Source organism: Nicotiana sylvestris, chromosome 1 (assembly GCF_000393655.2).
Source record: "Nicotiana sylvestris chromosome 1, ASM39365v2, whole genome shotgun sequence".
NCBI classification, from domain to species: Eukaryota; Viridiplantae; Streptophyta; class Magnoliopsida; order Solanales; family Solanaceae; genus Nicotiana; species Nicotiana sylvestris.
In genome coordinates this window covers 176,377,194-176,449,282 of record NC_091057.1, presented here as the reverse complement: position 1 = coordinate 176,449,282, position 72,089 = coordinate 176,377,194, and the positions used below count along the sequence as shown (strand labels likewise).

Below are 72,089 nucleotides of genomic sequence, written 5' to 3'. Positions count from 1 at the left end.
TTTGGAAGGTTTTTGGATAGGATTGGAAAGAAAGGTCGGCATGAAGGCTCAAAATAAACTCAAAATGAGGAGTTGTAGACTTACAACTCTTGGAATCGACTCTTTCAAAAATGAAACAAAATTTTTGCCCCAGTTTCAGATGCTAGGGATTTTAGGATTTTTCTATTTTTTCTATTTTTTTCTTTTTCTTCTAAATTCTTATTTGGTTGAACCGAACCGTGAGGCTACCTACGTATCCTTTTTTAAGGAATCAGGTCTAACGTAGTTCAAACATCTGACCTATACTATTTTTCATCTTTCTTTCTGTTTCTCTTTTTTCTTTTTCCTCTTTTCTTTTTTTTTTCTCTTTTTTTTTTCCTTTTCTTTTTCCTTTTTTTTGTTTGCCCCAACTTCTATTTTTGAGGGCATGGACCTTTGACAATTATTTTTTTTTGAACTTTCTAAGAGTTGCCTCAGTTTGTACTCTTGGAACATGGATTTTTTTTACTCTAAACTTGATTCCAAAAGAGGGTAGTCAAAGAAAAATAACACAGGCTCAAAAGGGGTAGCAAAGGATATAAAGTGTTTGGGTAACAGAAAAAGGGCCTCCCAACCTCAAGAACGTCAAACATGGTATCTTTTCGTGATCACAACATTGACGAACATGTTTGTCTTCTTGGTATGCCGTGGTCACAAGACATTTTTTCATCCCTTAGTGACAAACTTTCCAACAAACTTTAATTGATTAAACATCATCAGGCCCAATCTTCACAATGATTTGATGGAGAATTTTACTCGACCTTAGTTCCAAAGTATTCCAACTCTTTATTCATCCTCAAAAGTATTTTTTTAGTTATCGAATTCCAGATTAAATCAGTTCCTAAGATCTGGCCAAAATTTCCGCATGCATGTCATGTCATTAGAACTAGCGAGAAAAGAACTAGGAACAGAATGACACAAAAGGACAAACTGTATTTTATTGAGTAAAGGATGAAAGGGTTTTACAACTAAACAAGCAACCTAAAATACGAGTTACAACCCTAAAATAACCCGAATAATGAAAATAGCAACAGAATAGACAGACAAGACTCACACAAATAGAATGGAGGGATAGAAGAGTTTGACTCAATAAAGCAAATAAAATCTGGATCACAACCCTGAAATAACCCAGATAATAGAAAAAACTTCAAAACAAACTACCAAGATTCCTTCCTAGTACGGAGGGAATGACTTTTCAATTGCTAGGCTTGGCATTTAGCCACAAATTTGCTCATCAGGATCAGCAGAGCCTTCTCCAATTTCAAAATCATTAACTTCAGTTAGCAAATTCTCGAGAGGATTCCCATACTCCCTGTCACCACGCATCATCCCCACAAAGTGTGCATCATCATGTGCAGGTAAAGGATTCTGCACGATATTCTGGGCGCCACTGTCTTGCATCACAATCAGTTTTTCCTAGATCATCCTTTCTATTTCTCTTTTCAAATCCCGATAGCTTTCAACATTGTGCCTCTGGGCATTGGAATGGTATTCACACCTTTTAGAAGGGTCAAAGCTTCTTGCACGTGGGTCCACATGATTTGGAGGAATAGATGCAATCATGTCATAATGCTTTAATTTCTCAAACAAGCTTGCATAGGACTCTCCTATTGGTGTAAAATTATCTTTCAACTTTTGTTCCCCTCTATACCTCTGGCCTGGATGTAGGTTATAGGGTACCTGAAAATTTTGGGGAAGGTGTTGGAGATTTTGTGATGCTCGTACTCGCCTTCTGGGGTGTTTTGGTGGCTAGACAACATACTGAGGTGGAGCGACAGAGTATTGAGAGTTCTGAGGTGGATAACACTGCTCAGGGGAGTCATGGGAAACCTGATGAGGCTGCGCATACCTTCGAGGTGTTTTCCTGGGACCTCTTCTCGAACCTATTGTCATCATGATTTCTTCATCCTTCTTATTCGTGCCATTGAAATTATCAGATTCAAACTGGACAGCCTGAGTTGCGGCTTTAAGAACTGCTTGACTTATAATTTTGCCTGTCTTAAGACCATTTCTCCCATTTTGATTGCTTCCGAGAAGGATTTGCCCACTGCGGACATCATGTTTTGAAAATAATCTGGCTCTTAAGCGTGAAGGAAGACAGTGATTACCTCGTGGCCGTCCATGGGTGGCTTAACTCTAGCTGCTTGCTCTCTCCATTTAAAGGCATATTCCCTGAAACTTTCAGTTGGTTTCTTCTTCAAGTTTGAAAGAGAATTGCGGTCTGGGGCAATGTCAATGTTGTATTGGAACTGTTTGACAAAGGCCTGTGTCATGTCATCCCAGACATACTAGCGAGATGTGTCTTGATCCATAAACCATTCGGAGGCTACTCCCGTAAGGCTTTCCCCAAAATAAGTCATCAACAATTCTTCATTTCTTCCCGCACCTCTTAGTTGATTGCAATACCTTTCAGGTGGGCTATGGGGTCTCCATGTCCATCATACTTTTCAAATTTGGGAGTCTTGAAACCATGTGGCAAGTGGACATCGGGGAACATACATAGATCTTTGAAGGCAACACTCTTTTAACCTGCCAACCCTTGCATGTTTTTAAACCGTTGTTCTAAGCTTTTCACTCTTTGGGTCATTTCTTCTTGTACCATCTTTCGGGCAGGCTTCTCAATGTTTGTAGGAAGATCAAACGAGTACGAGTGGTACTCAGGAGAGTGGTACTGCTCTTGATGTGTAGCAAATATTGACTCATGACAAGGCTGTCCTTGGCCATTGGCCCATGCTTGACACATTTCAGTCATTTGTTGTTTCAGCATTCTATTTTTCTCAAACACAATAGAGTCTTGTTGAACCCTCTGACCCTGAGTCTCTTGAGCACTTGTAACAGTTTCGATGTCAGTTATCATTTTTCCTTGGATCTTGTGTTTCCAGCTTACCACAAACCGACCACCTCAACTTTCTTCACAATTCAAAACAAAATATGTTAGAATGGACTCAGTCGGTCCTAATTATTAGCAATGTTTTCCGTTTTTGTTTTTTCATTTCTTTTTTTTTATTATTTTTTTCTCATCTTTCTTTTTAATGGTTGATCGAACCTGATGTGGGTTGTCTACGTATCATGTGGGAACATGAATCAGATCTTGCGTAGTTCGGAAGATCATGAATAAAGTAAATAAACTAACTCTTTTTTTTGAATTTTTATTTAATTTTTTCGAAAGAAAGACTTATAAAGAAGAAAGGGAATATTTTTGGATTTTGATTTTTTTGCAAAGAAAGACTTCAAAAGAAGAAAGATTTTTTTTTTGAGTTTCGACTTTTATTGTTTGTTTTTTTTGGAATTTCGATAGAAAAGCTTCTAAAGAAGAAAGACAAATATTTTTGGATTTACGGATTTTTATTCTGAAGTTAGGAAAGAAGTACTTCTAAAGAAAGAGAAAGTATTTTTGAATCTTGAATTTTCTTTTCAATTTTCGAAAGAAGAATGAAAATGTTTTTGTATTTTTGGTTTTGAGAAGAAACTAAAAGAAAATATTTTTAAAAATTGGGGTCTCAAGAAACTTTTCTAAAGAAGAAGTAAAGGAAAATATTTTTGGATTTTTTAAAAAATTATGGGCCGGAACCGATGAGGTTTGCCCACGTATCTCATATCCGGTGAGAATCAGACCCGCGTAGTTCGCCCGTTTTGACGGAACGGGGAAAACATGAATTTTGAAAACATTGTCTTATTTTCTTTCTCTTTTTTGAATTTCGGGAGAGTTTCAGAAATTTCAAATACCTACCTCTCACTCTTAATTTTTTCCCTTCTTTCTCCTTTTTTTTTTATTTTCTTTTTTTCTCTTTTTTTATTTTCTTTCCCTATTCTAGAAGCCAGTCAACATGCAAGCCGAAACAAACAGATATGCAAGTAGCACATAAGATTCATCACGATGATCTTTTAATTTGGGTACACTTGTCCTAGACGGACCCAACCCCTGTGTTGAGTCCCCAAAGTCAAATGCACATGATGCAAACAAACGTTCCTAGTAGGGATCTGGCATGAGGCTGAGTTATTCTAGGTTTAAAACCTGGGTGTATTGTTCTAGACCTGGCTTACCCGAGCGGACAACTCGAGCCGGGGGGGTCTGTGTACCGGTAACCAAAAGATCATCCGGCTTTGCAACTTGTCCGAACCTCGTTCTATTTAAGATATGACACTAACAGAAAGAAGTCACGACCAGCGTGCACTCCTCAGGAGAGAGAAGAGAGGGGTTTCGTAGCAGTTTATATATACAGTTAAAATATTATCAAAGCGCTAAAAAGAAACATTTAGCACATTAGGTCCAAACATGTAATAAAATCAGATAATGGATAAAGCCAAATATAACAATTCATCTAAGCTCGAATTCTGAACCCTGAACCAGAGATTCTGGGTTCGATCCCCAGCAGAGTCGCCAGAGCTGTCACACCTCCTTTTTCCTGCACCCCCGGAAGGGAGGTATAAGGGAGTTTCCACTTGAAGTGACAATCGAAACTGGATTATTTTATTAAAATTCAGAGTCGTCACTTGGGATAATTTATGGTGTCCCAAGTTACCGGTTTAGAATCCCGAATCGAGGAAAAGATTGACTCTGTATTACAGTCTGCGAACCAGAAATCCGGGTAAGGAATTCTGTTAACCCGGGAGAAGGTGTTAGGCACTCCCGAATTCCGTGGTTCTAGCACGGTCGCTTAAACTATCATAATTGGCCTATTGTCTGATTTTAATACATGTTTTAGCCTATGGTTCAATTTTAACTTATTAACCGCTTTTAATTAACTATTTTTTAGGAAAGATTCAACGTCATCTAGAATACATCGTGAACCACGTCACATAAATGCACCCGCGGTCCACGACACATTTTATCAAACGTTGTTGAGATTTGGATTTGGGTCACATAAATGCACACCCGAGTTTAAGGAAATTGATTTAAATTACGCGCCTAAAGCAACTACGCATTTTTAACTTTGCGAGGGCCATGAAAAATTTAACTAAATGGTACAACTCGATTTCTAAAGGGTTAAAATTAATTAAGTGAGGGCCATGAGTTTTGATGATTTTATTTGGCATGGCGCGCCTCAATTTATTCAAGGAAAAGCAATTAGTTAAACTACGGATATTTATTTTTACAACTAATTAATTTAGGTATCACAACCACGCCACGGGAACCGTACCCGTAGTTGCAATGATTTATTTATTAATCGTGCCTAAATGTTCAAAAGAAAAATCGTACACAGAGACACCTTCGAAGAGGAATCCAATTCCAGAAAGGTTCTTGCCATCAACATTAAAAAGCTTATATTTTGTTAATTTTGGAAAATATTGCATGCAGAGTAGACAGATTTGGTCACTTTCACTTGCCACCTTATTTTGTTTGTATGCAAGTCCAGATTTGCAAAACTAGACATATAACCCACAAGAACAGAGATACCCAATTAAAAATTTCAATCCATAGAGTGATTTGTCAAGTTCAGATCTACAAACTAAAATGATTACAAAAATCAACAAGAGCCCAGAATTAAGAAAAATATATTAATAACACATACTCTTATCGGAATGTCAGTACTTCAACAGTGCACAAAAATAACAATTAGAAGCTTCTTCTACTCAAACAAAAAGGAGTGAAATTCATAATTTTAATTCCAATATAAAGTACTCATAAAAACGTATTAAATAATTAGTATTAATAGAGGAACTGATATTTCAATAGGATTCAAGAACTTTAGAAATTCAAAATATAAGGAAGAATTAAATGAACAGAGAATCTCTGTGTAGTTGACAAAGAAACAAAAGACAAAACAAACCAAATATATTTGAACACCCGAAATTACTTCAGTGATCAACCCAAAATCCAATTAACACCATTAAAATGCTCGACATAAAAATAAAAATTCCTACTACACTATAACATAGATAAGTAAACCAACACTCACATGTAAACACAAAGAATACTGAAACAACATGAAATTAAAAGTGAGAAATGGAACCTTTTGTAGCCAAAATTCCTTCTGAACTTTTATTAAAAATAAGCCTTTGAATACACCCCGAAGTAAAATCTACAACGAACCCGAACAAGACCGGCGACAGGCGCACTCGAATGGTGACCTCGACGACCTCGACGGATTGAATGTTTTAGGTGATTTTTGGACGGTTTGGGGCCGGTTTTGAGCTGGGTTTTACATTTGACTCTGCTACTTTTGGAGCTGAATTTCAAGCTGGATTTGAGGTGTTCTTGGAGCTGTTTTGCAGCTGCTATTCCTAGCTTTTTGGAGTTGAAATTTGGGTTGTAATGGGTTTTTTTTGTTGATCGATTTGGAGGTAAAAGAGCGGGTTTTCATTTAGGGAAAAAGAGCTCATGAGTTGTCGCTATGGAGAAAGAGAAGCTCAGGAAGGGGGTGTTCTCATTTTTGTCCTCTTTTGGCTTGAGGTTGAAGATGAAGAAAAGAGTCTTTAGTTTTTTTTTTTCAAAATAAAAACGGTTGCCGTCTCTCTTAGGGTGTGTTCTTGTGCTAAGTGAAAAACGGGTGATTCAATGGATTTTTTATAGGGTTTAGGTTTTTGGAATTGAAAACTTGGGTTAGGGTTTCTACAATTGGGTATTTTATATGGAGGGAGAATGGATGATGACCATTGGATTAGAAAGAAATAGAAGGCTAGGATTAAATCTTGCACTTAAATGGGCTAATGGGTTGGGAAGAATGGGCCAAGGGTAATTGGGTTGGACCATGTCTTTTTTTGTGTTTCAATTTTGGGCTAAGAAGACTCCAAAAATTATTAATTAAAACCATAGCTAAATTCCCTTAATATAAGATAACTATACTACATGATGTAAAAATAAATTCTAATTAATTAAACTAAACTATATTAAAACATGAAACTATTACATATATTTTTTTTGTATTTTTCAAGATTATATAAAGATAAAAATTAAGGTACTATTTTTGTATACTTTTTTTTTACTTTATGAAAGGTACATAAAATAAAAATATATTTTTTTTTGTAATTTTCATTTTCTTATAGTAAAATAAAGTAAAAGAGTAAAAATGAGTTGAAATAGCTATATTGGGCATAAATTAAATATTTACGTGCTAAAATATGAAAAATCTTGGGGAGGGTCAAAAATCACATGTCTACATGGGGTATATCAAATAGTGTATCTATGGGATGACACATTTAGGAATCACCTATGTAAGTGTGAAGTGTTAGCTGGTTCAAGGAGAATTTTGTAAGGTCAGTTCTCTATGAACTTATGAAATCAGGCGGTGTTTATGGTTGAAACGAACACAACAATGAGAACCAAAGACGGTAAAGGGTTGGTTATGTGACTTATAGTTGTCTAGGTATACACTAAAGTTCGACGGTTCAAAGATATCAAATCTACCGATTGACCGAGTATACCCGACATAAGTTCACTATGGAAAGTTCAAAGGGAAACCTACTTATCCAGATGCAGTTAATCCTTGCTTGAAAGTCACACAGTTTTTCATGCATATTTCAGTGATATAGCCATTCCCCATTCATGTGGGGGATTATTGAGGTGTTTAAGCTAAAATAAGCTTAAAAGAGGCTGAATAGGAAATGGAGGGAAAATAAAAATTTTAAGTTTCCCTCCTTAACAATGTGATATTGTCCCATATTAGAAGAGGAAAAGGTTTTTGATGGGTATATATACAATTGCTCTTCTTGTAGCTCTTAAAGAGTTAAGCAGAAGGCAAGCCTCGCACCGCCGTTGCCGTAGTTGTCGCTCGGATCGGCTTCGGCTTCGATTTTGGCTTCGACTTTGGATTCATATTTGGATTTAGATTTGGTCAAATAATCGATTGATTGATTAATTTTTTGGACCAAATTTATTTGTTAATAGTAAATATTAACGTAATATTATTAAATATCCAATTTTTATAAACAAAAAATTAATATTAAATCCAAATTATTCGTTTTCTCAACGTCTGTTTTCAGTTTTTTGTGATAGAAAATTAAGTTCCCTTCCCGTCCGTTTCTTTTGTAATGGAAGAATAAGGTTTGAATTCCCGTTTTATTGCTGCATAAATAGCCATTTAAATTATGGCCGTTTTTCTTAAGCGGTCATGATAGCCCTTCTGAAGAGTCTCAACATATTGGCTATATATCAGTTCATTCTCTCAGATTTTTTATATGAATTTCTGACTTCTCCTCTTTTTTTCTGCATTATTTTAACTACTAAGCAATAGTAAGGGTGATTTGCTACCGATTTTTATGTTCGCTGAAACACTAGGGTTTGAAGTACCACTACACCAGTATATAATTTATTCTATCTTGGGAAGAAATAATCCACAACCTTGGGTACTAGGAGGGGATTAAATTCCTTAAGGAAATACTGTGAATTTAGTGGGCTCGAATTAAATTCTGTTTCTGTTATCATTTCTATTTATACATTATTTTATATTCTCCAAATTATTTTACAAATACAGTATACTAATAGGTAGTAGATGTTGATGCCAAAAAGCCTGATACCATGAAAGGGGAGGATTGGGATAACTTAGATGAAAATACTGCTAGTGCAATCAGGTTGCACTTATCAGATGATGTGGTAAATAACATCATTGATGAAGACACCGCATGTGGTATTTGGACATTGGAAAGCCTATACATGTCCAAAATGCTGATAAATTAATTGTACCTGAAGAAGCAGTTATACACCCTACATATGGGTGAAGGTATGAATTTTTTTTGTCACATTTAAATGTGTTTAACGGACTAATCACACAGCTTGCCAACCTCGAAGCAAAAATCGAGGAAGAAGATAAAGTCATCTTGTTGTTGAACTTGTTGCTTCGTATGATAATTTGGCAACAACCATCCTACACGGTAAGACTGCCATTGAGTTGAATGATGTCACATCGGCTCATCTACTCAATGAAAAGATGAGAAAGAAGCCTGAAAATCAAGGACAGGCTCTCATCACAGAAGGTAGAGGCAGGAGTTACCAATGGAGTTCAAGCACTTATGGTAGATCTAGAGCTCGTGGGAAGTCCAAGAACTGATCCAAGTCAAAAGCCAGAAATTGCTATAATTGTGATCAACTAGGTCACTTCAAAAAAGACTACCCAAATCTAAGGAAGGGCAAAGGTGAAAGCAGTGGCCAGAAGAATGACAACAACACAACCGCCACGGTGCAAAACAATGATAATGTTGTTCTCTTCATAAATGACGAAGAGAAATGCATGCACTTGACAGGTCCAGAATCGGAATGGGTGGTCGACAGACACAACAACATCTTACCATGCCACACCGGTAAGAGATCTTTTTTGCAGATATGTAGCAGGTGATTTCGGCACTGTGAGAATGGGTAACACAAGTTACTCAAAGATTGAGGGGATTGGTGACATTTGTATAAAGACAAATGTCGGATGCACATTGGTTCTAAAAGATGTGCGACATGTACTTGACGTGCGGGTATTCTACCAAGAATGGTATAATCCCTAACCTTGTTACAATTCCTTCTACTTCTAACAATCCCACAAGTGCAAAAAGTAGGGCCGACGAGGCTGTCGAGCAGGGGGAGCAACTTGATGATGATGCCGAGCAAGTGGAGCACCCCACTCAGGGAGAAGAATAACCTCAAGCTCTAAGGATATCATAAAGGCCAAGGGTAGAGTCATGCATGTACCCTTCCATAGAGTACATCCTCATCAGTGATGAAGGGGAGCCAGAAAGTCTTAAGGAAAGAACCAGTGGATGAAAACCATGCAAGAAGAGATGGAATCTCTACAGAAAAATAGTACGTACAAGCTGGTTGAACTTCCAAAGGGTAAAAGACAACTCAAATATAAGTGGGTATTTAAACTCAAGAAAGATGGAAATGGCAAGTTGGTTAGATACAAAGCTCGATTGGTGGTTAAAGGCTTCGAATAGAAGAAAGGTATTGATTTTGACGAAATTTTCTCACCTATTGTCAAAATGACTTCTATTCGAACAATCTTGAGCTTAGCAGCTAGCCTAGATCTTGAAGTGGAGCAGTTGGATGTGAAAACTACATTTCTTCATGGATATTTGGAAGAGGAGATTTATATGGAGCAGCCAGAAGGATTTGAACTAGCTGGAAAGAAATACATGGTGTGCAAATTGAATAAGAGTCTTTATGGGTTGAAGTAGGCACTAAGGCAGTGGTACATGAAGTTTGACTCATTCATGAAAAGTCAAACATATATAAAGACCTATTCTGATCCATATGTATACTTCAAAAGATTTTCTGATAACAATTTTATTATATTATTGTTATATGTGGATGACAAGTTGATTGTAGGATAAGACAAAGAGCTGCTTGCGAAGTTGAATAGAGATTTGTCCAAGTCATTTGATATGAAACTTGGGCCCAGCACAACAAATTTTGGGGATGAAGATAGTTCAAGAGCGAACAAGCAGAAAGTTGTGGCTATCTTAGGCGAAGTGCATTGAACATGTATTGGAATGCTTCAACATGAAAAGTGCCAAGTCAGTCAGCACACCTCTTGCTGGTCATCTGAAGTTGAGCAAGAAGATGTGTCCTACAACAGTGGAGGAGAAATGGAACATAGCTAGAGTTCCTTATTCTTTAGCAGTTGGAAGCTTAATGTATGCAATGGTATGCCCTAGAATAGATATTGCTCATGCAGTTGGTGTTGTTAGCAGGTTCCTTGAAAATTCAGGAAAAGAACATTAGGAAGCAGTGAAGTGGATACTCAGGTACCTAAAAGGTACTGCTGGAGATTGGTTGTGTTTTGAAGGATCTGATCCAATCTTGAAGGGCTACACGGATGTTGATATGGCAGGTGATCTTGATAATCGTAAATCTACTACTGGATACCTATTCACATTTTTAGGGGGGAGCTATATTATGGCAGTCAAAGTTGCAGAAGTGTGTCGCACTCTTCTACAATTGAAGCAGAGTATACTGCCTCTACTGAAGCTGGCAAGGACATGGTATGGCTGAAATGGTTTCTTCAAGAACTTGGATTGCACCAGAAGGAATATATAGTCTATTGCGACAGTCAAAGCACAATGGACTTGAGCAAAAACACCATGTATCATGCAAGGACGAAGCATATCGACGTGAGACATCACTGGGTTCGAGAAAAGATAGAGGATGCATCTAGGCAGGTCAAGCAGATCCATACAAGTGAGAATCCTTCGAATATGCTGACCAAAGTGGTACCAAGAGACAAGTTCGAGTTATGCAAAGAACTTGACGGCATGCACTCAAACTAGCAACCTCGGTGTTGCTTCCTTCAGGTGAATGGGACTGGAGGGGGAGATTGTGGGGTTCATCTTATTGATTGGAAAAAGTTGGCAATAGCCTTATGCCTATTTTGCCTATACAATGGCAGAGATCTTTGGTGAAAGATCTTACTTCGAGCCAAAGTTTGGAAATAATTGAAGGACATTAAAAATGCTCTTGTAGCACACTTGGAGCCTACGACTCTTTTCTCCTATAAAAGGAGGACCTCTTTCGCTTCTTCAAACACGCCAACAAAGAGAGAAAGAAAGAGTGAAGCATCACAGACAGGGTATAAGAAAATAGTCCGTGAGAAAAAATAAAGAGTGTGAGCGATATTGTAGTGAGGTAAAAATATCAAAAGAGGGTTATTTCTTTTGAGTGTTGTAGTGATCTTTGTAGTATTTTACTCGAACCACAAAGTGTAAAATTTCTTACTATAGTGATATCAGTTGCTCCTCTCGGGGTCGTGGTTTTTTCCCTTATTCAGAAGGGTTTTTCACGTAAAATTCTTGGTGTTGTTGTCGCTCTTTTATTATTGTTAATTATCATATCTCGGTGTTACATTATTATTCTTTTTTTATTACTGTGAATATTATTTCTGTGGGGGATTTATTCCAAACACTATGGTATGGTATTTGGTATGCACGATAGATGTACTGAATACGTACCGAAGTATCGAATTATAGTTATTAAATACCGTACTGAAGTATCGAATACCCACCCTAATAAAGATGGGACGTTGGTTTAGGGCTTACGATAAAATTAAAAATAGTATTAAATTGAGATCACAGAATAAATAAAAATAATTTAGCTATTTGGTGTCTGGCACTATTTCTTGAGGATATTAAAACTATGAGTGTCTAACGGGTGGGCCGGGCCGGGCTGGGTAGGGAAATTAGTAACCGAACGGGTTGTGGTCCGGGCCGGTTACGAATTGGGGCTTACCGGATTTAACGGGGTCGGGTTCATCCGTGTAAAAAATGAACAGTAAGGGTTACGAGTACAAGGGGTCGGGCTACGTTAGTGTTTATTTTTTTTTTATTTTTTTTTTTGTATTTTGTATAACTATTGTAATTTATATTAATATAAAGTAAAAATATAAAAAATACAATGAAGATGGAAAAAAATTGCACTTATAAATTACAAGTTCTACATTTATTTCAAAATTCAAACTTACAAATTGAAAGGTTTACATTTAACAACAAGTAAATTAACGAAAAAAGAGTAAATTCAAAGGTTTTGCATTGCCTTAGACTCTAAAACCTTAAAAAATAAATAAAATAAAAATGAAATATAGCTTTTAAACCGGGCCGGTTAACCGGTTAAACAGTAATTTATGTTGATCGGGTTTGACCAGTCCAATTAACCGGTTGACAAAACGTGAACGGACCAAACCCCTCTACTCCTTTAACCCAGCCCCACCCGGCCCCCTTGTACCGGTCCGGGCCGGTTCCGGTTTTAACCGATCTGGGCCGGTCCGAAAACGGACTGACCTGGCCCGTTAGACACCCATAATTAGAACACTAGTAAGGTTTAGCCCGTACTACAGCACGGGCACATGCCCAACATTGAAGGTAATATTAAAGAACGGCTACAATTCTTTTTATAGTGGTCTGGAGCAGCTATGTGGTACTATTAATATATCAGCAAGTCATAAATATGAGTGATTCAGTTTTGAGGACTTGAATACCATTTGACATGTTGAATAGCCAAGGAGCCTCTTAGAGGCTAGTAAGAGTAGCAACATTTCACAAGATTATATACCAGAAATATTTGGGGGAACTCCAAACCTGTATATCTGGCATAATAATATCTCTATATTGTTGTAATAGCATTCGAGCATTTTGTAAATCTACACCTCTCAAACATTTCTTCAAATAAGAGTTTTAACTTTTCCAATTGACCCTGTATTATGTATCCCTTCTATTACAATTGAATGCAATGTGATTAAGAGATAAATCCATTTAGCTTCTTCTTATCTGGATAGTTCTTGCACTATCTAGTATGCCATGTCTCCAATTTATAGGCTGGAACGATTCTCCGTTCAGTTTAAGTCAAACATCCATGTTAATCATTATCACCATTCAATAAAATTAATGAAAATGTGAAAAGATAGAGACAATGGGGATGTAGTACAAAGAGTGCTTCAAGAATATAGTTAACCTAAAGACATTGTGTTTCTCGAGTAAAAGGAGGGGGGTTTAGAACCAAGTCAGAATTGGAAGATTTTATTTGATGCACATAGTGGTTACCAAATTTAATATAAAAGCACATAATGTTTCAGCATAATGCAAATCCATATCAATAATATAAATTATACTTCACCACAACTACCGAGAAAATACCAAATCAACATGCCTTCTTTGCATCTTGGGACAAAAAAATCCAAAAGAAGACAAATTGGTTGTAAAGAAAGTAACAAATGAAAATAGCTTCAATTCTCACGCAGAACTGCGAGGAACAGGATAGGAAACACTAAAATAATACTTATATATATTCTTAAATAAACGTGTGTATATTTGGGCTACAACTCAATCAGATCGAGGTTCTACAGTCAAAATTGGACTGTGTATTTGCTAACTAAATCTAGTGGCTATTTTAGATTTTATCTTATAAATTATTGGTGAACTTCGTGCATAAAAAACTCTTGAAAATGAACTTACATTCACAGGAAATCTACAAAATCCTTCGCAGTTCGAATTATCCACAAGGTAAATTATGTTGATAATTAAACAAATAGAGGTAAATTACCCCATAATGAAATAGAGTAACTACTATTACTATACCAAGTTGGAGTCAACTTTCTATGAAATATGAATAAGGAAGCGCGGGCCATCAGTAGAATCTGGGCCATCCAAGGGATCCATCTACGCAAAGGCTTTTTGAATTATTTTATCATAAGCGATATTGTACATCAAATGATCATCATCGCTCTGTTGTAGGTGATCGAATTAATAGGTTCACACTGAAACTTTTCGCTCTTGATAGGGCTACATAGAGCTGATCATGTAAAGAACAGGTTCACGTCTGGTAGAAATAACCTAATGTTTTCAGGTTCATAGAAATAACCCAAGATGATCTCAAGATTATATGCTTATTTCTTTGAAATAACTGTTGCATCTATGTGTGAAAGATGTTCTCAAGGATAGGAGTATCTGAAATAAAAAGTGCTAGATACTTGAAATATATGTTAGTCCCTTCTCTTACCTAAGACGGTGCCCGGTTAACATCTTACTTGCATAACATAATTATTATCCAAACAATTAGCCCATCATGTTCCTTTAAGGCAAAGAAAATTAGACTTCAAGAGGATCATGCTCCTTCTTGTTTAAGTATAAAAAGGATGGATAGATATGCGTAATACCTTGCAATAACGTTGTGGTTGAGTTAAAATCTTTCAGGAACTACCTAATGCAGGGTTCTGACTATACTCATGAATAAGCTACATAAACTATTTTGTTTACATTCAACTTCACGATCCTCAAACAATCACACATAGTACCTTATAAAGGAAAAAACATCCAGAGGAAAAAGCCACACATTACAGGAACTCCAAAGTAGAGTTCAATCATATTGCATGATATTATATGAGCCTATAGATCACCTAACTGACCTCAATCATCATCAGTCACCCTATACTTGTATGATCATCCTCCCAATTTCAGATTTGCAATTATTATGAGTATGATAACAACCATGTTGTCAAGTTATTGCTTCCCTCTATTCAATCCAAAAATCCGAATTCAATAGTTTGCAATTGAAATATTAAATATATTAGAAGAAAGCTAAGTCAGTTACAAAAGTTCAATCTAGAGGTGAAGTATTTCCTAAGTTTGGTTTTTGTATCCAATACTACAGTTGCAACTTTTATCCAAAAACAACTACTTAATACAAATACAACACCAAAATCAGTCACAGCCCAATATCGGTAGACAAAACTAAAAACTGAAATTCTCTTTCCAAGAAAAAGCGACCCAAAATTCAGAGCCTCTGTAAAGAATGTGGAATTGTACTTGAAGGGCTTGGAAATTGAAGAATCTCCTGATCCGGCGTGATTGTGATTCCGACTTTGCAACTCAACTTGCTGAGTTAGTGGCTATAGGCTATATTTTCTAAAATGTAGTACATACAACAAAAAGATTAATAGTGGAAAACTTACCTTTTCAGTCTTTAATTTCACTGCCAATTTCACAACAACATCAAAGAATTCAACAACTTTCATCAATTCTTCCTCAATAACTCACCTGAAAGTTAACAGATGCCATGGAGAAAATAAATCACCTAAAGCATGACTTCCTAACATACAAACATCTATCATTTTTCTTTTTGTTGAAAATTACTACATAAAAAACAGATATCACGGGGAAAAATATCTACTAAACTATAATCATTTCTAATTTTTCATGTCAACAAAAATTTAGAGAAATGGTAAAACTGCTACCGTAGAATTACACATGCAAACAAAAGAACCATAGAAATTAAGGTAATTGTAGAAACATTTATGTGGTAGCCCCTTGTCGACACTGGGACAGAACATTGAGACAAAAGCATAGGCACGGTAAACAGAGCGAAACCCAGAGTTCGGCTTCATCAGCCTAGCAACATACTGCTAAAAGCAACCAACTCTTGCAACTAATCTCTCACGACACACAAGTCTTCCTTTTGCTCGGAAAATTCATCAAACACGTTACTCGCATAAATTAATTTTAAAAAGTAATATGTACAAAGGACTCATTGGACTCATGAGTCAGCTCTCAGTAATCTCTATAACTATTCTAATTGTTCCTTATCTAGCTAACTTCTATAACTATTGTCAATAACTAGTGATAACATGATTAACTCTTTAACATCTATACTGGGTAACTGTTCAGGCCATCCAATTGTTTCTCGTCTCTGATTTCTGAATCTTCTTGCATTCCTCTCCGCCCATATGTGGTATATACTTGCTGCAAATAAGAAACCAATGATACCTGCTCTTGCTCAAGAGTTATTAGTTCTCTTGGATGCTCACATGACCTCATCATCCCATCCTCTGACTGGTCTCTTCTCCCCTAACCAGTGTAGCAATGAGCTCCATATATGCTTTGAATAATCGCAACAAAAGAATAGATGCTCCAATGTCTCTACTGCATTTGTGTTACATAAAACACAGTATTGCATCACTTTAATTCCCCATTTTTGTAGTCTGTCCACTGTTGATAACTTTTTATGAACTGTTAGCCATAGAATAAACTAATGCCTAGGAATAATTCCTTTCACTAGGGCCAAACTTTTCCATGAAACTTTTGGAGATGTAGGTATAAAGGATTGATAGGCCTTCTTGATGCTGAACTTTTCTCTATCTTCAAATGATTCAAGGCAGTCCATCACATTCCCAGATTAAGTCAACCATTTCCTTGCATCATATATCTTCCTCACTAACCAGTTGGCTTGGCTTGGGGATGGCATATTGTTCAGCTCCCTGCCCTTTATGTATATACTATGGATCCATTGAACCCACAGTTTGTCCTTCTTTTTACCCACTGCCCACAGCTTGCAGCTTTATTCCATGTAAAGAAGTCCAATATATTTATTCCTCCAACTGCTTTAGGAAGGATACTGTACTCCAGGCTATTAAGGCTCTTCTTGAGTATTCATTACTCCCAGTCCACAAGAAATTCCTACATACATTTGTCACTATAGTCAAAATCTTCTTAGGCAGTAGGAACACTTGGGCCCAATATGTCTGCATCTCGAACAGTACACTCTTGATGAGCTGCACTCTTCCACTGTATGATAGGAACTTAGTGGTCCAACATTGAATTCTAGCAATTATTGATGCCGCCCTGAATCCACAAGTACCGGCTTGATTACCCCCTAAGATAAGAGGAGGGTATAGAAGCAGATTTAGTTGCAGGTAAGAGCGAGTCTACCCTGCAAAGCGGCTTCTCGCTTATCCCCATTTGAAAATGAGGAGATCCGACGTCAGATGCAGGAATTGCTGTCAAGACCAATTAGTGGAAGACATATTGACTTGACGAGGTAAGAGAGGACTAGTTGTCCCTTATGTTCCTTGAAGTCTACCCGGGCGCCGTTCTTCATTCATCCATTTAGGCCCGGCTAGGAACACGTGGATCTAGGGAACCTGGCTCGAGAACAGCTTCTTACTAGTAGGAGCTAGTCTACTGATGAATAGAAAGTTTCCTTGAAGACAATGGAATACCTAAGTATTTGAATGGCATCTCCCCAATAGTGAAATGCCTATCTTGCATTATCTGAGCTTTAAACTCTTGTGTCACTCCTGCAACATAGAATGAACTCTTCTCCAGATTGGCCTTCAGTCCAGAAACACTAGAAAAGTGCTCAAATGCTTGCATCATGAGTAGAATAGAAACCTTGTCTGCCCTGCAACACACTAGTAAATCATCCGCAAAGCAAATATGAACTATTTCCTTTTTTGCACATCTCGGGTGATAGTTAAAATCAGGGTTGTTCCTTAGTTGCTTCAAGGATCTATTTAGGTACTCCATAGCTATAACAAATAGATATGGGGATATGGGGTCCCCTTGTCTCAACCCTATCTTAGCATGAAATATAGAAGTTAGACCACCATTTAGAAGCAATGAATAGCTGACGGTAGAAACACAATTCATGATCGAATTGACCAGCTTCTGAGGAAATCCAAATTCCATTAGCACTTGCCTCATGAAGTCCCAATTCAGAGAACCATATGCTTTTCTGATATCTACTTTTACTAGGCATCTAGGAGATACTCCTTTTTTTCCCATAGCCCTTCACTAACTCATGAGCTATAATCACATTGTCCAAAATATTTCGACCTTCAATGAATACAGATTGAGATGGGCCCACCAGGTAATCAACCATGAGTTTTATTTTTATAGTTAGCACCTTTGCAACAATCTTATAGACTGTACTACAACAGGCTATAGGTCTGAGATCTTTAGCATAAGATGGACAAGAAACCTTAGGAACCAAGGTGATTGTGGTACAATTTACCTCCCTTAACAGTTTACCATTGTCAAAAAATTGTAAGATGGCCTTAATCATGTCTTCTCCTACTGTCTCCCAGTGTGCTTTGAAGAATTCAGCTGTAAATCCATCTATACCAGGGGCTTTATCATTTGGAAAGTCTTTAACAGCTTGGTTTATATCTTCTCTAGTAACTGGTTTTAGTAATTCCTGCGGCTGGATCAATGAAAGGCGTGGACCATCTCTAGCAATAGTAGTATCAATACAAGGCATTAGTGACTCAACATCTCCCAGGAACTGCTTATAATATTCCAAGAATTGTTGTTGTACCAAATCTGGCTCTGAGAGTAGGACTCCTTAATCATTGCAAATAGAAGATATCATGTTCCTGGCTTGTCTTGCTTTCATTTGTGCATGAAAATACTTGGTGTTGGCATCTCCATATGATATCTATGTAGCTCTGGACTTCTGCCTTAGTATTTGCTCTTGAATTCCCATCCACTTTTCCAACTGAGTAAGTAGTTCTTTCTCCTCAGCTATTAACTGATTATTGAACATGTCATTGGCCATTTGGTTTTGCACTTCCTGCACCCTCTGTTGTAATTTTTCAACTCTAATCTCTTTGGTAGACATCTCTTTGTTCATAACCCTTGCTTCACTTTGCAATGCCTTAAGCTTCATCCATAGTCTATACATATGACATCCAGTGATGTTTTGATCCCAACATTGTTTTACAGCTTCCTTAAATGAGTCCTGCTTGATTAGTACATTGAGGAGTCTGAAAGGTCTTTTCAACTTTTGTCGAGGGATCAATGTTCTGATAACAATGGGAGTATGATCTGAGCATTCTGGATTATAGTAAACAACCTCTAGATTTCCATATTCTTGAAACCACTTATCATTACCCATCACCCAGTCAATATGGCTATAAATTCTATCATCTCCATCTCTCTTATTACACCATGAGTATTGCCAACCTTTTCTATTAACTTGGCCCAGTCCAATATCAGTGACACAAGATTGAAATTCAACTGTTTCATTTACATGTACTGGCAGCTCATTAATTCTATTTTCTGTGGAGAGAATAGCATTGAAATCACCAAGAATAATCCAAGGCTCAATAGTATAAGTGCTAATGTGCCTTAGTGTCTCCCATAGTACCCTTCTGCCCCCTTGTAGTATTGTAACCATATACAAAAGACATCTTGCATTGGAACGGAGAGTTCTTAGCTTCAACAGAGCAGTGTACCACCTGTGGGGTACTTTCCAAAATAGTAACAGTTACACAGCTTTGTCTCCAGCATAGCCATATTCTATCATTTGGGACTTGAGTATAATCATAATGAAACCTCCAATCTGTATGAAATTTTCTAGTAATTGTTTTGGCATTTTTTTGTCTAACTTTTGTTTCTAGACATCCTATTAAGTCAATTTTATTTTTGAGCAAAAAGTTTTTGAATTCTTTTTGCTTAAAGGGCTTGTTAAGCCCCCTAATATTCCATGAGCAGAAAATCATGGGGGAGGTTTGGCAATAGGACCATCCCTCTGCAACTTTCCAGTATTACTTTTTCTGCTCCCCTTAGTTCTTCTACTTGCAGGTTCTCCAATCTTTAAGCATAGCTTACTGAATTGATTAAGATCCAATTCATTATCTGACTCTTCATCTGACTGTGGGATCTCCTTACTTCCTTGAAACACTACCACTTGCTTCCCTCTAAATTGAACTTGGGAAGGGGCAGTGTGAGTTTCCTCCTGGTGTATCACTGTTGTAGGAGTGTGAACTTGGGAAGGGGCAGTTTGAGTTTCCTCCTGGTGTATCACTGTTGTAGGAGATGTTGGTTCTTCTGTCTTAGCTTTTGGTTTAGGCTGCCATACTTGCCTAGTGTGTTTATCTTGATTGGAATTCAAGATAAAGCCTTGCAGTCCCTGCTTCTGTTTTGGACGCTTCTCCTTTTTATGTCCAACCTGCATACACTCTTGACATAGAGTAGGCTTCCATTCATACTCAATCTTTTGGTCCAAATACCACCATCTCGGACTTCAACATTAACAGATTCAGGTAATATTTGGGTGATATCTATCTCAATTAGAACTCTTGCAAAAGATATTCTTTCACCTTTAGCTGTTAGAACATCAGTGCACATAGGTTTGTTTAGGAAGCTAGCAATTCTCCCTAGGTTTTCCTCAAGACCAATATAGGAGTGGCAATCCAGGGAAACACACCCATATTGGTAATATACGCATTGCTTCCTTGTGCAACTAAAATTCTGGACTCCATTGTTTCAGAATCATTGGCCTATTCCTAAATGTGTAAGGCCCATTTTGTATTATGCAGGCTTTGTCCTCTTCAGATTCAAATTGAAAAATGTAGTACCCATCATCATGTAGAAAGACCCGAGGTGTGTTCACAAAATGCCAAACCCCATATACAAACTGAAGCGTTTCCTTGAATTTTGGGGTTCCTCCAAACACATACCCAATAAGCGCACATTGCCATTTCTACCTCTGTTTATCAATCTCCTGTTGATTCAATTGCACAACCTTGATCCCATCTTTCATCACCGGAGGATAGAATTTGAGTTTCATACCTTGATTTTGTGTTCGATTATTCTTCACCACCTCTGCCAGTTTTGGCGTTGCATGTGGCGTCTCTGTTGCAAAGGTCAATTTCCGGGCAGGTCGGGTATGAACTTCTTCTCCATTTTTAACTTGCTGGGTTTCCCTTTTCTCAGCCTGACTCGAGGTCCCTGGTATCCAGCTAGCCAGCTGTATTGGGACTAGATTTTGCTGTACCCCTGAAGCTGGAGTGATTTGCCTCACTGATTTGTCAGATTCTGATTTTTGGATCGATTCCTCTGTTGGCTGAACTTTAGGGTTCAACTCTTGTAGCTTTCCATGCGAAGATGCTATTTTAATTTTAATTTTTAAGAGCAAGCATATAATATTTATAGAGGCAAGAAGGTGCGATTGCCAAAAGACCATAGAGCATGAGATCCAAGATCACACAAAATAAATAAAGAATAGATTAGATGACTATCTCTAAAATGTAATTGCACAATACAATAAAGAATGATCACATGCATGTACATGGTCAGTTGATAGAAGAAGCGGAAGTGAACATAAAAGAATCGGACAGTAATTGGTCCATAATCAAAGTGAAGGCAACACCATCATACCGGTAGTTCTGAAATTTGATACAAAATATTGAAAAGAGAAGATGCATGTACAGAATCAGACACCGCCCATATACCCTAACCTTAACCTTAAAGTTGAATATGCTGAATAGGCATTCATAAAAACTCAAAGAATTCAAGAAAATTTGAGAAAGACCAAGAATAAGACCTACAACAATAATAAGACACACAAAAAGTAGAATTAAAGAATCCCATGATAAATAGTACTAATAAATAATGAATAAAGGAGAAAAAAAATCGATAAGAAAAAGGGACAATCCCCAATGCAAGAATACTTACCAGGTGAACAAATAAAAGAGGTTGAGAGGGACAAAAGGGGAAGAACGAAGCGGTAAGTCAGACTTTGAAGTAAAGTGGTGCTAAAGGTTAGATATGGCTGCCATGGAAGCTGTGATTCAAAAAAAGAAGAGTAGAAGAAGATGATGAATAATGACTCACGCTCACGGTCAGTGGAGTGAAATGATTTTTTCAACAGAGGGAAATGAATTGGGATGTCTCGTCTTTGACACGTGTTTACAGAAAGTAGTGCATGCCTTTTGGAAAAAGAATAAAAGTAAATTACTATTTTGCCCTTATATATATAAGAAAATAAAATAGGTGACTTGGCACCTTTCTTTAGCCAAGAAACTTATTTATCTATTTTAATACAGAGAACGCATTTACTATCCACGGAAGTGAACTAAAGGAAAACAAATGAGGTTTATTGGAAGTTTTCAGTTATGGAATATAAAAAGATGTAATTAATGCTCAATTATAAGAGGATTTCAGTTATGGAATATAAAAAAGAATAATTAACTAATTAACTTGTAACTGAAAATCACACTGATTATATAGGTTGTACTTTTGCCCCAATTCTGATCAAACAAAATCAGTTGATTTAAGATTATTTCAAGCTTTGAAGTATTTGTGTTGATTAATATTGGATAGCCAATGACGATGTATGCTTCAAGGGCAAGGCTTTTTAAGGAGTACGAGTGTACGATAAAGAGGCACAGAGAGGAAAATCCAATGATCCTTATATTCTAACTATAATATTCTTACCAATATTCCTTTCTTTATTATATATTTCCTATTAAATGATATTTGGAGATAATCTTTTCTACTTTATCTACATGGTGGTGGTCACGATCTTAAATTTCAAGAAGAGGAGAGCTTGGCAAGTTTATCTTTACACTGCAAAAAGATTTTTAGATATATGGGTTGTGAATTTTAACAATCCTGGCATAATTTTATTTGTCAAATGGTTGGAGGCCTCATCTTTTTGTGATATTTTTTGGAATTATATTCAAGTGTCTGTTTATGCAAAATGACTTTGTTTATTGGAATATAAATTATGTATTTTCCTTTATCTACCAATTATTTGATATATTTTCAGTTTTTACTTATTTATTGTCAAATAAGAGAAGGTAATAAAAAATTGTAATTGTTGTTAGTAAATTATTAGGATCAATCAATTAGAACTTTTGGTTTCTCATTATATAGCATATCTTATCCTCAAAGGTATATAAAAAAGAATTAATACCAGAGAACAAAAAAAGTGACAAGGTTCTGGTCTTTTGATTTTTCAAGCAATCTAGATAACTTAATTATGCACCTTCTTAACCGTTTCCAAGTAATTCTTACTTTAGTTCTGGATTAACTTTTGCTGCTTTTACTATCCTTCAAAGTTTAATTTTGGCTCATTTCACCGATGTTTCTTTTGAGAATAATACTTGGACTTACCGTGGAAGGGAGTGTCTTTTTTTTTAAAAAAACTGTTAATTCTTTGTGTTAAGCAAATTAATTTTGTAAGTAACAAATGATTGGAACTTATCTATGTCTGGTATGAGGAGTTTAAGAATGGTACTGCAGAGACGATAATCGAAAAACAATAGGAATCTATTATATTCTCTCGCTTTCTTAATATAAAGTTGTGCTCACAGATTCTGTTTTGTGCATATATATTAAACCATTTTTTGTTACAACTTATAAATTACATATATATATATATATATGACATCTAGATTTACAGAAATATTATATATATGTATTGAGTCAGTAGGTTCCTCTTGGTGTGCTAAGTGTTAGGATGTTTTTGTTTATGAATGAAAATGTATTGTACGTCTTATTGTTACTCCCCCAAAATCTACGTCGTTACATGATGTGGTTGAAATCCGTGGTGTTAGACGACAACACTTGGTAGAAATAGGGGCGGAGCCACCTTATGCTGAGGGGTGTTTATTGACTCCCTTTTGCTGAAAAATCACATTATCTAATTAGGTCAAAAATTTAATTTTATGTATATATATACTATATGTTGATTTTTCTTTTATCTTCTTAGTGTGTTTTCCCATAGTAAAATTTCCGAACTCGACCACTAGGCAGAAGGTATGTCAAGAATGTTCATACAGCTGTGATTAACACATTGAGCGAAAACTTACCCAGATGTGTTGCCTAAAGGCCTATGTGTTATAATTACTTGGACATCTAAATTGGTTAACGAAGTCAGAAGAAATTAAAATGTAATAATGTGTGACGCAAGGTCATTGTAGTCTTACAATTGGAGAGGGCAACTTTTGCTATGAGATCCCACATAAAAAGTTACGAGTAACATCTCTCTTATATGCAGGGTTGTTCTATTAATTTTCTGATAAGCATTTAAAAAAAAATATTTAAAAATAGTTTTCAAAAACTTGATCAAATACTAATTATTGCTCAAAAGTGTTTTTTAAATTAATTAGCAAAACACAAACTGTTTTTCACCAAAAACGCTTTTTTAAAAAGTACTTTAAAAAGTTAATTTTAAAAATTTGGCCAAATAGCCTATTAATAGTGAAAGCTCAGTTAAATTATAGAAGAATGTCCGAGTCGGCCAGTGGATATACTATCAGATGCTCCCCTGCATGGTAATTATTCCTGCTACAATAAGTTAATAGCTAATGAACAAAATGCTTCTTCTAGAAGACTCGTAAATTGCACATCTAGGATCCAATGTCACGATCTATCTCAAAGTTAAAACTTTAAACAAAGTTTTCGTGTTTGAACAGAACACTGGTCTTAAAGGTAACGAAAAAGGCAAAAATTGAGTCTGCGCTCGACTTGTGAGTTGTGACGGAAGAGCATATGTCACATTCATCATCTGTATTCGTACAATGCCCTCTTCTCTAAGAAATTGGGAGTCACCACCCCTAGGCCCCCACCACTTTATCTTCATTTTATGATTGGCTCTATGTCTTTGCCTGTTAAATCAATCACGCGAGTGCTTACGTACGTACTCTGATTCAACCAAAATAATTGAAAAACTTTTTTCCTTGAAGGAAAAGTCAGTCTTAACTCATACTAATATGTAGCTTCAACGAAAGTCACAACTAATTCCACGTATAAATAAAGTGAGAGTACTCTCGTAACTGCAGCATTAAACACTCATGCAATCATACAAGAACTGAAAACAACCACACAGCTTTATATTTCTTTCTATTTTCTGCTACTAAACTAGGAGTACATCTTTCTTTCTTTCTTTCAAGCATTTTCACAAATGGGTCAGCTCCATATTTTCTTCTTTCCTGTGATGGCTCATGGCCACATGATTCCTACACTAGACATGGCGAAGCTCTTTGCTTCACGTGGTGTTAAGGCCACTATAATCACAACCCCACTCAATGAATTCGTTTTCTCCAAAGCTATTCAAAGAAACAAGCATTTGGGTATCGAAATCGAAATCCGTTTGATCAAATTCCCAGCTGTTGAAAACGGCTTACCTGAAGAATGCGAACGCCTCGATCAAATCCCTTCAGATGAGAAGCTCCCAAACTTTTTCAAAGCTGTAGCTATGATGCAAGAACCACTAGAACAGCTTATTGAAGAATGTCGCCCCGATTGTCTTATTTCAGATATGTTCCTTCCTTGGACTACTGATACTGCAGCAAAATTTAACATTCCAAGAATAGTCTTTCATGGCACAAGCTTCTTTGCTCTTTGTGTTGAGAATAGCGTCAGGCTAAATAAGCCTTTCAAGAATGTGTCCTCAGATTCTGAAACTTTTGTTGTACCGGATTTGCCTCACGAAATTAAGCTGACCAGAACCCAGGTGTCTCCGTTTGAGCGATCTGGGGAAGAGACGGCTATGACCCGGATGATAAAAACAGTCAGGGAATCAGATTCAAAGAGCTATGGAGTTGTTTTCAACAGTTTCTATGAGCTTGAAACAGATTATGTTGAGCATTATACTAAGGTGCTGGGTAGAAGAGCTTGGGCTATTGGCCCTCTATCGATGTGCAACAGGGACATTGAAGATAAAGCTGAAAGAGGAAAGAAATCCTCTATTGATAAACACGAGTGCTTGAAATGGCTTGATTCGAAGAAACCAAGTTCCGTCGTTTACATTTGTTTTGGAAGCGTAGCGAATTTCACTGCATCACAACTGCACGAACTTGCTATGGGAGTTGAAGCTTCCGGACAAGAATTCATTTGGGTTGTTAGAACAGAACTAGACAACGAAGATTGGTTGCCTGAAGGATTCGAGGAAAGAACGAAAGAGAAAGGTTTAATAATAAGAGGATGGGCACCCCAAGTACTAATTCTTGATCACGAATCTGTGGGAGCTTTTGTTACACATTGTGGTTGGAATTCAACACTAGAAGGAGTTTCAGGAGGGGTTCCAATGGTAACATGGCCTGTATTTGCTGAGCAATTTTTCAATGAGAAGTTAGTGACTGAGGTTTTGAAAACTGGAGCTGGTGTTGGTTCGATACAATGGAAGAGATCAGCTAGTGAAGGAGTGAAAAGAGAAGCAATAGCTAAGGCAATAAAGAGAGTAATGGTGAGTGAAGAAGCAGATGGATTCAGAAACAGAGCTAAAGCGTATAAGGAGATGGCAAGAAAGGCTATTGAAGAAGGAGGGTCATCTTACACTGGATTGACTACTTTGTTGGAAGATATAAGTACATATAGTTCCACTGGTCATTAAGTTATGAATAGCAACAAAAAAAAATGTAGTACTCCGTACTTGGTATTATTTCTGTACTGTTTTTGTGCTTTTCCTGTATGTGCTAATTTAAACATTTCTTTTTGTCACTTTTTATAATTGCAATGATGATATGTGGAAGAACCCCTTGCCTCCATTTCTCCTTTATTTAGGGATAGTAAGATTATTTTCAGCCGAAAATGAGATCAGAAAATCAACGACAGTGGTGGCAAAATGGATTAAAAAATCAGTTCTTCATTCACTTTATCTAAAAAAAAATAGGCTGGATAATGAAAATTTTAAAAATGGATTAAATATAGATAAAAATTCTATTATCCACTTAGAAAATAGATAACCAATGTGAATTTAACTTTTACATTTGTTAAGACTCATATTGGAGTTGCTCAAGTGTGGGAAACTAGAAATTCTCCAAAAGTGATCATATTCAAGAATCATGTGCTTTGGCACGTATACCCCATAAGTTAAATAAAAAATGCAAGTTCCCGAAAACTATACAATATTTATCATATTTTGCTATCTCAATAAAGGCAAAAAACGTTGCTCCACATGTCTTATTGTGATTTCTGGCTTTACCTCCCCAAATCCAATTCTTCTTTATTTTTTAATTAATTAGTAGAAGATACTGATATAAAGAAATTAAATGATAATATTGTAATTATAATCACTCTTCATCTCCTCTAAAATTAGACTTTTCGAACTTTACTTGTAATTGTTAAGTGTCCTTTGTAAGTACAAATTTCTACAATTTGATGTTGAGTTAAAAATAAAGACTATACTGATGTGGAAATGGGAGAATTTATTTCTAATAGTAGTATTTATTGAATATATTTTTTACATAAATATCATAAAAAGAGTATTTGTTTGAAGGGCAGAAAGGTCGTCCACTTTTACATGGACATTTTGGTATATCAACTTTTTATTACGTCTTGCCACTTCTAATAAAATGTTTTTCATGATATTGTTATGAGAAAATTGACTATTAAAAAGTAAGAAACCTTTTCCTAAAATATTTTCCTTATGCGAAGCCATTGTACTGGCAATACACTAATGTGCCACAATGAACTAATTGTAAATGCATTGCCATACTTTCAGCATATATCCCACTTGAAGTCCATGAATTTCTATTTTTAGTGTTCCGTTTGTCTACAGACACATTCTGCTTGTTACATTTAATAAACTATTTTTTCACATTTTAATTCTCTTTAACATAAAATAAAAATAATCAGGTGTCATGCACCTACTACGATAGTTTTAAATAAACAGTCGCTATAGTCTGCGCAATTTTCTTTGTGTAATATGTGGATAATTTTTTTGTTTTAGAAAAAAAAAAAAGGAAGAATACAAAGTAAGAATATATTTATTATAAAAGAATTGTTAACCATGAGTCCAAAGAGACCATTTACTCGTTATCTTTAGACGGACTATCTTACACGACCAACAACACATTTTAAAGTCAATGGAAATTGAAAAGCCAAAACTACCACGAGACTGGAAGAGAGTATTGAGCATACTTGATGCACTTTTAGGTTCATTTCTCTCTTTTTTTCCCCTGGTATATGGTTGAAAAGAACTTCATAGGCTTTTCTAAGGTGATATATAGTCGAATAGTGTGCTTTGATACTTATTAGAAGCTGAAGTGCAAACATAAACATGACATAACATAGTATTACAAACATTAACACAAGATGAGAACTGATGATGCAGCTATAATTTTTTTTTATCTCTCGGTGCCAACAATACTTTCTTACGATAATAACAAAACTCTAACCAATGTGTATTTAATTTGTTAGCCAACAACAAAAGTGGACATAGATTATGAAAGTGAATTAAAATCTTCACATCTGCCGAGAAAATCTAATATGCAAACATGATAACGACTTACAATTCATGCTTGTTCGGCTCAAAACTTTGTCTTCTTTCGACATCGGAATAAAATTGTATCAAACTTTACACCTCCATATTTGCAAATAGTATCTCAGTCACAACTTGTAAATAAAAAATGTACTCCAAAAATCCCCATCCGCAGGTGGTTATAAGCCATACACTATATATATATAATACAACATCACTATTGTTCTATTAATTTTACGAAGGGCCTTATATGAGGATTTAAGGCTCGATGATGAGGCACTGATTTGGTGAATATTTTTACAGATTCAACGTAAATGATGAGATCATAATTGTAATCTTTCTGTTTGCTCTCATGCCTAGATTAGCTAATTAAACTCTTAAAACAAAATGAAGTGCAATGACATAGTTAAAAAGAGATAAAGGAAGGAATTGACTCGGCTCTTTATATTCCTACTGCATCTAACATATATAAATAGTGGGATCAGTTTTGCCTTTTCATTTGCTCTCAAGTTCATATTGACCGAACTTATTTTTGACTTCCAAGTCACTGAAAAGAAATACAATTATGATATGTAATGGAAGAGACTCCTCAAATTCTTCATATTTCGTATTAATAACAATGTAAATTTACATATTTGTAAAAAATTGCTACAGGAACTGTATTTGATTGAAGGCCAAACATCAACTTTAAATAATAGATATTTTCGTCTTTTAACTTTGACTTTGGAGCTTCCCACTTATAATAAAGTATGATAATATGATATGATGATACGTCGGTTAACTCATTTTTTATCGGTGTTAAATATAGTTCGGATCGAATAATTTATCCGTTTTGGCATTACCCGTTTTCGATCCGTTCATGACCCGAACCAGCCTCTTGCCCCCTATTCCCAGAATTCAACATTACTACTAGAGTTCTCGATTAGAAGTAGTATTTACATATACTATGCCTCCGCGCTGCTAACTTTGAACAACTTTATTAAACTATCATTGCACTGGCATATTTTGTGATCATATATTAACGAACACGAAAATGATGATGACTGTAATAAAAAAACACTACTACAGTAATAAATAGTCCAAGTTTAAAGCCAGGATGCTGGAAAGTAAAAAAAAAGAAGCAGTGCTTTTATTGTTAACTAGTGTATCTGTTCGCGCTTCGCGCGATTTTAAAAAGAATTAAAGAAATAGTTAAATGGGAATTTCATAAATTTTTCTAATAGAAATCAACTTATTTTTACGAAATCAAATAATTAAACAAAAAACTACATGTTATCAATACTTTCATCTAAAATACTAACTTCTAGTTGTCATTGGTACCCTATTTTAGAGTGCTGAGAGAAAGATGATGTAATTGTGACTTCTTCGGTCAATGGCGATTCAATTAAATTATTTAAGAGTAGAATAATGCCTCATCTGAAGATGAAAACTTTATCCCTTGAGTCCATAACATAATCAAAAAAAAAATTAAGTGAAACCCATACATCATGTCAGCTACAATAAAAGCAATGATAAATAAGCAAAACTTTTGAATACAACAACAACAACGACCCAGTATAATCCCACAAGTGGGGTCTGGGGAGGGTAATATGTACGCAGACCTTACCCTTACCCCGAAGGGTAGAGAGGCTGTTTCCAGGAGACCCTCGGCTCAAAAAAGCAACAGGAGCCGATATATTAGTGCCATAAAAATACATAATAAAATAACAACAATATAAGAGATATGAAATACAGAATATGAAATACGAAATAAATGGCTGGTATAGTAGAACTAGCAGGTAAAGCCCTGCATCAATAGCCGACCAATGACATTCTTAGTCTAACTCCTAACTGGCTAGTCTCACTCTATTGTGCTGTAGAAATATTTACAACTTTCCCCTAACCTACAACTTTAATGCTCGACCTCCATAATTCCCTGTCAAGGGCCATGTCCTCCGTAATCCTAAGTCGCGCCATGTCCTGTCTGATCACCTCTCCCCAATACTTCTTAGGTCGCCCTCTACCTCTCCGCGTGCCCACTACAGCCAGTCGCTCACACCTCCTCACCGGTGCATCATTGCTCCTCCTCTGAATGTGCCCGAACCATCTGAGTCTTACTTCCCGCATCTTGTCCTCCATGGGGGCCACGCCCACCTTCTCTCGAATATCTTCATTCCTAATCTTATCCATCCTTGTATGCCCGCACATCCACCTCAACATCCTCATCTCTGCTACTTTCATCTTCTGGATGTGTGAGTTCTTTATCGGCCAACATTCAGTTCCATATAACATGGCAGGCCTAACCACTGCTCTATAAAACTTACCTTTTAGTAACGGTGGCACTTTCTTGTCACACAAGACTCCCGACGCTAACCTCCACTTCATCCACCCCACCCCTATACGGTGTGTGACATCCTCGTCAATCTCCCCGATCCCCTGAATAACCGATCCAAGGTACTTGAAACTACCCCTCTTGGGAATGACTTGAGAGTCAAGCCTCACTTCAACTCCCGCTTCCGTCGGCTCAACTCCAAATTTGCACTCGAGGTATTCCGTCTTCGTCCTGCTCAACTTGAAACCTTTAGACTCAAGAGCATGTCTCCAAATCTCTAGCCTCTCGTTGACGCCGCCTCGTGTCTCGTCAATTAGAATAATGTCATCAGCAAATAGCATGCACCATGGCACCTCCCCTTGAATATGATGAGTCAGTGCATCCATCACCAGGGCAAATAGGAATGGGCTGAGCGCAGACCCTTGGTGCAACCCCGTAATAACTGGAAAGTGTTCAGAGTCGCCTCCTACTGTCCTAACCCGAGTCTTAGCTCCAGCATACATGTCTTTAATCACCCTAATATAGTCAACCGGGACCCCTTTATCCTCTAAGCAGCTCCATAAGACCTCCATAGGAACCCTATCGTACGCTTTCTCCAGATCAATAAACACCATGTGGAGATCCTTCTTCCTATCCCTGTACTGTTCCACCATCCTCCTAATAAGGTGGATAGCTTCTGTGGTAAATCGCCCTGGCATGAACCCGAACTGGTTGTCTGAAATAGACACTGTCCTTCGCACTCTCATTTCTACCATTCTCTCCCAAACTTTCATGGTATGACTTAGTAATTTGATGCCCCTATAGTTGTTACAGCTCTGGACATCACCTTTGTTTTTATACAACGGGACCATTGTACTCCACCTCCACTCTTCAAGCATCCTATTAGTCTTGAATATAACACTAAACAATGCAGTAAGCCATTCCAAGCCTGCTCTACCCATACACCTCCACAGTTCAACCAGAATTTTGTCTGGCCCGGTAGTTCTGCCCCTTCTCATCTTACGCATTGCCTCCATGACTTCGTCGATTTTAATGTCCCTACAATTACTTAATTCATGGTGGTTGTCGGCATTCCTCAATTCCCCAAGTAAAATATCCTGATCCCCTTCTTCACTTAGAAGTTTATGAAAGTAAGTCTGCCACCTCCTCTTAATCTGGTCATCTCTCATCAAAACTTTGCCGTGATCATCTTTTATGCACCTCACTTGGTCCAGATCCCGAGTTGTCCGCTCTCTCGCCTTAGCGAGTCGGAATAACTTCTTCTCCCCACCTTTGTTCCTTAGTTCCTCATATAGCTGAGCAAAAGTTGTCGTCTTAGCCTCCGTCACTGCCATCTTCGTCTCCTTCCTAGCTACCTTATACCTTTGACTGTTCTCTCTCTTCTCCTCCTCGTCAGTGCTCCCTACTAACCGCAGGTAAGCCGCCTTCTTTGCTTCCACTTTACCTTGGACAACTGCATTCCATCACCAATCTTCTTTGTGGCCACCATTGTGGCCCGTAGATATCCCTAACACCTCTCTCGCCGCCTTTCTTATACAGTCCGCCGTCGTCGACCACATTTTGTTTGCGTCCCTACTGCTTCTCCAAGCTCCCATTGTCGATAACCTTCCTTCCAACTCCTTAGCTTTATCCTTAGTTAAGGCGCCCCACCTAATCATGGGGCGTCCTTGTACTGACCTCTGCTTCCTCCTTATCCTAATACAAATGTCCATCACCAAAAGCCTATGATGCGTCGACAAGGTCTCACCTGGGATAACCTTGCAGTCCTCGCACAACCTCCTGTCGCATCTCCTAAGGAAGAGATAGTCAATCTGAATCTTCGCCACCGAACTTTGGTAAGTAACCAAATGTTCATCCCAGTTCGTAAAACTCGAGTTCGCAATGACTAGATCGAAAGCCTTGGCAAAGTCCAACAGCGAAATGCCCCCTCCGTTCCGCTCCCCGAAACCAAATCCGCCATGCACCTCAGTGTACCCACCTGCAGATGACCCAATATGACCATTGAAATCTCCTCCTATGAATAACCTCTCAGAAGGCGGTATACTACGAACAATCTCATCCAGCCCCTCCCAAAAGCGCCTCTTGATATCCTCATCCAAGCCTGCTTGCGGTGCGTACGCGCTAACGACATTTAAAGTACCCTCACCCACCACCAACTTAATAGTCATTAGTCTATCATTCACTCGCCTGACCTCTACCACGACCTATCTAAGATGACTATCTACCAGGATACCCACTCCATTCTTACCCCTCAGGACACCAGAGTACCACAACTTATACCCATCCACATTTTTCGCCCTCGATCCGACCCACCTAGTCTCCTGGATGGTAATAATAATTATAATTATAATAATAAATTTAAAATATTATACAACGATCTTTTTATTTAAATAATAAGAAGTTGCTACTAAGAACATAAGGATGGACATTTTTCTGTAGCCATTATTTTTTTATACGCTTAGCCCGTGTAAAAGATCTTTTTTTTACTATATTGTCTGACTTGGTTGTGAGATTTCACATGTCAAGTACTTGCTAAGCATGATACATTTTCTTTTATATTAAGTGTGGTTGGAATGATCGATAATGTTTGGATACCGTTGCATTAACAATAATAATGAGTATAAAATTATGAAAATTAGAAGGTAGAGAAAAAATTTTATTTGCTTTTAACTAATTCTAATATACATTAAAGTTTTCTACGTGAAAACTCATGTATAGAGTTCATAAATTAACCAGTCATAAGTTTTTTAGGTGCCATTATTCTCTTGCAATTAATTGATCATCTCAACTATTGGTATGAAAACACCATTATTGTCACCGTAGAAATTGATCAAAAAGGGAAATATAAGGGCAGAAACTACAACAAAAGACGAACTTCGAGAAGTAGCGGTATTTGCTAAGAGCTATAATTTCTTTTGCCTACTAACAATTAACAAATGATACCTAAAAAGTTATATTATCAAAATACTTCTAGAAAAATCAAACTTTATGAGGAAAGAATACTTCCTCAAAATGCTTGCTCCAGATCAATTGTATCATACCTGCAAAACAAAAAACAAAAAATAATAAGCAATCCAATTCAATGAAGTAAATGAAACACAATACTTATAACTGAGTGTTTATAATTCTTCTTATAATTCAAAAAAGGTAATAGCATTATCACAATATATATTTCTAGAAGAATAAAAAGTTATAAGGAAAACATGTTTGAGAATATTTTTATTCTATCTCCAAAAGAGGAAAGTATATCGTTCCGTCCTACAAACAATGAATCAATTATAAGAAGAAAATAAAATACAAATTAAAAATTATAAAAAACAGTAATGCAGAATTTCTACTACAAAAGAAACAAACATGTAGATTGCTGAAATAAATTTTCTTTTCTTTGTCGAATATCATATATTCGTTGCAGTAAGCTTTATGAAGAGGAAATGGGTGAAAGATCAGTTATGAAGAGGAAGTGGTGTTGATTACTACTTTAATTGTCACAATTATATGGGTGAAAGATCACTTATGAAGAGGAAGAGTGATGTGTTGATTTACTACTTTAATTACTGATGAGTGGTATTTTACCACTCAATCTAGTCTCTTTTCCTTAGTTTTTATGTCCTTTAACTATGATATGAGGTCATTTATGGTGTGTATTGTTAGATTTTCAGGAAAATGATGCGAGGAAGTGATTTGAATTCAATTGGAGTGGAATTGAGCAAAAATGGGTGGAAACATGCAAAAACTCCCCAGTGATTCCGCATCTGCGGAAGGATTGTCACAGAAGCGACCCCGCTTCTGCAAGAAAATAAACGCTTCTGCGGAAATTGCTGAGCATGCAAGAAACCGCATCTGCGGAAATTGCTGAGCATGCAAGAAACCGCATCTGCAGTTATAATGTCGCTTCTGCGGTGGGGCATTTGCGATTGCAGAGTTTTACATGGCATTTCGCATCTGCGAGTGGATTTCCGCTTCTGCGGTAGCGCATCTGCGCTTTTGGTGTTCGCATCTGCGGTACCAAGCATATCTCTATATGCCGCTTCTGCGATAAGGAATCCACATCTGCGGAACCTCATCTGCGTGAATTCTTCCGCAGGTGCGGTAAACATGCATCAGATCTAGGCAGATTAGTTATTTCACATTTTCTCAACCCCAAACCATTTTTATACTTGTCCAAGCAGATATCAAAAGGGATCTTTGGCATATTTTCAGTTCATAGGGCTTGAGAGAACAAGGTTGTAATCTAGGGCTTTGCACATACACTTTGGTCTTGAAGATTTGATGCTTGTGGTTAAGATTTTCTTACTCATTTATGTTGCTTTCTTCATTTCCTTGCTTTGTATTATATATCTAAGTGTGTAGTATTTTATCCAACACTTGAATCTTGTTTATGAAAATATTTTTGTTTAAAGTGTGGATTAAATACCTTGTTGTGCTTATGTATTGAATGAACACTAGTATGAGTAGCTAAATATTTAATCTAAGGTTTTGAAGAAACCTATTGAAGGATGAACTTCTTGATTATGTTAATATAGTTTGCCATTTTAATCTTTATTTGTTCAACTACGTTCTTGTTGTAGTTAATTGATAGGATCCTCAATTAGTTGTGCCTATTTAGTGTGCATAACTCAAAGAAAAATGAGAGAGTCTTATTAGTGAAAACCCTCACGGGCACTGTAAGGCGACGGTAAGCAGAGATGAATAAATGAGAGAGACTTGTTGCTGAAAAACCCCTCGGGGTACCACTAGTCGAAAGTGAGTCGCAAAGCTGATGCAAAGAATTGACACGAACAAGCCCGACTTCAAAGGTCATAAGAATGGCAAAAGGGAAAATTGGATTAGTTTGATAGATCAGGCCGTTGAGTCCAAAATGCATGTCATGACCATTAAGGCTAGTTATTGAAAAAAAAGAATTAAAGAAGAAGAAAAGAAAAACAAACTCTTCCTTCTGTCCTTCCGACAGGGGCATTTCTTGTTAATACTTGTTTCTTTGCATCATTGTGTCCTTCACTCTGAGTCAGTCCTTATCAAAACAAGCAAGAAAAGATTTCAAAATCTGCTACCAGCTTTCAATTGCACAAAGTAAATTGGGCCAGCACACTCGGTTGTTACTGTTAACATGCCTTGAGGATTCATGCAAAGGCTCCCCCAAAAGACTCTTGTCAGCCTACTTGGCGCAAGCAAAGATAATTGTTGATTCCTTTTGACAGACAAATTGCTCAAAAGCAGGAAGTCATTTAAGATATCAGAAAAGGTCACCTAAGCAAAGATCTCCAGTTGGGATAAGGCTGTTTGATCTGCAAATACAAACGGTAATGGGTGTGAAACAATCAGAGTTGGTGCAGAACAAAAGTGTCATGAGACCGACTCAGGCTGATCGAGCAAAAGCCAAGTTGCTCAAGACTCAAGGCCACAAACCGACTATCATTTTCAAAACTGACAAAATTTTCTTTATTTGAAACATGAACAAAGCAGTGCAAGGAAAGAAGTTCCAAAAAAAAGGAGAAAAGAGGGGAAAAAAAGAAAGAAGGGAAAAGAAAAGAGAAAAAAAAGAAGAAAGAGAAAAATAGAAAAAGAGCAAAAAAAAAAAAAAAAGAAGAAGAAGACAAAGAAAAGAAGAAAAGAGCCGACGAAAGGAAGTTTCTCAAATTTTTGCCTTTATTTGTCTTGTTAATATGCATAAAGTCATGCCATTGCTCTTTACATTTTCCTCCTAGGATAGATGTCTTAGTCTGATGAATTTTTCTCCTAAGATAGAAAACCTAGTCTGATGAACTTTCTCCTAGGATCACAATCTTAGTCTGATGAATCTTTCTCCTAAGATAGAAGACCTAGTCTGATGAACTTTCTCCTAGGATAGATGTCTTAGTCTGATGAATTTTTCTCCTAAGATAGAAAACCTACTCTGATGAACTTTCTCCTAGGATCAAAATCTTAGTCTGATGAATTTTTCTCCTAAGATAAAAAACCTAGTCTGATGAACTTTCTCCGAGAATCAAAATCTTAGTCTGACGAAGTTTTCTCCTAAGATAGAAGACCTAGTCTGATGAACCTTCTCCTAGGATCAAAATCTTAGTCTGATGAATCTTTCTCCTGAGATACAAAAAAAGTGACCTAATCTGATGAACTTTCTCCTAGGTTCAAAATCTTAGTTTGACTAATTTTTCTCCTAAGATAGAAGACCTAGTCTGATGAACTTTCTCCTAGGATAAAAATCTTAGTCTGATGAATCTTTCTCCTAAGATAGAAAACCTAGTCTGATGAATTTTCTTCTAGGATTAACGTCTTAGTCGGATGAATCTTTCTCCTAAGATACCAAAAAAAAACAAAAAAAAAAGAGAAAAAAGGGCCTAGTCTGATGAATTTTCTCCTAGGATTAACGTTTTAGTCTGATGAATCTTTCTCCTAAGATAGAAAACTTAATCTCATGAATTTTCTCCTAAGATAGAAAACTTAGTCTGATGAATTTTCTCCTAGGATATTTTAAAAAAAAAAGAAAGTCTGAATTTGAAAAAAGGGGATCATTTTTTAGTTTTCTTAAGATTATCAATGTTTAGTTTTCCTGAAATCAGGGGGGGCCGCCTGGAGAATAGGGTCAGTCTTTATTTTAGTCAAGCTTAGTTTATAATTTTCCTAGTCTATTCTTTAGTTTACTCTCATTATTGCATCAAGAGTACAAGTGGTTTATAATTTTGCTAACAACACACAAATCTTCCTAGTGCAAACTGGGGCAGAAAAAAATTTCTTTTGTTTTGTCTGTTTTGTTGTAATCAGGCGCCCACTTGGAGAAAAAGGGAAGACAACTCAAGTTTCAATGGAAAGCAGTTTCGAAGGAAGACTATTCAAGTTTTAAGGGAAAATGGTTCAAGGTGCAAGGGAAAACAGTGTCAAGTAACAAGAAAAGACGGTTCAAGATCAGCAATCAGGTGCCTACCTGGAGAACAAGGGAATACATTTCAAGTTCACGCAATCAGGCACCCACCTGGAGAATAAGGGAATACAATTCAAGTTTTAGCAAGCAGGCGCCCACTTGGAGAACGAGGGAAGTCATTTCAGAATTCAATTCAAGTTAGAAGTAGCAGAAGCTCGCGACAAGAGTGTGAGTCAACAACCCGAGATGATCAACAGAAGTAATTTCAATCCAAAAGAGTAAAGAAAAAAAAAGAGAAAGAAAGAAAAAGAAAAAGAAAAAATAAGTGAATCCAAAATGCAGAAGTTGAGACAAGAGATCACAAGCATGGTGTGTCCGGGTTTTGATCTGAAAAGTTGAAGAAGAATGAACTAGCACCTGCAACTAGCAAGCATCAAGGTTCAAATCTAAAGTCTGCATGAAGAACCATTCAAGACTCAAGATCAAGCTTCAGAAGACTTATAGATAGGAATTTTGTAACTCATAGTTGACAGGTTTAGTTAGTCTTTTTCATTTTTTTGATTTTGATGTAATAACATGACCGCGGACCGGAACCTCGACAGAATGGCACCTCGATCGGCTCTCCACCTCGGTACTCTATCACCTCATTCACTTCTGAACTATACGTGGCCTGATTCCTTTATAGCCAAAGATATGTAGGCAGCTCAGATACCAAGGCTCGGTAACATTCCCCTTTTCTCTTAGTTTTAGTCTCTCCAAATAAGGGTTAGGTCAAAAAACTCGTCTAGTCGTTCTTTGTCTGAAAATACTTCGTCTTTCTAGTCAAAGAGGGGCAGCTGCAGACATGTGATTTTTGACCCTCCCCAAGATTTTTCATATTTTAGCACGTAAATATTTAATTTAGGCCCAATATAGCTATTTTAACTCATTTTTACTCTTTTACTTTATTTTACTACAAGGAAATGAAAATTACAAAATAAAAATATTTTTATTTTATGTACCTTTCATAAAGTAAAAAAAAGTATACAAAAATAGTACCTTAATTTTTATCTTTATATAATCTTGAAAAATACAAAAAAAAATATATGTAACAGTTTCATGTTTTAATATAATTTAGTTTAATTAATTAGAATTTATTTTTACATCATGTAGTATAGTTATCTTATATTAAGGGAATTTAACTATGGTTTTAATTAATAATTTTTGGAGTCTTCTTAGCCCAAAATTGAAATACAAAAAAAGACATGGTCCAACCCAATTACCCTTGGCCCATTCTTCCCAACCCATTAGCCCATTTAAGTGCAAGATTTAATCCTAGCCTTCTATTTTCTTCTAATCCAATGGTCATCATCCCTTCTCCCTCCATATAAAATACCCAATTGTAGAAACCCCACCCCAAGTTTTCAATTCCAAAAACCTAGACCCTAAAAAAATCCATTAAATCAGCCGTTTTTCACTTAGCACAAGAACACACCCTAAGAGAGATGGCAGCCGTTTTTTTTTAAAAAAAAAAAATCTAAAGACTCTTTTCTTCATCTTCAACCTCAAGCCAAAAGAAGACAAAAATGAGAACACCCCCTTCCTGAGCTTCTCTTTCTCCATAGCGACATCTCATGAGCTCTTTTTCCCTAAATGAAAACCCGCTCTTTTACCTCCAAATCGATCAGCAAAAAAAAACCCCATTACAACCCAAATTTCAGCTCCAAAAAGCTAGGAATAGCAGCTGCAAAATAGCTCCAAGAACACCTCAAATCCAGCTTGAAATTCAGCTCCAAAAGTAGCAAAGTTAACTGTAAAACCCAGCTCAAAACCGGCCCCAAACCGTCCTAAAATCACCTAAAACATTCAATTCGTCGAGGTCGTCGAGGTCACCATTCGAGTGCGCCTGTCGCGAGTCTTGTTCGGGTTCGTTGTAGATTTTACTTCGGGGTGTATTCAAAGGCTTATTTTTAATAAAAGTTCAGAAGGAATTTTGGCTACAAAAGGTTTCATTTCTCACTTTTAATTTCATGTTGTTTCAGTATTCTTTGTGTTTACATGTGAGTGTTGGTTTACTTATCTATGTTATAGTGTAGTAGGAATTTTTATTTTTATGTTGAGCATTTAAATGGTGTTAATTGGATTTTGGCTTGATCATTGAAGTAATTTCGGGTGTTCAAATATATTTGGTCTGTTTTGTCTTTTGTTTCTTTGTCAACTACACAGAGATTCTCTGTTCATTTAATTCTTCCCTATATTTTGAATTTCTAAAGTTCTTGAATCCTATTGAAATATCAGTTCCTCTATTAGTACTAATTATTTAATACGTTTTTATGAGTACTTTATATTGGAATTAAAATTATGAATTTCACTCCTTTTTGTTTGAGTAGAAGAAGCTTCTAATTGTTATTTTTGTGCACTGTTGAAGTACTGGCATTCCGGTGAGAATATGTATTGTTAATATATTTTTCTTAATTCTGGGCTCTTGTTGATTTTTGTAATCATTTTAGTTTGTAGATGTGATATTGACAAATCACTCTATGGATTGAAATTTTTGATTGGGTATCTTTGTTCTTGTGGGTTATATGTCTAGTTTTGCAAATCTGGACTTGCACACAAACAAAATAAGATGGCAAGTGAAAGTGACCAAATCTGTCTACTCTGCATGCAATATTTTCCAAAATTAACAAAATATAAGCTTTTTAATGTTGATGGCAAGAACCTTTCTGGAATTGGATTCCTCTTTGAAGGTGTCTCTGTGCACGATTTTTCTTTTGAACATTTAGGGACGATTAATAAATAAATCATTGCAACTATGAGTACGGTTCCCGTGGCATGGTTGTGATACCTAAATTAATTAGTTGTAAAAATAAATATATGTAGTTTAACTAATTGCTTTTCCTTGAATAAATTGAGGCGCACCATGCCAAATAAAATCATCAAAACTCATGGCCCTCACTGAATTAATTTTAACCCTTTAGAAATCGAGGTGTGCCATTTAGTTGAATTTTCCATGGCCCTCGCAAAGTTGAAAATGCGTAGTTGCTTTAGGCGCATAATTTAAATCAATTTCCTTAAACTCGGGTGTGCATTTATGTGACCCAAATCCAAATCTCAACAACGTTTGATAAAATGTGTCGTGGACCGCGGGTGCATTTATGTGACGTGGTTCAAGATGTATTCTAGATGACGTTGAATCTTTCCTAAAAAATAATTAATTAAAAGCGGTTAATAATTTAAAATTGAACCATAGGCTAAACATGTATTAAAATCAGACAATAGGCCAATTATGATAGTTTAAGAGACCGTGCTAGAACCACGGAATTCGGGAGTGCCTAACACCTTCTCCCGGGTTAACAGAATTCCTTACCCGGATTTCTGGTACGCAAACTGTAATACAGAGTCAATCTTTTCCTCGATTCGGGATTCTAAACCGGTGACTTGGGACACCATAAATTATCCCAAATGGCGACTCTAAATTTTAATAAAATAATCTCGTTTTGATTGTCACTTCAAGTGGAAAAACTCCCTTATACCTCCCTTCTGGGGGTGCAGGAAAAAGGAGGTATGACACCCCATATCAAATTTAGAAATCATTAAAAAGCCTTAATACTTTATCCTTGGTACTGAACATTGTCTCATCACGAGAATGGACCAAAATTTTAGTTGACAATGTTGAACCGTCATTAATGGCTTTGATTGATCTACTTGAACCTAGATCTTAGGATCTCCAGTCTTCTAGGTAGAGTTAGCGCCACAATGACTTGTTCTTGGCCATAGTCCCATTCCTCTCGATGATTTCTCAACTACCTCTCTAGTTATGCCTTTTGTAAGTGGATCTGACACATTATCACTTGACTTTACATAGTCAATCATGATAATTCCTCTAGAGAGTAGTTTCCTAACGATTTTATGTCTTTGTCGTATATGACGAGATTTACTGTTATACATAACGCTCCCAACCCTTCCATTTGTCGCTTAACTATCGCAATGTGTGCATATTGGTGCCAACGGTTTGGGCAAAAATGGAATGTCTTCCAAGAAATTTCAGAGTTATTCAGCTTCTTCACCGGCTTTATCTAAGGCTATGAACTCAGACTCCATTGTAGAGCGGGCAATACAAGTTTATTTGGACGCCTTCTAAGATACCGCTCATCCACCAATAGTGAGTGTATATCCACTTGTGGGCTTAGAATCAGCTGAACCGGTGATCCAATTTGCATCACAGTATCTCTCAATCACCGTAGGATATTTACTGTAGTGCGAATTAAAGTCCTGGTAATGTTCTAAATATCCCAAAACTCGTTTCATTGTCATCCAATAAGATTGAGCTGGATTGCTCGTGTATCGACTCAATTTACTTATAGCACAAGCTATATATGGTCGTGTACAATCCATGATATACATTAAGCATCCCAACATACGAGCATAATCCAATTGTGATATGCTTTGGCCTTTGTTCTTTTCTAATGCAAGATTCACGTCAATTGGAGTCTTTGCAACTTAAAACCCTAAGTGCTTGAATTTTTCAAGTATTGTCTTAATATAATGAGATTGTGACAATGCCAGACCTTGAAGTGTCTTATGGATCTTAATCTCCAGAATTAAATCAGTAACTCCCAAGTCCTTCATATCAATCTTGCTAGTTAGCATACACTTAGTCGCATTTATGTTGGCAATATCATTACTCATTATCAGCGTATCATCCACATATAAGCGAACAATGACTATGTGATTTGGAACATTTTTAATGTACACACATTTATCATATTCATTTATCTTAAAATCATTTGACAACATTGTTTGGTCAAATTTCGCATGCCATTGTTTAGGTGCTTGTTTTAGTCCGTAAAGGGACTTAACAAGTCTATATACCTTTTTTTCTTTACCTAGAACCACAAACCCTTCAGGTTGTTCTATGTAGATTACTTCCTCCAAATCTCCATTCAAGAAAGCCATCTTAACGTTCATTTGATGAATTTCAAGACCATACACTGCAGCTAATGCTACTAACATCCATATAGACGTAATTCTTGTAACTGGAGAGTATGTATCAAAATAGTCAAGACCTTCTCGTTATCTATACCCTTTGACTACAAGTCTTGCCTTAAATTTTTCAATAGTGCCATCATCTTTCATTTTCCTCTTAAAAATCCATTTAGAACCCAAAGGTTTATTTCCACGAGGAAGATCAACCAATTCTCATGTATGGTTTTTCAATATGGATTCTATTTCAGTATTGACTGCCTCTTTCCAAAATAATGATTCCGAAGAAGACATAGCTTCTTTAAATGTTCGAGGCTCATTTTTCAATAAGAAATTCATAAAATCTGGTCCAAATGAAGTAAATGTTCTTTGACGTTTACTACGTCTTGGATCCTCCTGATTAAATGCACTTTCTTTTGTTTCTTCCCGAGGTCGTTTAGATCCTTCACCAATCGATGCAAATTCCTTTTTATATAGATATATATTTTCAAAGAACTCAATATTATCTGATTCAATAACCGTATTATTATAAATGTCGGAATTTTTTTATTTATGAACCAGAAATCGATATGCTTTATTATTGGTCACATATCCTATGAAAACACAATCAATGGTTTTCGATCCTATTTTTACCCTTTCGGGTTTAGGGACTTGCACTTTTGCGAAACACCCCCACACTTTAAAATAATTCAAGTTGGACTTCCTTCCTTTCCATTTTTCATATGGAATTATAACGACCTGGCCGGTCGTTTTATGTATTTCAGCCCTGTTTCCCCCATTTCTGCTTCTTTATATCTTGTTCAGCTATATTATATGGTGTCGGGTTGTTTGGTTTGGGTTCGGAATGATTTTGTGGAGGAATGAGACACTTAGTCTCTCAAGTTGGCCACTTAGTTGGAAAAGTCAACTAGAAGTTGAGTTTTGAGTAAACAATCTCAGAATTTGGTTTTTATGTTTCGGATAGCTTCGTGTGGTAATTTTGGACTTAGGAGCATGTTCGGAATGTAATTTGGAGGTCCGTGGTAGATTTAGGCTTGAATTGACGAAATTGAAATTTTGGCGCTTTCCGGTTGGTAGTGAAAATTTTGATATCGGGGTCGGAATGGAATTCCGAAAGTTGGAGTAGGTTTGTGGTGTCATTTGGGATGTGTGTGCAAAATTTCAGGTCATTCAGACGAGGTTTTATAGACTTTTTGATCGAATTCGAAATTTGAAAGTTTTTGGAATACCTAGGCTTGAATCCGAGGGTGATTTGATGTTTTGATGTTGTTTTGAGTGTTCCGAATGTTAGAACAAGTTTGAATGATGTTATGATTGTTTGGTTGAAGCCCCGAGGGCCTCGGGTGAGTTTCGGATGGTTAACGGGCCAATTCTTGGTGTTAGAGAGTTGCGGATTTGCTGGTTCTGTTTCAGAGGGATTTTGTTCTTCGCGTTCGCGAAATGATGTTGAGAGGCGCAAGTGAGTTACTCTTCGCGTTCACAAAGTATGTCCCGCGTTCGCGAAGAGGAAAGGCAGTTGAGGGCCCCCTAGGAATTTGTGCATCGCGTTCCCGTTCGCGAAGGCCTTGTCAGCTGAAGCTTCGCGTGAAGAGTGTCAAGTTCGCGTAAGAGGGATTATTGGGCAGTGATTTTTGTGCTTTGCGAACGCGAGGTAGTGGCCGCGTTCGCGAAGAAGGAAGCGTCTGGGCAGAAACTTTAAGTTCAAAAACGAGGGTTTAGTCCATATTTTCAAAACTCATTTGAGAGCTCGGGAATAGGTGAATTTGGAGAATATTTTCAAAGGAGTAATTGGGGTAAGTGCTCTTCACTTGTCTTGGGTTAAATTCCATAATCTAGTCTTGATTCTTATCATTTAATTTGAGAATTTAAGGTAAAAATTGGGGAAAATGGAAGAAAATTGGAGAATTGATTTTTCAGGATTTGGAGGGTCATTTGACGTCGAATTTTGATGAATTTGATATGGGTAGACTTGTGACTGAATGGTTTTCTAGTACTACTATATATAAGAGAACAAGGGGGTACCAACACAGCTTTAAGGAAGTGTACAAAGAGTTACTTATGTTGTACTGTAAATGTGTTTGTACTTCTTGGCTATTGATTTCATTGCCTTTTGTGGGCCTGACTATTTAACACGTGTACTTATTCTCGGTAAAACTCAAAAGTCGAATCAGCAAACATAGGTCTCCCTCTGCAATTTCTTTCTCCTTCCCGGCGGTGGACTTCTCAGCCAGAAAGACATCAAAAACCATGGTCAGTCCCTTTTACATCTGTCAAATTTTGCTCCCTACATCTTTCTCCTTAATTTGAATTGTGTTCTTCAAATTTCTTTGTTGGTTTCTCTTGATAGATTTTCTGTGTTAGTTTTGCATGTGTGGGAGATTTTGATGAAAAAGTGCATCTCATTAGCGTTTTATTCTTCAGTTTTAGGTTTGCATCTTATATTTTAGTGATTTTTTCTTCTATTTTAGCATTTTATTCTCTTAATACCAGCATCTTCAGAAAAAATTGGGAAGCTTTCTTAGATTTTTGTCGATATTTACGTTGCCAGGGAGTTTTTTCATCTAAATAAGACTTGAGAAGAATCATCAATTCAATTTAATTTATCTTTTTAGTCCAAATTTCTTCTCCTAAATAGCCACTGTTCCTTTCTGCTCCTTTTGTTTCCAGGTTACTTCTTTCTACCTCCAACTTGCATTGTTTGCTCACTCTTGAGTACTTACAGGTAAGCATTTCTTATTCTTTTGAAATAATTTCTTGCTGGATTTTCGTACATGCATGTCATTTGTTCTGTCTGATCTCTTTTTTTGTTTGGGTAATCAAACTTAAATCTTTCTCCTCTTCATTTACGATGATTACAACTGAATATTAACCGAGTCTGCGTGAAGCTATCTAGATAGATTGTTTCCTGCATTTTTCTTATATTAGTGGATCCATCCATCTGAAGCAGTATATCTTCTATTGTTAGATATTAATGCAAAAATGCGCATTTTCTTATGCTAATCTTTATACTATGATTTTGGATGAGTTGTATCTTTAAAAATTAGTAGTTCAAATTCTAAAGATAGATAAACATTACCAAAGTTTAGTGAAGTTTTCAGTATTAATTCATTTCTTATTTATCAAAATATATTGGTTTCTGTTTTTCTTTAGCCCTATGTGTTAATTATCAGGGCTTTTGTACTGTCACAAGCTAAATTGGGGAAAAATCATCATAGAATTAGAGTGACAATGAACAAAGAAGGTGAAGTATCTCAGTGGGTCATCTATATCCTCACACTCCATCTAATACTATTTTATAAAAATGGGTGACTATTAGGATAAAATTAGATCCTATGATAGGTATTCGATTGTTATAATGGAAGGACTATGTCCTTAGCTTGTTCTTGTTACTATCCTACTTTATTCATACAATAGTAATTTGTCATCATTTATTGAGAGTTTCTTGACAGTTTGTTGACTGAGGTTCATGGTGATTACTCAGAAGATGTTGACTTGAAAGTGGATAGACTAGCAAAGAACGCTGCACCTGATGCAAGTAAATTTGTTGGAGCTTAAATAAATTTAGATTTTGCATGACCTATTTTTTGAACTTGCTTGACTTAAATAGCTTTTATTTTATTCATTCAATTAGTAAGTAGGTTATGTTATTTTCTTCTCATTTTATTGCTGTAGAATTTAGGAACAAAACTACTATATATAAGAAAAGTGGTGGAGCATGTGGTTCTAAATAGGACACAGGGAATACAACTAATACATACATTTGACTTGAATTCATTTGGAATTGAGATAGTGATATTGATCGATCAATAATCATTTCGTAAGCATAAGTCGATAAAGACTACGATCTTAAACTGAAGTGTCATTGTGCTGCCTCAATTTTGTACATGCAATTCAAATGTACTCACAAATGTAATGTCAGATCTTCTATTTTGCTGCTAAAAAGGCCTTCCAATCAGCAAAGAGGCAAACCAGTGTATGAAATTGAATTTTCTCGACAAGTCCAGTGGTTTTTCAGTTGTTGTAGCTGTTATTTCATATTGAGCTTGCCTCAATAAGTCCCATCTTAATCTTTTTGAGATCTATTCGGAAGGTCCATTTCTGCGTTGTTCTTCCTTCTTTGGATTAAATAAGAATTAATAATTTGTTATTTTTTTAAAGGTCTGTGACTGTGTGAAAATTGGATCGAGCTTTACCTTTGAGCTCCTGAATATGTTGTGCTAAATTATTAGATCTAATTTCTATTACAGATGGCCGTTTGAACTGGAAAGCTGAAATTTTTAGTTTCCTCCACTTACTTTTTGTTATTTGGATCTATTTAATAAAAGATTAGATGAGTCTGAAGATTGTATTATGCAAGCTAGAAGAAAAATATTATAAAAGCTATAAAGAAAACTACAAATGCTTGCTGCTTTGGGACAATATGCTTTTCAAAATGAAATTGTCAATATTTGGTGCTATATGGTTAAGAAGTGGAATTTGAGGGGATCCATTTTGCCAAAATAATGTCACTGTTCAAGACAGTTCCTTAGGCATCTCTTCTTCTGCGGCATAGCGATTTAGATTTATTTACAAAGAGTATATCCTTATAATCATATGTGTTAATCACGTGATTCTGGTTATACGGATCTGGGATACCTGGGATGGTGGTGCACAATGACTACAGATTAGGAAAGCAAAGACACGTGCTGCTCTATAGCTTAAAGATGGAGGAGAAATGCAAGGGCCTTCCATAAAGTAAGTAAAATAATCGCTTTAAGCCCCATATTTGTGGGGGCCTAATTTTTTATTACACCTAATAGACTATGTAGAGTTCTGTAAAGTGAAAAAAATTTGATTTCTTTCTTTAATAAATATAGACAAGAAGGATTTGCAACTGCTATGATTTCTACCAAGGAAATTGCACTTGAAATGAATATCGAACTTAAATTTCGTAAGAAACGTGTGATATATAGGAAGTAACAATTTGATGCGAATGTTGATAATAAAATCTCAAAATCATTCGAAGAGTCCTTTAGTGTTGATTACTTTTATACATAATAGACAAGGCTATTTTTTCACTTCAAAATAGATTAAAAATTCGAAGCATATGAAAATATTTTTGGTTTTCTATTTGGCAGTAAAAACTAAGATCATTAGATGTTGGAAATTTGAAAAAATTTCCTTAATCTTGAATGTTCCTTGAAGCATAATAATCAATTCGATATTGATGGTTTAAATTTATTTTTTGAACCAGAAGTATTAAGAAAAATAGTACAATTAGAAGATAACAGTTTAATTGATACATTTAATAAAATAAAAAGATTTTTTTTTTCAAATGCATAAATATCTTATGGAATAATGTTCATAACTCATGTTACCGATGCTTCAGCGGAAAGAAGTTTTCAAAATTAAAATTGATTAAATCTTACCTAAGAACAATAATGTCACAAGAAAGGTTAAATGGATTAATTATACTGTCAATTGAGAAATACTTATTAGGAGTTATTGATTTTAAGAAAATTATTAATAACTTTGTATCTAAGAAAAGCTAAAAATAGACTACAAATAAAAAAAATTAAAAGTTAAGACCCCTCATAAAGTCTGGCTTTAGGTCACAAAATTCGTCGGGCCGCCCGGAGAAATGAGAACCGGGTATGGTGGATAAAGATGGTAAGTAAACTTAAAGCCTTGCTCCTATTCTTCCTGTTAAAAATGTCTATGTTGGATGCGACTTCATAATAAGAAAAAGTGCAGAAAATGGTATATTCTTGAAACGCACATCTAAAAAGTAAATTGTATTATTTCTATCTCATTGTACTTTTCCTGGTAAGATGAGTTGGAAGCGAGATGATTTATGCAGATATAACAGACATTTGAGTGAGTTCATTTCTCGGGTGTCAAAGATCTGTAAATTAGATGAGATGTTTCATTTCTCTTCTTAATTAAGGGTTGGAATAAGTACTTGGCTGACATTATTAGCCCATTCATGTAATCTGGAGTTAGATGTAAGGGGTTGGTTAAAGGACAGTCTTCTAACGGATGCAATGATCTTTTGTCGAGTAACAATTACTCTATACGCTCTGTTATGGCATCATATTAGCATATAGCTTATGCTTTTAGCGTAATGTTTTTCTTCTTCGATTCTTTTTTTATTCTTTATCGCTATCCTTCATCACAAATGACAAAATTAACTGTTGTCTGGAAATATAAAATGTTAGGCCATGTCCATCTAGTTTACTATACTACTATTAATAAGCCAGAGCCGAGAGGAGCTTCCGGTTCAAGTGAATTTACGGAAAAACCCATAGAGATTCAACTTTATTCTAGGAATTGACAAAATAACCGAGTCAATAGTAATCACGAAGATCTCCGTCAAAGGGCAATACAGTCATTCCAGAACATAGCGCCAAATACGTGGACAACTTTGCAGGAAAATTGGGCCCTACTCCAATTTTGCTTCCACGCGCTTAATTTGAAGGCTCTAAAAACGTTATCACTGTTACGAATAGTTTGTACTTGGGATACTACATTGGATGCTCCATTGGATACTCATGTTGTGAATAACTTAAAGGTTAAATTTCCTATTTTATGTCCATCATCTTTACTTTTTATGCCTATAAAAGGTCATGTAATTGCAATGAAAAATTACACCAAAATGAAAGAAGAAAACACTTCTTCATTCTCTCTATCTCTTCTTGTTTACATTTTACTGCATTGCTTTTATTTTATAACACGTTATCAGCACGAAACTCTAATTTTATTCTTAACTTCCGCTAAGTTGAGCCATATTTTATTAAGGTATGTATCATTATAATCATTTTATTTATGGCAGTACATATCATATGCTCATTGTTTGCAGATTACTTGTGCGCTTGGGCATCTTAAATAGTTTAAGTACATTGCAGTGATAAAATAACTATTTTCCTTCCGTGCTCAACTCTTAGAGGACCTCAAAGTCATCAAACTAGCTATGCACTAATGTCATACTTATAATATTCATGGACTCCCTAGATCAAAACATATCTTTAAGGCATTTTGAAGAACTGTGAGAAATAAATTGACAAGCAATAATTTTATAGTTTAATTACTTTATATTTATTGGAACATATAAATAATGTTAGTCACGTTCAGTTCTATTAACACATATATATCAATAATATAAAGTGAAATGAAACAAGTATGTAATTTCTCTACTTTATGGCAAGAATAAAATGAAATAGTAGATTGTTAACATGATATAACTCTATTTTCATTTCTTTTACCTTAATCGTTTTGTTTTCATTAATTGTTTATTATTATAATTATTTCTCTAACTTATTCATCTTTTATGATAGTTTTCACTATGTCAAATTTATCAAAACTTGAATTTGTGGCACTTGACATCACCGGGAGGAACTATTTATCATGGGTTCTTGATGCTGAAATTCACCTTGACGCTAAAGGTCTTGGAAATACTATTATACAAGGAAATGAAGCATCAAATCAGGATAAAGCGAAGGCCATGATTTTCCTTCGTCATCATCTACATGAAGGGTTAAAAACTGAATATTTAACCGTAAAAGATCCACTTGAATTATGGATTAATTTGAAGGATCGATATGACCACCTAAAACTTACGGTATTACCGAAAGCTCGGTATGAGTGGATACATTTAAGGTTGCAAGACTTTAAAACCGTAAGTGAGTATAATTCTGCTATCTTTAAAGTAAGTTCTCTATTAAAATTATGTGGAGACACTATCACAGATGAGGACTTATTGGAAAAAATATTTTCTACTTTTCACGCTTCAAATGTGGTGCTACAACAACAATACCGTGAAAAAGGTTTTAAGAAATATTCTGAGTTAATCACATGCCTACTTGTGGCTGAGCAGAATAATACTATTAATGAAAAATCATGAAGCTCGTCCCACTGGGTCAGCTCCATTTCCGGAAGTGAATGTTGTAGCAACATATGATAAGTTTGAAAGAAAACAAAATAATTACCGTGGTCGTGGACATGGTCGTAAACGTGGACGTGGCAGGGGGCGAAACAATTATCGTCATTATGGTGGAAATAAATTGGAGAACAATAAGGGTTCTCAAATTAATCATTCAAAAGGTAAAGCTAGTATGTGTCACCGATGTGGTATGAGAGGTCATTGGGCACGCATTTGTCGTACGCCAGAACATTTTGTCAAACTTTATCAAGCCTCCCTCAAGAAAAAAGAAAATAATGTGGAGGCACACTTGACCTTTCAAAATAATGATGATGAAGCAGGTCCCTCAAATAAATATGATTCTAAGGCACATCTTGCATATAAAGATGATGATTTTGAAGGCCTAACAAATATTACTCATTTAGAAGTTGGGGACTTCTTTGAGGATATTGACTGAAGAACTAATCATCTTACTGGGGAATGAAGCTATAAAAGTTGTTATGTTTATGTTTGCAACTAGTTTATTTTTCTTGAGTGTATTTTCCTAATGCATCATGTGTTGCTAGTTTCTACATTTCTAATGTATTTCTTAATGTTTTTTTCCTGCTTGTCTTTCATATTTCTTATGATGTATTATTTGTCTTTTTTATGAAGAATATGAAAATTCCCCAGTCTTCAGTTGGACTCAAGATTAATAAAGATGATATATGTCTTCTGGATAGTGCTACAACACACACTATTTTAAAAGATAAGAGATATTTCTCTTATTTGGTAATGAAAGAAGCGAATGTTAATACAATATCCGGTAGTACAAGATTAATTGAAGGTTCTGGAAGAGCCAATTTATTACTACCAGGAGGAACAAATTTGGCTATTGATGAAGCACTATATTGTAGTAAATCTCAAAGAAACTTATTAAGTTTCAAAGATATTCGCCAAAATGGCTATCATATTGAGACTACAAATGATGAAAAGATTGAATATCTTTATATTACTACAATAATGTCCGGTAAGAAATATGTGCTTGAAATGTTACCTGCTCTTTCCTCCGGCTTATACTACACAAGTATTAGCAGGATTGAAACACATGCCGTAGTAAACGAGAAGTTTACTAATCAAGATAATTTTATTATTTGGCATGACCGGTTGGGCCATCCTGGTTCTAATATGATGCGTAAAATAATTGAGAATTCACATGGACATGCAATGAAGAATCAGAAGATTCTTCAATTTAAGGAATTCTCTTATGCTGCGTGTTCTCAAGGAAAATTAATTATTAGACCATCAACTATTAAAGTTAGGATGGAATCCCCTGCATTTCTGGAACGTATACAGGGTGATATATGTGGGCTCATTCACCCTCCATGTGGACCATTCAAATATTATATGGTTTTGGTAGATGCATCTACAAGATGGTCACATGTGTGCTTACTATCAACTCGCAATATGGCATTTGCGAGATTGTTGACTCAAATAATAAAGCTAAGAGCACAATTTCCAGATTATGCAATTAAGACAATTCGTCTTGATAATGCCGGTGAGTTTACATCCCAAGCCTTTAATGATTATTGTATTTCAACTGGGATAACAATTGAGCATCCGGTTGCTCATGTTCATACACAAAATGGTCTAGCAGAATCATTGATCAAACGCCTCCAATTAATTGCTAGACCAATGCTTATGAGAACAAAACTTCCCATTTCAGTATGGGGTCATGCTATTTTTCACGCAGCAGCACTTGTGCAGATAAGGCCCACAAGTTATCATAAAGTCTCCCCATTGCAATTGGCTTTTGGTCAGGAGCCAAATATTTCCCATCTTAGGATCTTTGGTTGTGCGATATATGTTCCAATTGCTCCACCACAACGCACAAAGATGGGTCCTCAAAGAAGGTTGGGGATATATGTTGGATATGAATCTCCTTCTATTATAAAATATCTAGAGCCGATGACTGAAGATTTATTTACGACAAGATTTTCTGATTGCCATTTTAATGAATCAGTATATCCAGCATTAGGGGGAGAAAATAAGCAGCTGAAAAAGAAGATAGATTGAAATGCATTATCACTGTCTCATTTAGATCCTCGAACAAATCAATGTGAATAAGAGGTTCAAAAGATTATTCATTTACAAAATATTGCAAATCAATTGCCAACTGCATTCACTAACCTACCAAGGGTGACTAAGTCACATATTCTAGCTGCTAATGCTCCAATTCGAGTTGATATCCCGACAGAACAATTAATTAAAGCAAATGAGTCTAAACCATGCTTGAAACGTGGTAGACCAATCGGTTATAAAGACAAAAATCCTCGAAGAAGAAAAGGGGCAAGTGATCAAAGTGAACATAACACAGAGGTAGTGGCTCAAGAAGAGCCCCAAGACGTAAAAAATGATAAGACCTTAGGGGAGGTCCAGGTACCTAAAAATAATTAAAATGAAGAGATATCAATAAGTTACGTCTCAACCGGGTAAAGATGGAACCGAAATAATATTGTTATCGATAACATTTTTGCTTATAATGTTGCTGTTGAAATAATGCAACAAGATGAGGATCTTGAACCAAAATCTGTCAATGAATGTAGACAGAGAAATGATTGGCCAAAATGGAAAGACGCTATCCAGGCAGAGTTAACTTCACTTGGAAAACGTGAAGTCTTCGGACCCATAGTTCGAACACCTGAAGGCATAAAGCCAGTAGGGTATAAATGGGTTTTTGTGCGAAAACGAAATGATAAAAATGAAGTCGTTAGATATAAAGCACGACTTGTGGCACAAGGGTTTTCCCAAAGGCCTGGAATTGATTATATGGAGACATATTCTCCTGTAGTGGATGCTATCACCTTCAGGTATCTCATAAATATGGCAGTACAAGAAAAACTTGATATGCATCTAATGGATGTTGTTACAGCCTATTGTATGGATCATTAGACAACGAAATTTTTATGAAAGTACCTGAGGGATTTAAAGTGCCAGAAACATATAAAATTTTTCGAGAAACTTGTTCAATAAAGCTTCAGAAATCTTTATACGGATTGAAACAATCAGGACGTATGTGGTACAATTGCCTGAGTGAATACCTGTTGAAAGAAGGGTACAAGAATGATCCAATTTGTCCCTGTGTCTTTATAAAAAGGTCTGGATCTGAATTTGTTATAATCGTTGTGTATGTTGATGATTTAAATATCATTGGAACTCCTGGGGAGTTTCCAAAAACACTAGACTGTTTGAAGAAAGAATTTGAAATGAAAGATCTTGGAAAGACAAAATTTTGTCTTGGTCTACAAATTGAGTATATGAAAGATGGAATATTTGTCCATCAATCGACATACACTAAAAAGATTTTAAAGCGATTTTATATGGATAAAGCACATCCATTGAGTACCCCGATGGTTGTGAGATCACTTGATATAAAGAAAGATCCATTCCGACCTCATGAAAATGATGAAGAGCTTCTTGGTACCGAAATACTATATCTTAGTTCAATTGGAGCATTAATGTATCTTGCCAATAATTCCCGACCAGATATAGCTTTCTCAGTAAGCTTATTGACAAGATTTAGTACTTCGCCAACACAAAGACACTGGAATGGTATTAAACATATATTCAGATACCTCCAAGGGACCATTGATATGAGTTTATTTTATTCAAATGAATCCAAGCCATCATTGATTGGTTATGCAGATGCAGGATATTTGTCTGATCCACACAAAGGTCGATCTCAGACAGGCTATTTATTTACAAGTGGAGGTACAACCATATCATGGCGTTCGACAAAACAAACTATGGTTGCTACTTCTTCAAATCATGCAGAGATAATAGCCATTCACGAAGCAAGTCGAGAATGCGTTTGGTTAAGATCTATAACTCAACACATTCAGCAAACATGTGGTCTTTCTTCGAAAGAGAATATTCCAACAATATTGTATGAAGACAATGCTGCATGCATAGCTCAATTGAAAGGAGGATATATCAAAGGAGATAGAACAAAACACATTTCACCGAAATTCTTTTTCACTCATGATCTTCAGAAGAATGGTGAAATAGATGTACAACAAGTTCGTTCAAGTGATAATTTGGCTGATCTGTTCACTAAGGCATTACCAACCTCAATATTTGAAAAGCTGATATATAAGATTGGAATGCGTCGTCTTCGAGACATTAAGTGATTTTTCATCAGGGGGAGTAACTACACGCTGCACTCTTTTCCTTAACCAAGGTTTTGTCCCACTGGGTTTTCCTGGTAAGGTTTTTAATGAGGCAGCAAGCAATGCATATTATAAATAACTATGTACATCCCAATATTTTTTTTGTAAGTTTTTAATGAGGCACATTGTCACGACCCAAAATCCCAACCCGGTCGTGATGGCGCCTCTCGTGAGGACAAGGCCAGCCAATTAACAAAACAGTACATCTCTTTATAATTACTTAACAAGAATAAGTCTAAATCATGGGCAATATAATCTTAAATGCGAAATAAATGTGATAGAACAAGGAAAACCCTCCCAACTCAGCCCGAAATCGGGGTGTCACAAGTCATGAGCTACTACAGAGTTTACTAATATTTTACATTAAGTCTGGAATTATCATAAATAACAAAGATAAGGGAGAAAACGGGGTGCGGACGTCAACAGCTACCTCGTTACTCCTAGTCACCGCCTGTTCTGGAAAGAATCAGCGCTCAGGAGTGAACTCAGCTCTGCCTGTATCTGCACACATGGTGCATGGAGTAATGTGAGTACTCCGACCCAGTGAGTAATAAAAATAAATAACGACTGAAAACATGAAATCTCATAACGACACAATATAGCGCTATCCCAAGCAGTAAAATCAGTTATACAGTAAAATAGTAGTATCAGATAATTCTTCTTTTAAAATAGTAAAGACAAATAATTTCCACAGAAAGGATAAATCAAAAGCTTGCCCCTCGTGCTCCATATGTAAATCTCAGTATAGTATCAGCCCCTTGGGCTCACTCCCAACTCACCAGCACATAACATCAGCCCCTCGGGCTCACTCCCAACTCACCACACACAAGCAACGGCCTCTCGGGCCCACTCCCAACTCACCTGGTTACCCTGCGCTCACTGGGGGTGTGTACAGACTCCGGAAGGGCTCCTACAGCCCAAGCGCAATATCAATAGGCCTGGAAGCCTTCACACATCACACACGAGGCCTGAAAGCCTCCTCATATAACACTCGAGGCCTGAAAGCCTCCTCACATCACTCAACATATCCTCACGTATGGCTCTCGGCCTCAATCAGTCTAGAAAATAATCATAAGTCTCTTGGGTATCAGTAAAACAATATTGCTCAGCTCAATAACATTATAAATATCATTAAATCTCGAGTTGAGTATAAATGTAGCTGAGTTCACAAAATAATATAATTCAATTGGACTGAATTCAAATAATATTTCAATTCGTGAGGAAAATAGTGATGTAAATTCACAAAAGATTTCAGATAATTGGCACGAAGTCCAAATATGGAAATAAGCCCAATCATAGTGAAAAACAATAAATCATTATCAATTACGCGGTAAAAATATCAAATGGGATGGACCAAGTCATAATCCCCAATAGTAAATGACCCCGCGCTCGTCATACAACGCGTGTCTCATCTCAACATAGCAGTATGTTGTGCAATCTGTGGTTTCAAACCCTCAGTGCATCATTTAAAATCATTACTCACCTCAAGACGGTCCAACGTCTCCTCCGCTATGCCCTTGCCTCTCGAATTTACCTCTTCGCGCGTCAAATCTGGTCAAAACCACAACGAATACATTACAATAGGCTAAGGGAATATAACCCAATCGAAAAAACTCGAAAAATATCGAAATTCACGAAATTCGCAAAACCCGAGCCCCGTGCCCACTTCTCGAAAAATTAGGAAAGTCACATCACCGGATTCCTCGTCTCGCCATGAGTCCGTACATATAAAATTTACCAAAATCGGAGTTCAAATGACCCCTCAAATCTTTAAATCTTATTTTCAAATCCATAGGCCTAAATCTTCAATTTACTCCTCAAAAACATGTAATCTAGTCGGATTATTCGATGATAATTCAATATTATGGAGTAGAAATAATCACAAGTGACTTAGCTCAAGATTTCCCAAGATTTCTTGCTAAAAATCGCCCAAAATCCGAGCTTGGAAGTCAAAAAAATGACCAAACTCGGACTGCTGGACATTAAATCTGTCCAGAAATTTTCGGTACTGTTCACGCGGGGGCACTGTTCATGCACGTGAGGTCATTGTTCACTGTTCGCCCGCGCGGGTACTGTTCACTGCTATAGAAAATACAACAGCTTTTAAGAAATTTGCAGCACAACTATATGTCACACCTCCTTTTTCCGTCCCCGCGAAGGGTGAAGGAGTTTTTTCCAATTAAAGGACAATCGAAACGGGATTTGTTTGTTTATTTCAGAGTCGCCACTTGGGAGATTTAGGGTGTCCCAAGTCACCAATTTAATTCCGAATCGAGGAAAAGAATGACTCTGTATTACAGTCCGCGAACCAGAAATCCGGATAAGGAATTCTGTTAACCCGGGAGAAGGTGTTAGGCATTCCCGAGTTTCGTGGTTCTAGCACGGTCGCTCAACTGTCATATTCGGCTTATTTATCTGATTTTATACAATTATGCGCTCATGTGCAAGTTTTAACTCTTTACCGATTTTATTATTATATTTTAAAAGAATGTGAACATCGTTTAAAAACATGTCTTTGGATTGCGTCACATGAAGTGCACCCGCAATCCGGAACACATTTTTATTCAATGTTTTGGGATTTGGATTTGGGTCGCATGAAATGCACACCCGAGTTTAAGAAGGTAAGATTATTAAAATGCGCGCCTAAAACGATTAGCGTATTTATTATTTTTTGGGTAAGGCCGTGGAGTTCGCTAAGCGGCCGATCCCGAGTTCTAAGTAATTAACACATACATTTTATGAGGACCCCGCAATCTATGCGTTTTATTTGGCGAGGCTCGTCTCATTTTTATTTAAAAGGATAAACCTATAGTGACTACATTTTTTCTATTAAGTTTGTCTCTAAAATAAAAGAAAATCTCTCAATTAATTACATGCTGAAAAAGACGTAACTTATTAGTTATTAGTTTACGGCTAATGCAAATGGAAAATTGCAATCGAGTTTGTACAAAGAGAGATTGCTTTCGTTCTATATTCTATTATTTAATAACACTAGAACATGAGATTGACACACAATAATATCAAAACAAATTAACTATTCTTTGATTAATTTAAACTAACATTATTAGATGAAGGAGTTATTATACATATGCAACCCCATTACTCATTAATCAATCAACTACATTTTTATACAAAGAAAGAAAAATTCTATTCAAACACAAATCTAAACAGGAGGAATTCAACAGGAACAAAGCCTGGTCAATATTTCATTTCGCCTCAAGCCAAGAGTGTACAAATGTGTACCTGGAAATGGCAAGACAAGAAGAAGAGAAGTAGGAGTCAACAACAGTAATAACACAGCAATAGCAGGTTCAGCAACACCGCAAAACCAGTAACGACCAGTAGAATAACCCAGTAACAGATTGAAAAATCAGCAATACCAAAGTGCAATCGCAGTCAAAGCAGAAGAGAGACGAATACAAGATGCAGTAGTTTACTGATTTTGAATAACACTCAAAGAAAGACAAACGGAAATTATTCAAGTGAAAGTTCAAATTGTCTTTCTCTTTCACTCTCAAATTCTGATTTCTCAAAATTCAGTCAACTCTCTCAACTTTTTTCTTCTTCTCAAAGTCTCTTCCTTTCTCTCTCTCTAAGTCCAAGTCTTTCAAGTTCAAGTCTAAGTCCTCGTCCTCTAAGTCTTAGTCCCTTAAGAATGTGTCAAATGACCCTATATATAACAAGACTCTTGTCTTGAATCCCCAACCCGAAATATTCCCCCAATTGCATGCTTTGTCCCCACTACTTAATGTTTTCCTTATTTTAAACCCTTGTTCCCCATGCTTAACATAAATAAGTACATTATTCCCACCCCACTACATTATGTCTTGTCCCCCATTATATTAAACAATTATATCAACCCCACTACATTACATCTTGTCCCTCATGCTTAACATAAACAATTACATTATTCCCCCACTAATTTATGTCTTGTCCCCCATTATATTAAATAATTGTTCAAATGTTCAATTCGAAAAATACCCCTCCGATCTTACTGCAATTACCGTTTTACCCCTGAACGTACTGCAAATTACCAAACTACCCCCATCAGCTATAACCAATCACCTAATCAATCTCAACCAAAATACAGCAAATATGACCAATTTCTAAACAAATTTCAACAACAAATCTCATGAACACATATTGAATCATACAACTTCAAATTAACGGAAATAAGTTAACCATATTGGGAATCAATCCTGGTTAACTTAGACCAAAAATGAATGAGCAAAGAGACAACAATATCAACAACAAAATACATGATTCAAACTAAATCAACGAATCAAAAACAAAAAACTCACATTAAATCACTGGGCTTACAAACGAACTTCAAACAAAGATGAACATGAATTAAATCTATTTTAAACAACAAACATGACGGATTCAAATGATTTAACCAACATTAACAATTTCTGAAAAAATACATAACAACACATGAAACAAACTGAAGAAATAATTAATTAAACTTCAATTTGAATCTAACAAACATTAAACTAACAATTTCACATGAACAAACTGAAAAATTAACAAAACAATGAACACGAACAAAACAAACATTTCCGATTTTAGATTTGAGAATATCAAAAACAAAATACGGACAAAACTGAAACTCAAAACCCACTAACCGGATCGAAACGACGAACAACGACTGACCAACGACGAACTCGAACTATGTATGGACTGTTTCGACAAACCTCGACCAAAGCTCGAACAAACGAGATGGTTGAGTCTCGTCGTTGAGCCAAATGCTCGACGAGGCTGGATGCAACAGGAGCAGCAGAAGCTGCTTGGCCACGAACCAGTAAGGCGACCAGTTCTTCGTGAGGATGCCCCACAGGATGCATAGCAACATCACGAACCTTGGGCCAACAGTTCCTCTTTACCCGGTACTTGTGGTATGCGTTATCGGGCTTGTGACTGATGACATGGAGGTGAAGCAGTAGCAGTCGAGGCAGCTGGAGGTAGCAGCAACGAGCTGGGAAGCGGGGCTGCTGGTCGTGTGGACGGAGGAGATGGGGTGAACCCTACGTCCATGGCTGGGCTCGGAGATGGCAGTGGTGAACGGAGGCAGCCATGGGAGCTCGAGCTCGATGAAGACGAAGAAGATGAAGGCAGAAGCAGCTGGGTCTGTTTGGATGTAGCAGAAGACGAAGACGTAGCAGGGAGTTAGCCATGGGTGTCGAGCGCTTGACGAAGAAGATGAAGGCAGAAGCAACAGTCCGGGTTGCGAGGTGTGAGTGTGTGCATGTGTGTTTTGGAGAAGGCGACGGAGGTGGTCGTTCGTTCAAAGGCAACCATGGACGAGCTGCCATGGATGTGTGTGTTTTGGGAGTTTTGGAGAAGAAGAGAGGGGGGCGGATGTCTTTAGGTTTTAGGGTTTTTTTGTTTTGTAAAATGTAAGATAAGGGGGTGTTGGGTATTTGGGTTATGGACCGGGTCGACCCGGTTTCAAATGGACCGGGTCATGGGGAAGGTTGGGTATTGTTTGGGCTTGTGGCTTGAATTTGAAGAAGAGCCCCATTCCGATTTTCTTTGTATTTTTTGTTCTCTTTTCTTCTTTTATTTTTCTAAAACTAAATTCTAAAAATCCTTAAATTATTATATAGAACTAAATTAATTTATAAAAGCACAAATTAATTCCCAATAATAATTAAGTAATAATTAAGCATAAAATTGTACAATTGGACATTAAATGCTAAAAATGCAAAAAATGCCTATTTTTGTAATTTCAATTTTTGTAAAACAAACTTAATTACTAACAATTGTAGAATTAAATCCTACATGCAAAATGCGACATATTTTTGTATTTGTTTTATTAATTTAACAAAATAAACATGCACAGATAGAAATACAAATAATTATCAAAAATGCTACAAAAATTCTAAAATTGCACACAAAGGAAAATTGTTTTATTTGGGATTTTTTGGGAGTAATTCTCATATAGGGCAAAAATCACGTGCTTACACCATTTTTCACTAAAATGGCTCTAACTCCATCATACGAACTCGGAATTAGACGATCCTTATTCCCATGAGTCACAAATAATAATACGAACACAACCCTTCAATCAAAACTCAATTCAGAGCTCGTTTGCCCAGTTCAATACCCATTTTGCTTGTTAAACAATTAACTCACATTTCACGTCAAAAACCCAATCGTGACTTGATGAAATTAAACCAAAATTTCCAGATCAGTCCTATAATTCATGATTTAAATTCTGGAAGTCTCGAAATCAAATTTGGATCTCTAGAACTAAAAATGAACCTTTAGATCTTTACATTTATGCTCAAAACGGCAAAAATCTTCCAAAAATGACCCGTTGGGCATCCGAAACACACCCGAGGCCCCCGGGACCCCGACCAATAATACCAACCAGTCCCAAAATACATTACGGACTTGCTCGAGGCCTCAAATCACATCAAACAACGCTAAAATCATGAATCAACCTCCAATCCAAGTTTTATGAACTTTAGAATTTCCAACTTCTATTTCCGATGCCGAAACCTATCAAATCACGTCCGATTGACTTCAAATTTTGCACACAAGTCCAAAATGACATAACGAAGCTACAAAAATTCTTGGAATTCCATTCCGACCGTCGGATCAAAATTTCACCTATCAACCGGAAATCGCCAAAATACTAACTTCGCCAAAATGAGCTAATTTCTTCACCGGACCTCCAAAATTAATTCTGATTGCGCTCCTAGGCCTTAAATCATCCCCCGAAACTAACTGAATCATCGGAATTCAATTCCGAGCCCTCTAACTCACAAGTCAACGCTCAGTTGACTTTTCCAAACTAATTCTTCCTTAAAGAGACTAATTGTCCCATTTCATACCAAACTCGATCCGAATTGACTCAAATTCACCAAGTACACATATTGAAACATGAATAAACATTTAACGGGGAATACGAGACGAAAATACAGGAAACGACGGTTCGGGTCGTTACACACATTATCTTACATGGACATCCAAGGGGAGTGTTATGAATAGTTTGTACATTGGATACTACTTTGGATACTACATTGGATACTACATTGGATGCTACATTGGATGTCCATGTTGTGAATAACTTAAAGATTAAATTTCCTATTTATGTCCATCATCTTTACTTTTTATGCCTATAAAAGGCCATGTAATTGCAATGAAAAATTACACCAAAGTGAAAGAAGAAAACACTTCTCCATTCTTTCTATCTCTTCTTGTTTACATTTTACTGCATTGCTTTTATTTTATAACAATCACTTCTTTTAACATACAAAAAGAAAATTCGGGCCCCACTTGAACACGTGGATCTTTTGGCTGAGATAAATATGGCAGCTTTTCAATTATCTTTACACATTTTACTAAATTTAGCAAACCTTTGAGAAATTTTAAATGCCAGCAAAAACTATTTTGCATGATAATATTAGGAGATAGAATAGAGATTAGAGAGAGGTAAGGCTACATATTCATTTTGGAATTTTGTCATATACAATACAGATCTATGTACCTATTGTACTTTTTGATTCATATTTATTTAAATAAGTTATAGACAAAATGAACTTCTATTTGATGCTTATTATAATTTAACAATGTACTTCCGTTTTGGACTTTAATCTAAATGGCAAAACTGTGTTAGTTTGCAATTTAAATTTTTTGCATAGTTCCAAAGATTAAGAAAGTTCACTTTTCAAATGTTAATTTTGTGGTATTGCAGCTTGGATTTCCTTTTTGTTTACATTCATGCCTATATCTAAGATAGCTAATATTAAATTGAATATTATCATGAACACTACAGCTTATTGTATTTTTATTAAGCTTGAATACCACAATAATTTAAGTGGGTCAATCAAAGTTTAATTTGGGAAAAACTTCAATATTAAATTTAGTTTAGAAAAAAATTGTAGATGTGTTTGACTTGTTGAACTCTCAAAGCGGAAGCAATATTTTAGAGAATCTTCGATAAAAAGGCAAAGAAATGTCATTTTGCTAACAGGAAATTTTTTTTTAACAATATCAGAAAAATTAAGGGAAAAGAAATATCATTTTGTGAATAGGAAGAAACATTTTAAGAAAATCCTAAAAAAATTAAGGGAAAGGAATTGCCATTTTGTACTATACAGATATTTAAAAATAAAATGAGACTTTAAAGTAGGAAAACATATTTTTCAACTTTTCAATATTTTTATGTGGTTTAGATTGAAAGAAAATTACCACACCTTATTTGAATTCAGATTTAAGTTTATCTAATATTATGATTATATTATAACTGAACTTAGTATGTGATTATATAGTATACTTGAAAATCAATATTCGATTAATTAAAAATAAATTAGTCAAGTTAATCATTAATGTTATAACGAGATGTAGCTTCAACAATTTTGCCAGAAACTAGATTTTATAGAAGAGCAAAATAGAGAAGTGATTACCTTTTCATTTTATTCAGTTGTTTGAAAAGAAAAGAAAACTTAAAATGAGAAAAGCTATTATTAAAATAATATTATGAGCATAAAGTATTTAAGTTGTTCATCCTCCTTTTTTATAGATATATTTTTGAATTTCTATTGCCATTAATGAATGTGTATGTGTTAAAATACTAAGTATTTGATACCTTTCATATTTCTACTCGAGAATGGTGAAGAGCTCATTTCATTTTATATTGAAGTTTGAAAGATAATGTAGCAAGAAGTATTTTCCTTTTTCAAAGTTTATGGTTTAAAGAATTACGAAAAATTAGAAAATCTGGTAAAGGAATAATTAATATGCATACAAAAAAAGGGGCTAATTATTTAATGTGAAATATCATATTAGTCAAAATATTATTTACTAAAATAAGAGAATGAAAAAGAAATAAAAAAAGAATACGAAAAATAGAGAAAAAACTGTAAATTACAAAGATCTTTGCTTAGGTTGGTACTAGCATAAGAAAGGAAAATAAATTTCCTTTTGTAAGACAATTATCTCTTTCTAAGATGTTAAGATTTTTCATGGAAAAAAGTACATTAGCAAATTTGGATCAAATGATTTTCTGGGTCTCTAAATTTATTTTTAGTTTTATGACCCTATCTCCTTTCTAACATATGAAAGATTTATTGTATATATCAAAAATTTATTTTTACACATAAAAAATTTAAAAATAGCACTTTCTTAATTTTAATATTGTAAATGGCTATAAAGGCCCATTCCCTTGGGAAAGTTGAATCCCAACGTGTTACTTCATTACCAAATCATGAAAAGGGAAGTTTTGAGTACAAAATGCTAACTTTTATATTGACCATATACTGAACATACAATTTACAGCTTGAGGAATTGGCATTACATAAATCGATCGAATTTAAACGATTTTTTATTAGAAAGAAAGAGCATGAAGTATGAATCTAATAATTATTATTTTCAAGTAACATTTAATAATAATTGTTTTTATAATAAAACACTCGAGTATACGCATAATGGACGCCACCAGCAGTGGACAAAATGACAGATTATAAATTTTAATTATTTAAAGTTTGTTTCGAATCAGGACCCAAAAAATTATTAGTCATAATATGCTATATAATTTTCTTGAACATTTTTTAACATCTTCACTTTTTATTTTGACTTAAATTAAATTAATAATAAAAATTTACAATCACTCATATAATCTCTAATTTAAAATTACAAAACCAAATATAATTTACTTAAATATTTAAATTGTATCACTTAGGAAATAATAAATGATTAAATTACTATGATGAACGACATATGTAAAATAACGTCATACTTAGCTAGCGTTTGACATAGATTTGGTTGAAAATTGAAAAAAGAGTTTTTAAAGCTGTGTTAAAAATAATTTTTGGAAGTTGAAGTTGTGTCTGGACACGCATTTAACTTGAAGAGAGAAAGTTGAAGTTTTGTAAGTGAAAGAAAAATTTTCACCACCAGTTTTGAACTTGAAATTTTTTTTCATTTTTTTTTTCTTTTCAAAAACTAATCATATTTCATGAATAAATAATATTTTAAAAAAAATTGATAAAAAAGATAAAATCTATAGCCAAATGGGAGCTTAAAAAGCTTCTAAATGATACCAAGATAATATACTACTACTAAAAATTGGCAGTGAAACATTAAATCAAGCTGTATATTTAAAGACGAACTGCTCACATAGCCGTTGGGTCCGGGCATAACCGCACTAGTGTTTGAATAAATATGAAAGGAGTACATTAATTGGGATAAGAATTATATCCCAGAATTAAACCCGTACGTGTTCTCCGCGGGTAGCAAATGCCGTTGACATCCTAATGGGCACAATAACGGTTAACATCAGACATTTATTTTGGGAAAACACTTGTGAAGGAGGTGACGCTGCAAACATTTCTCCGGATTTATCTTCTTTATTTTTCATTTAGAATTATTCCAACCAGTACGATTTTTCTCTCATTGGACCTCGCTTACGATAACTGTGCTTTCCTTTTTCATGCATTTATGAGATATTAATATATCTGAGGTGGGACCTCTATTTTAAAAGGCAGAATTAGAATTCGTTCGGGGCTCGCCTCGGGGCGGAGCACTCATAAAACGCCCCTGGGCTTATGTGTGGGGCTTAGTTCCGTGAGACTTACGCCTCGGCCGTTGGGGCTTACGCCCGGAACACGCCCAACGCCCAGCGTACTGGGCTCATCTAATAGAACAATATGCAATTTTATGTAACTAACCTTGTAAATCCTCAAATTTTCTTAATAAATTGTTGAATATTCAAAATTACTTCTTTCTTAATCATTAATCATTAAGTTGAGAGTATTTTATGTCATAATTAAAATAAAAATTATTGCACGTTATCCACTAAGACTTCTATGATACAACAACAACAACAACAACAACAACAACAACCCAGTGTAATCCCACAAGTGGGGTCTGGAGAAGATAATATGTACGCAGACCTTACCTCTACCCCGAGGGGCAGAGAGGCTGTTTCCAGGAGACCCTCGGCTCGAAAAGGCAACAAGGGACACTATATTAGAACTATCAATATACTCATAATAAACAACATAAAATACCATAAAATCCATAACATAACATAAATACCATAAAAAACAAAGTAACAACAATATAAGAGATATAGGAAATACGAGAAAGATGTAAGGTATTAATACACAAGACTTCTATGATAGTAAATTTTAAATAAATCTTTCATTTAAAAGTATTTATTTATTAATTTTTGTTATGTCTTTATTATATAGTAGTCCATAATTTTTTTATAATTATTTTCCTAAATATTTTTTTTTACGTTTACGAGATACAATACTTATTAATTTAATAACCTATTATTTGCTAGTAACTATTTACAAATAATTAGTTATCATAGTGAATTATGTGTCACTTATTAACTTGTTGAAACATAAAAATAAATGATGCTAGAGAATCATATTTAAATTGTAAATTATATTTTTATATAAATTCTCTTTCAAATAGAAAACATATTAAATAAAAGGAGTATTAAAAAAAAATATCAAATTATAATATCGAAATTCTTTCAAGATTCATTACTCCTTCAGAGATACATATAAGATTTCGCATCAAATACATTACTTTTGATGTTTGAGTTATAACGACATTGCAACTAATTTGCATATTGTGATATATGTCATACTTTTCTTATTATTCATAGTTGAATTATAATTTATAAATATTTTAAATAGATTATTTGTTATAATTTTGTGATTCTACTGTAATTTTATAATTATTTTTTATTTTATGCTATCTTAAAATTCTTGAAATAAGTAAAATTTAAAGATCCGTAGGACTTACGCTCCATGTCTCAGGGCTTACGCCTCGCCTCATCAGAGGTAAAATGCCCGCGCCTCTTAAAACATTGGGTGGGACGATAGTATTAACAAGTAGTCAAGTTGTCCATTTGATATAGCATACTTCCTTTTTAAGTATTCGCAAAAGAACAATTTATGTACTCCATTTGACAACTATTGATGCCAATCCTTGGGTTCTTCTTTTTCTGCCTAATTTTTAACGGAGAAAAATTGTCCTTTCATTAATTTTTATATTTGTTACATTGTATCGAACATTTGCTACAATTACATGTGTTGTCTATGCAGTATTATGTTGGCCCAAATAAATGTGAAGTTTTGAAGACTGACAAAGAAACTCAGACATGGACCATGTCCATCTTGTGAAGCACAGTTATGATCAACTCAAACATGTGAGATGCACGTGAAGGAGATAAACTTAACTTATCAAAAGTGATATCTCCTGATCATGATCGAAAAGGTTGCATATTGGATAAGGAGAAAGACTCCTTACACAAAGAGAATACATTTTAGGAAAAGGATAGAGTTAGAGTATGAGATCAACTAGAACTCTTCTACCATGGAAGAGTAGCATCTGTATCCTAGTCAATCTCTAATTGCTAACTCCTTAAATATTAGTGTTGTTCTCTTTTACAGGTAATGCACATAAGCAGAAGTTAAACGAGAATTGAGAGCAAAATAGCAAGGCAATTTTGCAAGCATTTTATGTGTGATTCAAGCGTGCAAACCTGAAGCTACTTGAATCAGATAGAAGAACCAGTTCCAAATGTCTATCTTTTATTCTAGTTCAATTGTAGTGGGTGATTTTACATTGTACCTTTTAACTTATTTAGAAGCAATTATATTAGGTACTTAGAGTTTTCAAGTTAGAGTTAACTTGAAGTTGTCGCAACAGTTGAGGCTGTGTGCCACAACGAGATTAGAGTTAATCCTAGGTTTACAAAAGAGTTTTTGTAAATGCAGTTTTTGGCTCAGTGATTTTAGTGGAGGGTTTGGGAAAATACTACTAGAAGGTAGGTCGTGGTTTTTTCACCTTTTGAGCTAGGTATTTTCCACGTAAAATCTCTGTGTTCTTTATTTTCTGTATTTATTATTCCGCAACAGTAGTAGTTGGAACACATAGAAGAACCAGGTCCTTCTATAATCAAGTTAAGAGAAAATTGGGTACCACACAAATCATCCCCCTTCTTGTGTGGTATTGAAGTATAAAACATCAATTGGTATCAGAGAAGGTTATCCTTAAAGAGGCTAATACCTTAGGAACATATCAAGATGAATGTACCACCTAAAACTGGGAATGACAATCCACTGCTAGGCCTCCACTCCTTAATGGACAACACTATTCCTGGTGGAAGAACATGATGAGAGACCACATCATATGAGAAGACTATGAACTTTGGGACATTGTTACTGATGGTCCCCTGGTTACTACAAAGAAGAATGCTGAAGGAGTGGACGTGCCAAAGACGAGAGCTGACTGTACTGCTGAAGATTTGAAGAATGGGAAAAGAATGCGAAGGCCAAGAAATGGCTTGTGTGTGGACTAGGTCCAGACGAGTACAACAGAACTCAAAGATGTACTACTGCTAAAGAGATCTATGACACTCTACAAGTGGCCCATGAAGGAACTCCTCAAGTAAAAAGATCAAGAGAAACACCGTTGTATTCTCAATATGAGAATTTCACCATGAAGGAAGGTTAAACCATCCAAGAAATATACACAAGTTTCACAACACCAACAAATGAACTTAAGTCTCTTGGAAGAATTATTCTTGAAGAAAACATGGTTGAGAAAATCTTGACAAAGGTCTTGCCAGTAACTTGGGAAAGCAAAATCACCGCTACTTAGGAATCAAAGAACATTGCCACTCTCAAGTTGGATGAGTTGATTGGAAATCTCACTGCCTATGAACTTAGAAGGCAAACCATGAAGATGGATGCACCCAAGAAGGAAAGAAGTCTGGATCTCAGAATAGCTGAAGGTGCAGACTTAGAGGATGATAAAATGGCTATGACCACAAGGGATTTAAAGAAGTACCTAATGGGAGGAAAGAGCTCTTCAAGAAGTGCAACCTTCAACAAACCAAGGGCCCCTGAAAAACAGACTAACGAGAGCTGCTACAAATGTGGTAAGACTGACCACATGATCAAGAATTGTCCTCAGTAGGAAATTCAATGGAAGAAAGAAAGGGTTGAACGAAGAAATAGGAAAAAGGAACAGATTCAACACAAGAAGAACAAAAGATCAACAAAGGCTATGGTTGCTGCTCGGGGAGAAAGCTCAGATAAGGATTCAAAAGATGAAGCTGGAGATGAACAAGCACTTATGGCCATTGGAGAATCAGACGATGAACAAGAGGTAAATGTGTTTCATCTCAAAGAAAAGATTAAATTTTTGTCTAAAGAAAAGCTATCTGAACTACTGCTAGACTTCATTGATGAGTCTGAGATCATAAATAATGAGAAGGAACAGTTGTCTAGGGAATGTGTGATCCTAAAAGCTAAGTACAAAAATTTGGAACTCAGGGCTAGTGAAAGTGATAGTAAAAATATTGAGTTGAAGAACCAGGTTCTTGAACTTGACATCACTGTCTTAGAACTTAGATCTGAAAATTTAAAACTGAAATTAGGAATAGGTAAATAGAAAGCTCATCACTCACATCTCACATTAGAAGAAAATCTAGGAAAAATGAAGGATGAGTTGTATAAGAGAGATGAGCAGATAAAAGTCCTAAAAGAAGATCTAGGCAAGGTGAAGCATGAATTAGATAGAACTTGCAAATGGAATAAATCCTCTGAAGCACTATCCTGGCTACAAGAGCACCACAGTAGCAATAAGAGAGGACTTGGCTATGGGACCCCATCACCTTAGTGGGATCCCAAAAGCAAGTACATCACACTTTCTGAGAACAAAATATGCACATATTGTGGCAAGACTGGTTATAATAAAAGTGAATGTAATGCAAAAGAAAAGGCCACTCAAAAAATCTTTGTTCAAGAGAAAAATAAGCTACCTGGATGGGCTAAAAGGAATTTAATTCACCCTTTTGCCTATAGAAAGGGACCCAAATTAGTTTGGGTTCCTAAGACTAACCCCTGATTTTGTTTTGCAGGTCCAAGTAAAGGGAAATATCCAAATATGGTACATGGATAGTGGCTGCTCAAAGCATATGACTGGAAGTAAAAACCAATTCCTTTCACTTGAGAACCTAAAAGGAGGTAATGTCTCCTTTGGAAATGGGAAGAAAGGTGAGATCATTGGGGTTGGAAAGGTAGGAAAGACAGACTCACACTCCATTGAGAATGTCTACTTGATAGATGGCTTGAAATATAGTCTAATCAGTGTATCACAACTGTGTGACAGAGGTAACCTGGTAGCTTTCACCTCTACCAAATGTTTTGTGATTAATCTTACCACTGACAAGATTATTCTGCAGGAAAAAAGAGTTAACAATATTTACATGGTAGATTTGTCCACTCTTTCAGAAAACGAACTCACTTGCTTAAATGTATTGGACAATGATCCCCTCATATGGCACAAAAGACTTGGTCATGCAAGTCTAAATCAACTCAACAAATTAGTCTCCAAGGACCTGGTGATAGGGTTACCTAACATCAAGTTCAAGGAAGACAAAGTTTGTGAGGCTTGTACAAGGGGGGAGCAGGTAAGATCCTCTTTTAAAAGCAAGAAAGTTGTAAGCACGACCAAGTCGATGGAACTGGTTCATATGGATCTCTGTGGTCCAATGAGAACATTGAGAAGAGGTGGTAAGAAATATGTGATGGTACTTGTTTATGATTACTCTAGGTTTACTTGGGTATTGTTCTTAACATCTAAGGATGAAACATTTGACATGTTTATTGCCTTTGTTAGAAAAACTCAGAAACAACTAGGTAATCAACTTGCATCAATTAGGTCTGATCATGGAACTGAATTTGAAAATGCTAAGTTTGCTGAATTTTGTGATGAACATGGTATAGATCATAATTTCTCTGCCCCTAGGACTCCTCAACAAAATGAAGTAGTTGAAAGAAAGAATAGGACTCTTGAAGATATGGCTAGGACTATGCTTCTTTCTAGTAAAATGCCACAAAGCATTCATTAATTGGTGACAATCAGACATCTTAATAGAAGGATTTAAAACAACACCAATTAAGTAAATCGGAGGAATTGGAAAGAAATAGTTTTTGAATTTTGCTTGCATTTTTTCAACAACAACCCTATATTTTTCTTTCTTCTTAAATTCAAAGAGTAGAAAAGAAATTTAAGATATATGTACTAAAGCCATAGTAACAGTAGGGTAATATGCTCCAGAAAACTCAACAGTAGTTGTATAAAATTTATGTAAAAATTTAACAACATCATTAATGACCTCCCAAGTAGTAGTTGTTAACATACGGCTTCAGTTATTGGGAATCTATATTTGTAGAAACATTTTAAAAATATATATGTATAATTCCATCTAGTAACAATTTCGTCTGGCATGAATCTGGGTTTAAGGTTATATTGGACACACTTATTCTTAAATTTCTTTATTCTAGATTGTCTATTATTTCCTTGAATAACACCAGCTACTCTTCTAACATGAGTAATCTCAGTTGAAAATAAATCAAGGCCACTTTTAACAATTAAATTATAAACATGACATGCACACCTAACATGAAAAAATTCATCAAGAGGTGGTTTCAAATGCAGTTTTAATATTGAAATTGCGGCATTATTGTTAGAAGCATTATCAAAAGACATACACAATACTTTTTGCTTGAGATTATAAAATTCAACAACTTCACAAATATTACTACTTATAAACGCAACAGTATGACTCTGATCTTTATCATATTTAAAAACGATAATACGTTTTTGCATACAAGTAGTATCATCTATCCAATGACATGTAATTGTCAAATAATCATCTCCATTAACAACATGGCCAATATCAGAAGTTAGAGAAACTCTACAAGGAAGGTGACTAAACAAATAACGTATGTATGTTTGATATTGTCCATGAAGTCTAAAGATATCAGATCTACAAGTACTCCTAGGGATACCTTTAAATAAAGGATTGTAAATCCATTGAATATATATAATAAGATATGATGAAGAAGCAAAAGAAAAAGGTAGACAACCCAGAGCAATCATTTTTGCTAACTCCTCACGATCCTTCATTTTATCATATTTCACAAGACCTCCAGTAGTAGGGTTTAGAGTTGATTGATTTCCATCTCCATCAGATCCCCATTCTATAGGATGCTCAATTCTCATATGTCTACTAAGTGTCCCAATCCCCCTAATTGTCCTCTAGTCTTATGTTTAAAAGTATCATTACAAAGTTTGCATTTAACTCTATCACTATTCGGTATGTCTTCAAAAAAATTCCAAACTTCACTTCTTTTTCTACTATTACCAATCGGGGCCACAAATGGTCTACTACTAGCACCACGACCACCACCCCTGCTAGCAGCTCCAACACTACTAGGTGTAAGTGGTATCTCATCTTCCATTTCCAATTCATTAGCTTCTATACCAAAATCTTCCTGGAATTGTTCATAATCTATATTATTATCAGGTAATATTTCAGGAATATTTGGAGAGGTATTTTAATTACTACCAGATGCTGAAGCTGAAGTACTACCTCTTTTTTTATTTTCCCGATTAGTAACCTTGTTAAAACTCTTTTTGCAGCATTAAATGTATTGTAAAAATTTAACTACTAACAACAAATAAATATGCCAATAAAATAGTAAATAAGAGAAAGAGTTGGAGTGAGTGCACCGAATTCGGCAATAAATTGAGCACTTGATGATTTCGCAACTCCAATGTTACCACGAAAAAATGTCAATTGTTCCAATTTTGAAGTTCAATTGTTCTAA

At 35.7% G+C, this 72,089-nt stretch overlaps 1 protein-coding gene and 2 long non-coding RNA genes across 3 annotated transcripts; 2 read left to right on the top strand and 1 right to left on the bottom strand.

The window, feature by feature from the left end:
- Positions 1-14,968: 14,968 nt before the first annotated feature.
- Positions 14,969-21,841, bottom strand: LOC138888788 (uncharacterized). The gene is made up of 2 exons (XR_011406368.1): positions 21,661-21,841; positions 14,969-15,462 (listed from the first exon to the last, which is right to left on the bottom strand). It is a non-coding gene; the product is annotated as an uncharacterized lncRNA (long non-coding RNA).
- A 2,894-nt stretch (positions 21,842-24,735) lies between these two features.
- LOC104213934 (scopoletin glucosyltransferase) lies at positions 24,736-26,480 on the top strand. The gene has a single exon (XM_009763503.2). It carries the CDS (start codon positions 24,896-24,898, stop codon positions 26,324-26,326), a length of 1,431 nt encoding a protein of 476 aa, XP_009761805.1. The 5' UTR covers positions 24,736-24,895; the 3' UTR covers positions 26,327-26,480.
- Positions 26,481-44,501: 18,021 nt separating this feature from the next.
- On the top strand, positions 44,502-46,532 carry LOC104213935 (uncharacterized). Its single transcript, XR_707781.2, has 3 exons — positions 44,502-44,580; positions 44,998-45,052; positions 45,780-46,532. It is a non-coding gene; the product is annotated as an uncharacterized lncRNA (long non-coding RNA).
- The last annotated feature ends 25,557 nt before the right edge of the window (positions 46,533-72,089 follow it).

Coding starts and splice junctions, on each gene's coding strand:
- LOC104213934 (XM_009763503.2), top strand. CDS start 24,896: ATGGGTCAGCTCCATATTTTCTTCTTTCCTGTGATGGCTCATGGCCAC.